Source organism: Crocodylus siamensis, chromosome 2 (assembly GCF_052110815.1).
Source record: "Crocodylus siamensis isolate JL-2025a chromosome 2, ASM5211081v1, whole genome shotgun sequence".
NCBI lineage: Eukaryota > Metazoa > Chordata > Crocodylia > Crocodylidae > Crocodylus > Crocodylus siamensis.
Genome location: NC_143396.1, coordinates 249,414,813 through 249,486,901, shown reverse-complemented (window position 1 = coordinate 249,486,901; position 72,089 = coordinate 249,414,813). Strand labels below are relative to the sequence as shown.

The following is a 72,089-nucleotide window of genomic DNA, read 5'->3' as shown; positions in this document are numbered from 1 at the left end:
GGGGGAACCCAGGTGCTCCTGCAGACCCAGGAGGCACCAGTCACTGAGCTGGGGGGAGGCCCTGTGCACTCCCTGGCAGACCCAGAAGTGCAAAGCTTCAATCACTGATTCAATTCGGTGGAGATTCAACCCAATTTGGCAGCTGAAACTCCAAATCCGAATTGAATCAGGAGGGCCTGTAACCTCTCTGAATCAAATAGGAACCCACCAAATCAATTCAGAGAGATTCAGAAAAATTCAATGATTCGGACATAGACACAGCTTTAAGTGTATTTTCTACATACTTCAAGGTACCAGGTGGCTCGTGAACGCTGAGATGCTGGGGTGGATGGAGCGTCCCATCGGAGTATGGGGGGGAGGGGCAGCGTGCTCAGCAGCTGACCCAAAAATGGACCAGAAGCAGCCCTAATAACCATAGCAGTTATTCAGTGTACTGTCAGGTATTTAATAGCATAAGATCTCCTTTGAGGCAGGAACTCTCTTTCATTATGTTTCTTGCACTGTGGTTCAACAGTGGAGCCTCAATCTCAATTGAGCCATTTAGTCACTATCATAAGAAAAACAGCAGCAGCATAAGAGGAAAAAATCTCCCAGGGATGAAGGTTCATGGGAAAGCAAGTGTGGGTTTTTAAAGCCTTGCTTATCAGACCTTACAAATTGAACATCTGTGGTGAAATCCTGTCACCACTGAAGTCACTTAGTTGGCTTTAACTGGGCAAGGATGGGATGGATCTGAGATCTGTTATTTGCTCAGTGTGGGGCATAGAATAACTGTGTTGCCTCCAGAGTAGTGGGGATCCCTAATTGACTACTAACTGGAAAATACTTGAGGTTGGGATTGTGACTGACCAATGCTGCCCCTTTCTCCAGACATGGTGCAGGCCTAGTGATTTATGTAATGAGTCAGGCCTTCTCTGTTTCTCCACTTTACTTACCTGCCACACCTTGGTGTTCTGACAGAGGGCAGGTCCCTGGTGGGGGAAGGCCTGGTTGGCCAGGTGTAGTGCCTCTCACACCTGAGACCCACCTCAGGATCTATTACAAAGTCTCTGACCACAGGTCCTGCCCTCAGCAACATCACATGCTATTTGTTACCAATCCTGATAATTTGGCTTGTATCAGCTTCTCTGGCCTCCTCTGACAAGAAGAGCTCTGTTCTCTTCCACTGCTGCCATTTCTGCCCTTTGCTATTGAAACCGTTCTCTTATATCCCTCTAAGGCAAGGGCCTCCCAGGCTAGGGACAGGCATTCAAAAAGCCCGAGCATGAATTGATTCAATCTTTGCAGAGATTGATCCAATTTGCATAGACATTCACTTTTGATTGATTGAAAGTGGATAGACATTCACTTTTGATTGATAAAGATGATACTAAGCTTTTGATGATACTGACCTTTTCATTCTCCTTCTCTCTGCTTCTTCATACTGTCTGCAGCAAACTGATGGCACTCACAGATCTCATGCATTGCAAACCAGGTCATTTCTTACACCTCCATCTGTCCCCTCTTGAACACTGTCAGATTGTGGCCTTTGAAGCAAGCCAGCAGCCAGCAGGAAGCTTATCAGATCACAAAGCTTATCAGCCCATCAAGAAAACAAAAGGCCTTTCACATTAGTTCATGCTTTTCTTAAACAGCTTTGTCCAAGGCATTTATTTGTAAGGAAGAATAGAAAGACATTACCAGTTGACCTTCTGATTAATTCCAAAAAACCCCAAGTAGACACTGTTCTGCCTGTCTTTGTTCCAATGAAATTGGAGACACAGACGTGTAGACACCTCTCAGCATTAGCTAGCTTGAGGGTGGCATGACCATGACCAGAGGCCAGCTGGGGTCTGTGCTGTGGGAGAGGGGGGTGGAGGATCCCTGCTTGAGCAGTGACTGTGGGGAGAGGGGCAGGGTACAAGCTGCGCAGGGGCAAGTCAGGTAGACACTGCTAGGCCTGCAGTCTCCACCTCCTCAGCCACCCAGAGCTCTGGCTAGGGAGGAGAAGGGCAGGGCCAGCCCTGCTCTCTGGAGCCCAGAGAGCCCAGTCCAACCCAGCCTAGCTCAGGGCTGAAAAGCAAGCTGGGATGCTGGGGGATTCTGATTTAACTTAAACCAGGAAGGGGTCTGGGACACAAGTTACATAAACTGGCTTGACCCAAATCAGCAAAGTCTGATACTACATTCCACTAGGCTTATCTTAAACCAGTTTTACCTGTTTTGAAACTGGTTTATGGGCACTGAACTTATCACAGAGTCATAGAATCAATGAGTCAGAAGGGACCTAGACAGATCATCGAGTCTGACCCCTGCCATGGGCAGGAATGAGCACTGAGGTAGGAGGGGTCATAAGACCCCAGCCAGGTGCCTATCCAGTCTCCTCTTGAAGATTTCCAGGAAAGGTGAGAGCACCACCTCTCTGGGAAGCCTGTTCCAGGCTCTGGCCACCCTTACAGTGAAGTAGTTCTTCCTAATATCTAACCTAAAACTCCCTCAGCTTGTGGCCATTATTCCTGGTGACTCCAAGGGGGGCCCTGGTGAACAGCCTTTCCCCGACTCCATGCTGGTGGCCCCTGATAAAGTTGTAGGCAGCCACAAGATCCCCCCTCAGTCTCTTCTTGCGGAGACTGAAGAGATTCAGGTCCCTCAGCCTCTCCTCATAGGGCTGGCCACGGAGGCCATCAACCATACGAGTGGCCTCCTCTGGACCCTCTCCAGGTTCTCCACGTCCTTCTTGAAGTGCGGCGCCCAGAACTGGACACCGTACTCCAGCTGCAGCCTGACCAGCGCCGCACAGAGGGGGAGCAAGACCTCTCTGGACCTGTTAGTGATGCCCCTGTTGATACATGACAGGGTGTGGTTGGCTCTGCCTATTGTTTCATCGCACTGGTGACTCATCTTCATCCTGGAGTCTTCTGACTCCAAGATCCCTCTCTGCATCAGTGCTGCTGAGACGGTCAGCCCCTAACCTATAACCATAATGCTGGTTCCCTCTCCCCAGGTGCAGCACCCTCCACTTGTCCTTGTTGAACCGCATCCTGTTCAGATCCTGTTCACTTCTCTAACCTATCCAGGTCCACCTGGATGCGGTCCTTGCCTGCTGGTGTATTCACTTTACCTCACAGCTTCCTCACTAATGAAGATGTTGAACAGTACTGGCCCAAGGACCGAGCCCTGGGGGACTCCGCTGCCTACACCCTCCCAGGTCAATATTGACCCGTCCACCACCACCCTCTGGGTTCACCCCTGGAGCCAGTTTGCCACCCATGCGATCGTGCATTCGTCAGTGCTGCAGTCCCTCAGCTTTCCCACCAGAATTGGGTGGGACACTGTGTCAAAGGCCTTCTGGAAGTCCAAGAAGATGACATCGACTTCCTCCTTCCCCTCTAAGCTCTTTGTTACCTGGTCATAGAAAGAGACCAGGTTAGTCAGGCAGGATTGGCCTTGCACGAACCCATGCTGGTTACCCCTCAACATCACTTCCCCTGCAGGGCTCTCACAAATGTGGCCCTTAATAATTTTTTCAAAGACCTTCCCCAGGATAGAAGTGAGGCTGACTGGCCTATAGTTGCCAGGCTCTTCCTTCCTCCCCTTCTTGAAAATAGGGACCACATTGGCCCTTTTCCAGTCCTCAGGCACTTGGCCCAAGCACCAGGAGTCCTCGAACAGCCGTGCCAATGGCTCTGCAATGACACCAGCCAATTCCCTCAGCACCTGCGGATGAAGGTCATCTGGGCCCGCTGACTTGGACACATCTGAGCCCTCCAGGTAGTCCTTAAATAGGTCTGAACTAACAGTCGGGGGACTCGCATTCTTCCCGGGCCTCTCTACACTATCACCCGAGAGCACCCCATTGTCAACAGACAGGAACACAGAGGAAAGAACTTGTTGAAGAGTTCTGCCTTCTCTCTTGCGTCTGTCACCAACTGCCCTGCCCTGCCTCATAGGGGTCCAATGTTACCCCGAGACTTCTTGCTACCTATATACTTGAAAAAGGACTTTTTGTTATCCTTAATCCCAGAAGCTAATCTAAGATCCAGTGCTGCTTTAGCTTTCCTCACCAAATCCCTACAAGCTCAGGTCAGGGAGGTGTACTCCTCCTTTGTCCCTGCCCCCTGCTTCCACTGCCAATACACTTTTTTCTTTGTCTTCAGGCCAGCCTGGATATCCACGCTCTGTCATGAAGGTTTCTTGGACCCTTTTCCCTCCTTCCTGCCCAGACGAATTGCATCCTGCTGCGCCCCAAGGATAGCCTCCTTGAGGAAGGAACACCTTTCCTAGACCCCCATGCTAGCTAGCCCTGGGTTCCAAGTGCCTCCCTGACTACTGCCCTGAGCACATCGAAGTTGGCTTTCCTGAAGTCAAGCATTTGCACTGTGCTGGTTACCCTCCCCACCTTTCTCTGAATAGCAAACTGGATCATTTCATGATCACTGTCCCCTAGCCTCCCTTGTACTAGCACCTCCCCCACCAGGTTGTCCCCAGAGGCTAACACAAGATCCGTTATGGCGTTTTCCCTAGTGGGGATGAGTACCTCCTGCATGAGGTGTAGGTCCTGTACGCACATCAGGAACCTTCATGAGTGGCTAGACCTGGCCAACTGCTCCTCCCAGTTGATGTCAGGGTAATTCATATCACCCATGACCACAACATCCTTTGCATGCACGGCCTCCCCCAGCTGCCTGGAGAATTCCAGATCCAGCTCTACCTCCTGATATGGTGGCCTGTAGTAAACCCCTACCACCAGATCCCTCTCCCCCAACCCTCCTTGAAGTTTGACCCACAGGGTCTCAGTTAAGCCTTCCTCTGGTCCCATTTGGAAGGTAGAACTGGTATACTGTTCCCTAACATAGAGCACAACCCTCCCCCAACTTTTTTTCCCCTTCCTAGCTCTTCTAAATAACTTATAGCCTTCTATGTCTACTGCCCAGTCAAAAGTTTCATCCCACCAGGTCTCCACTAGGCCAACCAGGTTGACTTTACTACTTGCAAGCAGGAGAGCAAGCTCCTCCTGCTTGTTCCCCATGCTTCTCCTGAGAGACAACTGGTCCCTTTGTATATACCTGTGCTCTTACCTGGGCAGGTTCTACACCTGGTTGACTTATCTCTTGCTCCTGTGGATCCCCATCCCCCAACAAACTTAGTTTAAAGCCTGCCAGAGGAGGTCAAATAGCCTGTAAGAAAACAAACTCTTACCTTTGAGGGAGAGATGGAGACCATCACGCCACAGGACATCCTCTACTCTGAAGTGCAGGTCGTGGTCCAGGAAGCCAAATCCGGCGTGACGACACCAACTCCGGAGGCACCAGTTCACCTCACAGATGCAGGCACTCTGCCATTGATGGCCTCCACTAAGCAGGAGGAGGGATGAAAAGACCACCTGGGCCCCGAACTCTCTAAGCTTGGCCCCCAGAACCACATAGTCATCCATGATCTGGTCCGGACTACTCCGGGCCGCATCATTGGTTCCCATGTGGATGAGGACCGTAGTATAGTAGTTGGAAGGCCGGATGAGGTCAGTGATCTTCCTTGTGACGTCCCCAATCTTGGCTCCTGGGAGACAGTACACTTCTCTCACATTGGGGTCCATGTGGCGGATGGGTCCCTCCGTTCCTCTGAGGAGGGAGTCCCCAATGACGATGACCCGCCATCTCTTCCTCTGGGTCACTGGATGATGCTCAGGTGGTACAGATGCCGGCTTGTTGGATGACAGCGTGGCTTCCTCCCTTCCTCCTTCCTCATGCCCAGTCTCCTCCAGCACTGCCAGGGCCTCATACCTGTTCCCCGGTTGTACTGGGGTGGCAGTTGGTGCAGCTGCGCCTGCAATGCTGCCTGGCCCTGGAGGTGACCATCCTCCATTCGCCTCCTGCAGGATCCTGGGTGGTGACAGCCTGAGGGAACAGGCCCTGCAGAGACAGAAAATACCTGTCAATCTCGTCCTCCATGGCCCTGATCCCCCGCAGCCTGCTCACCTCCGCCTGGAGCTCTCTCACCTGCCCCTCCAGCGCCGCAATCCTGGCACAGGTGGGACAGGTGAGAGAAGCCCCTGCCCCTGTGTCCCCTCCCCAGCCCCAGGGACCAAGCCAGGCAGCCCCCAAAGGCAGATGGCCCCACCTGCGTGGAAGCCTCACCAATCCCAGGGCCAGGAGGCAGCCGTGGGGTTATGTTCTGTTACAGGTTTAAGCCAGTTTCTGATCACTTAAATCAGTGCATGTGTAACTTCTGTCCCTAGCCCCAGTCTGTTTTAATTTTTCCCTGTGCTGGGAACTGGAGGGGGCCCTGTTACAGGGATATACTTTAGAAACTCTGTACATGAATGGACTCTTGGGGGAATGATCCATCAGGTTCAGCACATCCTCATTCCATGGGGCCATATGCAAAGGCTCAGTTGATGGCACTATGAATATTATCATACACATTTGAGCTATATGCTCTTAAAAAGGCATTTAAGTTTGGTTTCTAGTAACCCATTCGAAAGGTATTAAAGTAGCTTAATTATAAGTAAAATAAAACCATAATTTATTAATATTAAGTACTATTAGACAGTGCCCAAATGCTTTCTAATAACAGGAACAAAACCTATGTCCCTGTTTCCAAGCTATTTCATTTGTGGGGCTCTACAGAAGCATAATTGCATGATCAAAGACTTAATGATTCTTCTAGGCCAGGCCTACATTAGAACCTTCTGCAGCATAGTAATATTAGAGGTGTGGATTCCTGCATTTGTGACATTTCTATAAAGCAAAAGTCCTAATGTGAATGAGTCTCTACAACAATCAAAGCGCCTTTGCTAGTTCCGCTTATTTCATTCTCTGAACTGGTTTAAGTAGGTGTAAATTGTGTCTCTGCCAGTATAGCTAGATTGGTATGCTTATATCAGCCCACCTGCTTTAATGTAGATGTATAGAAATTCTCTTTTCAACAGCACATCCCCATTGGAACTGATACTTCAAAGTACTCAAGCTAGAGTCAGCTGCATATATCTGTACTTCTCTCCTGATGTTAATTAACCAAAATACTTAAAACTGACATTAGCAGCTTGAGGAAAGAAAGGGATAGCTTTGGATTCTATTGCAAAACACCAAGACAACACTCATCCCACTTTTCTCTCCTTACATGATAAATGATTTTGGCTGGATTCAGTAGAGCACTTGCTATTTTTTCAAATTCTGTCACTGATCAGCCTAAGAAAAATCACTTTTTTTCACACTAGTATAATTTTTCAGTTTAAAAAACTGCTTTCTGTTAGGAGATGGCCAAAAATCCCAACATAGCACAGTCATAGACATTTCCATGGCATAACATAATAAGCCTTTAAACCAGGGGTGGCCAACCTGTGGCACATGTGCTACATGTGGCACAGGGAGATTTTGAGGGGGGGGGCGCACATGAGCCCTGGGCACCCAGTAAAAAGGTTCTGGAAAGGAGGCAGGGGGGCCTCAAGCATCAGCATGAAGCAGAGCAGGAGCATAACACTACTGAGAGAGGTAGTGTTAGATGTCATGCCAAGAAGCAGGTTAACCCTTCCCTGGACCTGTATCCACTGCTGAATTCAGGGCTTTGGATCTTCACTTGCCTCATAAAACTGCAGCAGTTGCAGGATCAGGGAAGGGATAACATGCTTCTTGGTGATGATACCTCTCCTTGCAGAAGCATCCTGCCCCTGCCTCTTGAGCCTAAGGCTCAAGCTCCACCCTCTCCATTCCAGTGCCCATGGTACAAACTCTATCAGGTTGGTCTGGATTAGTGTGACATTTGGGGAGGGAACAGACTTAATTTGTGTCAGGCTGCCAGAAAGGTTGGCCATCACTGCTTTAAACTGACACAGTTCACAACACTGTTAGCTATAGACCACCCCTATTTTACACATTGAATAGAAGATATAATAAACCAGTTGAGCTTATTTTATTGTCTGATTTGGGAATGTATGCATGATCTGCCTCTTTTCTGTAAGTTCCTCTGAGTAGGGAGTGATTCATCTCTAGGAGGCTAATTTCTTATAGTTGAGTGCAGGATTTTAATAAATAAACCAAAAAGTGAAGTGCCCTTTTGAACAGTCCTCACATCAGCAGGAAATATCAGTGATTTAGGAAACCTGAACCATTCACTATTCTATCCAATCTATTGTTTTGATCAGTGCTCGATGTTTTTTTAATAAACCATAAGTGATCTCTCTGTCGAATTTTAATTAAGAAATTATGCTACCACCAAGGAATTTTAACCACCAAGCTGCCAAACTAAATCATGTGGAACAAAAGCTAAGGGGTCGAAGCACTAAATATAAACATGTTTTTAAACTGAAGAAATGAAAAGCTTTCTGCTCTCTCATGCCAGGTTACATTGGTCTGGATCATCCTCTCTTGTATGAAAATCCAGAGAGGTGCCTTTTGAAGAGAAAATCTATCTGAAGATCCCCTCAAAGAAATCCCTCAAAATCGTCTCATTGGGTTGTACAGTGTGTTATGCTTTGGAAACCAGCTTAGTAGATTTAATTGATGTAGCAGAGGAAATATTAGAAGCCACTGGTGCCCTGCTGCTATCCCTGCTATGACAAATGTGGTACATGTGATGGTCAGAAGAAGCGGGCAATAGAAATGTGGAAAGTACCAGACCTGTTGTCTTCAGGGAAGAACAAACAGACACAAGGCCCTAGGAAGTGAAATACTGCCTTACCCCATTGCCAATTTATTGAGACAGGGGCAGCCATAGTGCTGAATAACCTGGTCAAAATGCTTCTCAAACCAAAAGCAATCCTGCTTGCTCATATATGATCTTATAGCTGTTTTCCATTTCTGTAGTCTTTCTGATTTCTCAAGAGCCTGTCAACTCATCAGACCATGACCCAAAGAGACATTCACTGGGGGGTGGGGGAGAGGGGGCGAGGGGGCAAGATTGAGCCTGCTTGTAGGAACCCAAAGGAGCCTGTCTGTAGCTGAGGAGCAGCCCTTCTCCCTCCACCCTGCTCATGCCCCCACCCTCCCAGCTCTGGGGCTGTCTACAGGAAGGGACAAGGGAGGCCACTTTAAAAGCGTTTTGCAGCCATGCACGTGTGTCAGCACATTTGTAGAGTGCTTTCAGGGAGCCAATCGCACAATAAATGTAACTTCTGTTTGCGCCCTCATTTGCTACCCACCATAGTATCATCAGTGTGGCCTCTCTGGGCTGGACAGAGGGCTAATATTGGGGTAAACTGTGGCATGGGCCCTGAGCATCAGGCTTGCCTGTTTTCTGTAGATGCAAAGCATTTGTGTAGATGAAGGTCTCTTTTAGAGAACAGGAATGGTTTTCCTCTCCTTCAAATAGCTGACTCCCTCTCTGCCCCTCATTAAATGGGAATAAAGTCTTATCCAACTGGTGAGTCATATATGTGTGTGTGTGTGCGTGTGTGTGTGTGTGTGTGTGTGTGTGAGTGTACATACACAAATACTTTTGTCTCTCCCTCCTAGATAAGCTTTTTTAATTTTTCTTACCTTTTGCTCCTAGGAGCTGCCTGATCTGTACTATTGAAGAGGAGGGATTGTATGAAAACTATTGTGCAATGTCTATTGTATGAAATCTGACAAGGAAAGAGAAAAATCACATTTAAACAATCGCCTCTGTAGATTTTCAGATGAAACTATGCCTTGTCATGGACAAAACACTTAAAGCAACAATGAAAAGAATAGGCATTGTTTAAAGCTATTATTTAGAAATCATCTAAATTTTTTAAAGGTTAATTAGTGTAATTTACCCATCTTGGGTTATTAGAAAGGGTTATATATGAACAATAAATGTAAGAGTTCAATCCATTTCATTTCTGCAGTTATTCATTCACATCTGTTTAGCTTTTTATGACCATCTAATTGATTTGTAGAATTCTGTCCAGTACAGATGGGCTACTGTTCATTACTACTTTCATACCATTTATATTATTGTTGTACTGATTCTTATTCAAGGCCAAATAGAGAAGAATATAAGAGGTGTGGTGTTCACTTAAACATAATAATAACACAAAATGTCTATTTGGCTCTGAAGCTAAAATAGATTTCTGAGAAAATCCACAATGAATACAAATAAGTTGGTATATATGTGTGTGTATGTATATGTATATAACATACACATACTAATTATTCTATTTAATTATGACCTATTTTATCAGCTCTGCAATAGTTTCTATTATTATGGAGTTTTTACAGTTAAGCTAGATCAGCTATTACCAACTCATGCTGTGAAAACCATTATGTATCTCCTAGTACACAAACTCTCTGTTATTTTTATTCTATCCCTAATACAGCAACTATATACATAATCATTTGTATAGAGGATGCTGTAGAACACAGATCTCTTTCTATATTGGTTATATTCTCCTCCCACTTCTAGCTCGATGGTTCAAAAGGAGTAGAAATTGATCATATCTCTCGCACTATGGATCCCTTTAGCATGATGGAGTCCCAAATGAGCATAGGATCAGTATAAATTATTCCTGTGCCATCACATCTCCCTGCCTAGTGCGAGCAGTGATCTGGCTGTCTCATGAAGGATGAAAAACTATAACCAACCAGTAGAATTTAAAATAAACTCCCAGATTCAGCAAGAACCTTCCAAAAAATCACATTATAATTCGATAATTATCTGCTGTTCCAAATGGAGCTCTGGTATGGCACATATGCTAGGCTGTCGTGTATTAAACTTTGGGCACAGACAGAAGTGGCAATTTTCATTTCTGGCCCCTGAAGATCTGGCACCTGAAAGTGCTCTACAGCTGTGACCTAACACACATGTACAGCTACAGATCTCTTCTAAAATGGCTATTCACACAAAAAATTAACCCTCATCTAATCAGGTAACAGATTAAGATGCTCTGCTTTAGATCACCGTAGAGAACTTGTGTTTCCTCAAGATTAATTTTTCATGCAGGGGTGGGGTGGGGCTGTCAGTGGAGAAGGAGTGAAGGGAAGGGCAGTAGCAGCTGGAAATGGAGCCCCTCGCCAGAAGTCCCTGCCAGCTACTCTGGCTGGGGTATTGGAGGATGCTGTGCCAGGCCCCCAAGGTGAGGATGGTCCATTTCTTCCCCCCACACACACAGCTGCAGCCAGGCTACTTGAGAGCAGCGTATTCAGACTGAGCTGGAGGGGGAAGGGATGGTGGAACAGAGCCCCCTCACCTGGGGTCCTGGCCTGGCTCCTCTCAATACCCCAGTTGTGGTAACTGGGGGGGCACAAGGTAAGGATCTCCATTCCATGCCCCCTCCAGCTCAGGCCAGGCATAGCAGCCCTGCAGCTGCTGCTGTTTCCTGCACTCCCTCTTCGCTGACAGTGCTGGAGCTGGCAGGTGGGGGGTTGAGGGGGCAGGGGGCTGGGAAGAGGAGCTGTTCAGCAGCTTCCTCAAAGGCTGCTGGACTGCCCCCGCCTGTCGGCCAGCAGGGCCGGTACAGATGTGCTCGATTCCCTCCCCTCCACTCCCCGACCCACCAGGTAAATGTAAAGCACCATGAGTTAGAGTGGATCCCTGAACATCTGTCATTGCCCACAGCAAGTAATCTATGATAGGAAAGGAAAACAACAGTTCAGCAACAGAGTCAGAAACAGCAGAGCACTTCATTGTGCAAAACATCACACATACTCCCCCTGTAGATCTTATGGGAAAATGAGAGATGTGCTGAGATAAGAAACTGTTTCAGGGTACTGTCACAATTTTACTACTGCTGCAAAGCCTAAACCAGTGGTCTCCAATCTTTTTTAAGGTGAAGATCACTTTTTGAAATAAAGGGCAACCCAGGATCTACTGTTCCCCCTCCTGCCCCTGCCCTGCTCCCTCCTGCCAGGCTGGGTCAGGAGCACCCTGCTGGGCTCAGTGACATGGACCTCTCCTGTTTCCTGGCAATGCCTGAGCTCACTCCCACCCCAACCCCAGTAGTCTCCGAGTTCCTGCCTTCCTAGCTCTTTCTCCCCCAACCCTGTCCCAATCCCAGCCAGGCAGAGCCACATCCTCCCCAGCCTGGAGCTGCAACAGGGCTGGTGCAAGGAGCATCTGGGAGCCCAGGGCAAGTGGAGGCAGGTTCTCCCCTCATCTCTTGGCATTTCTGGGGCACTTCTCAGCCCTGGGATGTGGTCCTTGCTGCTCTGCCGAGAGAAAATGCTCCTGGCTGGAGCCCAGCACTAGAAGCAGGGTGGGGGAGACTGGCATGTGGAGCCCAGCAGGTGTGGGGCACGGGGGGTAGGGGACAAGCAGTGCCTTCCTGGGCACAGCCCGCATGGGGTGGAGCAGTGCCCCAGAGCCCTGCTCCTCCAGCCCAGGTTCAGGGCAGGGGCAGGCCAGGCAGCTCCAGAGGAGGGTTGGGTCCTAGCTGGGTTGTGCCTCCTGCCTGGGGTGGGGGGGTGGCAGCTGCAGAGCAGTAAGGCAGGACCGGGCAGTGCAGCTGCAGCCCCACAGGAGAGTGTGCTAGGATCCAGCTGCTGCCTGCAGCCCACAGTGGGCTCAAGGTAAGTGTGGCAGACAGGGCACATGTCCCCTGGGCCTCTGCCAGGGTGCATGCAGTAGCAGGAGCCCCTCCCCCCCATATACCTGGACAAGCTGCCCAGGCTCTGACCCTCCTCTCGCCCAGCTGGGTCCCCACTCACCCAGTGGCAAAGGGCATGGTAGGGCATGGAGGAGGATCATTCTGCTCACCTGGACCAGCCCCGGTGGCAGGGGACATGGCTCAGCTCAGCCTAGCCACTTGCATCCTGCCACCATCCTGCCACTTGTACGTCTCACTGCTCCTGATTGCAGAGCCTCTTCGGTCGATTTCAGTCTGGAGGGCTGACCGTGTATGCACTCAGCCCCCCCAGACTGAGACAGACTGTCAGAGGCTCCATGATTTACGAGTCGATCAAGATTGACTGGTTGATGACCACTGGCCTAAATCATGACAAGGGAAGCCAACACAAAAAAACCCCAGTACATTAAAAATATTTGCTTCTAAATCTTGGCGAAAGAACAATGATACAACTATACAGGATGCAGAGCCAAAACAAAACAGTATAATAGCATTTTATTACACTATAACAATATTTTATTTTGCATAGCTTCTTTCATTTTTAAGGCAAATGAAATGGAGTGAGTCTAATGTAATTACAGGATAAGCTAGCAGCAGAATGAGAGACTCTGAAAAGTGATCTGTTTTCAGACACAATTTGAAATAAAGGGAACACGGAAGAGAGAGACCATGAAGTTGTTACAGATAGTTGTAGCTGAAACAATCAAGATGTTCATAAAGCAGACAGATGTGAAGGTGTAGAAGGTGTAGAAAAAGGAGAAGAGGTCAGAGCTGCAGGAGATGGGCATGGAGAGAGAGTCCTGAAAATTATCTTGTAGACTATTACATAGAATGGAGCTTAGGGTAAAGATGACAAAAAAAGGAAGCCGTTTAACAGGAATGGAAGGAACTCATTCTAACTTCATGGCTCTGGAAGCACTACAGGAGGATACAGGTTTATTGAGATCAAGGAAAATGAGACCTAACAAGAAGGTGGCTAGTCATTAATTATATACAGATGAAAGTGTTTTCTGTGTATTTTGCGCAAAGGAAAGAAAACCAGACTAAAACTCCTTGTAATACAAGCGTGTCCATTTTGGTATCAGAGTTTCATTACCTTGTCTGCAGTGGCTGAAGATTTCTATAAAAATTACCTATGCTATATTAAAGCCTCTGCATTTTAATCAGGCGTATGCAGATAACTTATTATGGGGCTGGCCAGTGAATTTACATTTTGAGGAAGCTGCTGTAAGTGATCCTCCCTATGGCCACACACATTTAGTTATTTGGAAAATGTGTCCATCTTCTTTTTTCCATCTTGCCTGAATCTGCTTTGGAAAAACAATGTCTAGTTGCCTCTTTTCTGTTGGACAGATTGTGTATGGTTTCACTGAACAAAGAGTCTGAGTTCCAGAATAAGGACACTGCAGTTAGCTGGCCCTCCGGATCTTGATCTCAAGGTAGGAAACTGGAACATGCCTCCCCTTCGGCAACCTGGCAGCTTCATCAGCTTGGAGTGTCTGGCATTCCTGTCCATTTCTCTTGTCATCTATGGCATTGTTTCAACCACTCTCTTCTTGAACATATAGCTACTTTCCTACACCCACTCACTGGGTGCCTACACAAGATGCTTACTGTACAGCAGACTAATGAGCTGTGCAGTAAGCATTACATGTCTACCTGTGTGTCCCTATTAAGTCCCTATTAGGCTGGAGTAATTAGGATCTGTTCCTATTAGGCTGGAATAAATTAACTCTGCACCACATGTGTAGATGCTGCCCTGGCTGCCTGAGCCATGAGGATGCTTCAGTGCAGGGGCTGCCTGCTAGCTAGCCCCACCCTGAAGCACCCTTGTGACCCAACCAGCCCCTCCACAGCCTGTTGACCCACAGGAAGCAGCCAAACTAAATAACCATAGCTCTTTCAGCTTTTCCTCATAAGTCTTGCTTCCCAAGCCCCTAAGACTTCTTGTTGCTTTGTGCTGGACTCTGCAAACTGTCCACAACACTCTTGAAGTGTGGAACCCCAAAATAGACACAATAGATTCATAGATACTAGGGTCGGAAGAGACCTCTACAGATCATCAAGTCCGACCCCCTGCCCAGGAAGGAAAGAGTGCTGGGGTCAGATGGCCTCAGCCAGATGCCTATCCAGCCTTCTCTTAAAGACCCCTAAGGTAGGGGAGAGCACCACCTCCCTTGGAAGCCCATTCCATATTTTGGCCACCCTTACTGTGAAGAAGTTTTTCCTGATATCTAGTCTAAATCTGCTCTCTGTCAGTTTGTGACCATTCTTCCTCGTTACTCCAAGGGGCACCCTGGTGAACAGAGCATCTCCAATCCCTTGCTGCATCCCCCTAATGAATATGTAGGTGGCCACAAGATCACCTCTCAGCCTTCTCTTGCAGAGGCTGAAGAGGTCCAGGTCCCTCAGTCTCTCCTCATAGGGCTTGTCCTGTAAGCCCCTGACCATATGAGTGGCTCTCCTCTGGACCCTCTTGAGTCTATCAACATCCTTCTTGAAGTATGGCACCCAAGACTGGATGCAGTACTCCAACTACGGTCTGACCAATGCCGCATAGAGGGGAAGTATCACCTCCTTGGATCTATATGTCATGTATCTGTTGATGCATGATGAAGTGCGGTTAGCTTTGCTGATGATTTCATCACACTGGTGACTCATGTTCATCTTGGAGTCCATTATGACTCCGAGATCCCTTTCCACTTCTGTGCTGCTGAGAGGGTCACTTTCCAGCCAGTAGGTGTGCTGGATATTTTTGTGCCCTAGGTGCAATACTCTGCACTTGTCCTTGTTGTACCGCATCCTATTGTGTACTGCCCACTTTTCTAACCTGTCCAGGTCTGCCAATTGTTCCCTACCCTCTGGAGTGTGCACTTCACTCCACAATTTAGTATCATCCGTAAACTTGGATAGAGTATGCTTCACACCTACATCCAAGTCACTGATGAAGATATTGAAGAGTACAGGTCCAAGGACCAAACCCTGTGGGACCCCACTACCCACATCCTTCCAGGTCAATACTGACTCATCTACCTCCAGTCTCTGGGTGCTACCACTAAGCCAATTTGCCACCCACTGGAATGTGTAAACATCTATGTCACAGCCTTTTTATTTATGAGAATAAGATGAGATACTATATTGAAGGCCTTGCTAAAGACCAAGAAAATGACATCCACTTCTACACCTGTGTCTAAGCATTTTGTGACCCTGTCATAAAACGAAACCACATTGTTCAGGCATGATTTACCTGCTACAAATCCATGCTGGTTTCCCTGCTGCATTATTTTTCCTGCTGGTCTCCCGCAAATATGATCCTTCATAATCTTTTTAATGACCTTTCCAAGGATGGAGGTGAGACTGACTGGCCTATAATTATTCAGATCCTCCTTCCTCCCCTTCTTGAAAACAGGGACCACATTGGCCCTTTTCCAGTCCTTGGGGACCTGACCCAAGTGCCATGAGCACTCAAACAGCCGTGCCAGTGGTTCTGCTATGACACCTGCCAATTCCTTCAGTACCCTCTGATGCAGCTCTTCTGGGCCTGCTGACTTGAACTAATCCATTCCATCCAAGTGCCTCTTCACCAAGTCAGTGTCAACAGTTGGTGGGCTGGTGTCCCTCTGATGCCCATCTAAGAACCCATTAGGAGACTTACCTTGAGTCCTGTTCAGGAACACTGAGGCAAAAAACTCACTGAATAGCTCAGCCTTGTCCCCCCTGTCTGTCACTAATTTCTCCTCCTTGTTCAGTAGGGGTCTTATGGTGCCCTGCACCTTCCTTTTACTTCCTACACACCTAGAAAAAGACTTTTTGTTGTCTTTAATTTGTGTTACCAGCCTCAGCTCTGTAGTTGCTTTGGCTTTTCTAACTGCCTCCCTGCAAGAGTGGGCCAAGTAGGTATACTCCACCTTGGTAGCTTCCCCCAGCTTCCACCGCATATATGCCTTCTTTTTTGCCCTTAGGCTCCCCTGGATTTCCCTGTTTAGCCAAGGAAGTTTTTTGGCTCCTTTCCCTCTTTTCCCTTTCATAGATTTCATAGATTTCATAGACATTAGGGCTGGAAGGGACCGCCCATTTGCTGAGCTTGGAAGGTCAGCCTGGATCACCCGCCTTTCTTCTGGCGTGGATGCTTTGCCCCAAAGTTTGGTGTCATCAGCGAACTTGGCCAGTCCACTCCTGACTCCAATGTCCACATCGTTAATGAAGATGTTGAACAGGATGGGTCCCAGGACAGAGCCTTGAGGGACCCCACTGGTCACAGGGCACCACGATGAGTGACTGCCATCAATTACAACCCTCTGGGTCTGACCACGGAGCCAGTTTCCCAGCCAGCGGATCATGGTGGAGCCAAGGCCACAACTGGCCAGTTTGGCCAAGAGGTGATCATGGGATACCAGATCAAAGGCTTTTTTGAAGTCAAGATATATGACATCAATCTCTTCTCCCTTGTCCAGGTGATAAGTCACCTAGTCATAGAAGGAAATGAGATTGGTCAAACAAGACCTACCCGCAACAAACCCGTGCTGGCTATCCGTTAGGATGTTAGCCTAGGCCAGTCCATCAAGGATGGCCTCCTTAATAAACTTTTCTAAGATCTTCCCCAGGATAGAAGTCAGGCTAATGGGCCTGTAGTTAGCCGGATCCACTCTCCTCCCTTTCTTGAAGATCGGCACCACACTGGCCTTCTTCCAGTCTTCGGGCACTACACCAGAGCACCAGGAGTTTTCAAAGATCCGTGCCAGGGTCTGGGCTATGACGCTCGCCAGCTCCTTGAGTACCCTGGGGTGCAGATTGTCAGGGCCAGCTGACTTGAAGGTATCCAGCTTCTCAAGGTGTTCCTTCACGATGTCAGCATTTATGGAGGGTAGGGGATCCCCATCACCCAGATCTCCCTGTCCCATAGCAGGCATGGGCGTCCCATGGGACTGATGAAAGACTGACGCAAAGTACCTATTTAATAGGTTGGCTTTTTCCTGGGCGTCAATTGTCAGTTGCCCCATCTGATTTAGCAGGGGTCCAGTGTTGCCCTTGCTTTTCCTCCAGCTCCCCACATATCTGAAAAAGGACTTTTTGTTGTCCTTGATGCTTGAAGCTAGTTGGAGTTCAGTTGCAGCCTTGGCTTTCCTGGTTTGCTCCCTGCAGGACCGGACCAGTGCAGAATAATCCTCCTTGGAGATGAATCCCATCCTCCATCCTTTGTAGGCTTTCCTTTTTAGCCGCAGGAGGTCCGCTAGGTCCCTAGAGAGCCAGGAGGGCTGCTGTGCCTTCTTGCTGCCTTTCCTCTGTGTTGGAATAGATTTAGCTTGTGCATTGAGGATCGCTTCCTTGAGAAGCAACCACTCTTCTTGAACTCCCATCTCCCTGGGGTCATGGTCCCTGAGGGCCTGTCCGACAAGCCTCTTGAGCTTGTCAAAGTCGGCTTTTCTGAAGTCAAGTACTTCTGTGTTGCTGACTGACTTGCCAGCTTTACGGCGGATGGTGAAGGTGATCAGCTTGTGGTCGCTGTCACCCAGCTTCCCATCGATCACTAGGTCGCCGATTAGGTCATCCCCCGTAGGCAGTACTAGGTTGAGCAGCACTTTGCCTCTCGTTGGGCCATAAACTTCTTGAGTCAGGTAGAGGTCATCCACGCACAAGAGAAAGCTTTGCAACCGCTCGGATTTTGCTGAGTGATCTTCCCAGGAGATGTCCGGGTAATTGAAGTCACCCATGACAACCAAGGTCCTGGAGCAAGCGGCCTCAGTCAGTTCCCGGGCGAACTCCTGGTCAAGCTCAGGACTTTGAGTGGGAGGTCTGTAGTAGACTCCCACCGTTGTGTCCCCTGTGCCGTATTCCCCATGAATTTTTACCCAGAGGGTCTCTAGCTGTCCATGCTGGTCGCCAACATCAGCTTGCAGGGACATGTAGCTTTCCTTCACATAGAGAGCTACACCCCCGCCCCTTTTGTCTACACGATCCCTCCTGTACAGGGTATAGCCCTCTATACCCATGGTCCAGTCATGGGTGGAGTCCCACCAGGTCTCCGTTATCCCAATGACGTCATAATTCTTTGCACTGAGCAGGAGGACAAGCTCCTTCTGCTTGTTACCCAGGCTCCTGGCATTAGTGTACAGGCAGGCAAGTGTGCCCTTAGGGGCTCTTGCCTTGCCCACAGATTGTGCCAGGGCTGGGGCAGGGGTGGGCTCCCTTAAGTGCCTTGGTCTGCTGGCTTTGCAAGGGTCGCTCAGCGGGCCAGCAGGGGCAGTAGTCCCCCCATCCCCTTGTACTGGGATTGTCTTCCTCTGCACCCGAAGAATTGCTTCCTTTAGGAACACCCTCCCTTCCTGGACTCCCATCTCACCACTACTCTTCTCCTGCATTGACTAGACTCCTAAGCACACTGAAGTTATCCTTCCTAAAGTCAAGCACTTCCACCCTCGTTATCTTACCCACCCTACACTGTATGGTGAATTCAATTGATTAGTGGTCACTGTCCCCAAGGTGACCATGAATCTGCAGCTCCCCTACCAGGTCCTCCCCCATAGCCAACAGCAAGTCCGATAAGGCATTCCTCCTAGTGGGACCATATACCTCCTGCATTAGGTGAAGGTCCTGCACGCAGGTTAAGAACCTATGTGAATGGTTGGATTTGGCTGACTGCTTCTCCCAGCAGATGTCAGGGTAGTTTAGGTCCCCCATGACAACCACATCCCAAGACTGTACGGCCTCTACGAGCTGCCTCAAGAAATCCAAGTCTAGCTTTTCCTCTTGGTGTGGTGGTCTATAGCAGACTCCCACCACCAAATGTCCTTCCCCACAACCTCCATGCATCCTAACCTACAATGCCTCAACTTTCTTCTCCTCTGATCCTATTTTGATTAGGGCAGATGTATAATGCTCCTTTACATAGCGAGCAACCCCACCCCCTTTCCTCCCTACTCTGTCCCTTATGTACAACCTGTAGCCCACAGTGTGTACCACCCAGTCATGGGTAGAGTCCCACCAGGTTTCCATTAGCCCCACTAAATTGAAGTTATTATCTGCAAGCAGAAGTGCAAGTTCTTCCTGCTTGTTCCCCATTTTCCTAGCATTAGTATAGAGGCACTGAAGCCCTCCGAATGGTGCCTTTGGTGCCTCCCCATTCTGATCCCCTAAGGGCCCCTTGGTACTTACCAGGGGTGTACTGCTGCATGTCTCACAGTTTGTAGGTTCTAGACTCTCTCCATCTCCTGCCTCCCCATCCTCTGTCTTACTTAGTTTAAAGACCTATGTAGGAGGTCAGCCAATCTGTAAGAAAAGAGACTCCCCCTTTTGTGGAGAGATGAAGCCCTTTGCATCCCAAGAGGTTCCTTGCATGGAAGTGTGGATTGTGGCCCAGGAAGCCAAAACCCGCACAATGGCACCAACTCCGGAGCCGCGGGTTGACTTCCCTGACACAGGTGACATGATGCTTACTTAGACTGCTGACTGGGAGGATTGACAAGAAGACTACCTGCACCCCTGTCTTCCTAAGCCTGGTCCCCAGAGCCCTGTAGTCACTCATGATATAGTCTGGACTACTCCTGGCCACATCATTTGTTCCCACATGGATGAGGACCATGGGATAATTGTCGGAGGGCTAAATGAGGTCAGGAATTCTTGTCATGACATCCCTGATCCTGGCTCCAGGCAGGCAGCAGACCTCATGTGCCGCAGGATCCAGACGACAGATGGGTCCCTCTGTTCCTCTCAGCAAGGAGTTGCTCACAACAATGATGTGGCGTCTCTTCTTCTGCTTACCTGGCTGGCCCTCAGCTTGCTTGGTGATGGCAGCAGGCCCCTCCAGTGCACTTTCCCCCACCGCACACTCCTCCAATGTAACCAGGGCCTCAAATTTGTTCCCCAACTGCACTGGGGGAGTTGTCTCTGAGGTGAGAGGTCTGGCCCCTGAGATGACTGTCCTCCATTTGCCAGCATCTGCTTCAGGGCATTCCCTCTCAGCTTCTCTGCCAGGAGTCTTGTCCTGCAGAGAATGAAGGTAGCCATCAATTTCTTCTTCAATTGCTCTGATCCCCTGCAGCCTGCTCACCTCTGCCTGGAGTTCCCTCACCTGCCCCTCCAGGGCCTCAATCTGGGCACATGTGGGACAGGCAAGGGAACCCCCAGCCCCCATGTTACCTCCAGGCCTCAGAGGTCCTGCAAGGCAATCCCTGGAGACAGGGGGACAGGGCACTGCTGACCCATCCAAGGGACCTGTCTGGGTGGAGGCCCCACAGGAGCTCTGGGCTGGAGGCAGCAGCAGGCCAAGGGCTCTGGCTATGCTTCGTGTCACCCTCCCCATAATAGCTCACCTCCTCAATCACTTACCTGAAGTCTCTGTCAGAAGATCCTGTGTACTCCTGCCCACAACTGGCCTGCAAACTGCCTGCAAACTGCTCCCCTGTTGGCAGTCCCTGTTCACTGGCTCCCTGGTCACAGGCTTCAGGTGTGGCCTCACTAGTATAGCAGTATTGCAGCCTAGCCAGTCATTCTCCTGCTAGAGTGTTTGAAGTTAAAAATACAGTATCAGGATACTTTTTAAAATAAAACTCTCTTTCAACATGGACAAAAGGATGTGTTCTAGGTAAGGACATGTAATGTGACTGACCAGATGTAGCTAGTTAAAAATTAGACCACAGCAACAGCAATGTCCAGTCTAACTGATGTCTCAAAGCCTCTCACAGGAGCACATATTAAGTGCTATGAACTATTTTAGCAAGTAAAAGATCTAGCATTGATGTGGCATAAACACCCACAGAAGGCAATGAAAGAAAGCAATTAGAACAACTGATCTAATGGTATGCTAGCATGTTCTTCAAGAATAATGAGGAGCTAGAGAAATATGGATTGTGCTGACACAAGTGTTCCTGCAAAGCAGCTTGTACGCCAGATTCCCTTGGCATATTAGGTAGCAGTGAAAAAATCAGGATGACCTGCTAACCTAGCTGCGTAATCCACAGTCTTGGACATTCCTAATTGTACTGGTAATAGTGGGCACTTTTACATGTGTTTGGGGGGGGGAGCGGGAAGGGGGCATTGTTTAATTAAAGCAGCTTCAAGATCTGCTCTAATTAAAGTGCTGCAGCATCCCATGTATCAGTATACGTGTTTCAAAATAGTGGTGGGGCACTTGAACTAAAGCTTATTCAATGAGCTTTAGTTCAAGCTCCTCCACCACCATTTTGAAGCATAGGGACTCTGATACACAAAACGTGGGAGGCTGATGGAGCATGGTAATTACCATGCTCCAGTAGACTCGATTAATCAAGTCTGCTCCAATGCACTGTAATTATAGCATGTTGGAGCAGGCTCCATGCTTGTGTACAGGCACCCTGTAGTACTAATAAATCCCAATAGGACAAGGACATGCATTGACTACACAAGACTTAATTCACAGGCAGTTCAAGATAGTTACCCAGTACCACCTCCCCCCACAGCAGACACTCTCAATAAAATGTCAGGAGCAAAATATTTTGGTAGTTTTGATTGGAATTTGGATACTATCAGATTAAAATGGCACTTGAGGATCACGAAAGATGCCTTCCCTCTCTCCTATGGATTGTTTCAATTTTGCATATTGTTTTTTGAACTCAAGAATATACTAAGGGCATATCAGAGAATAGTAAATGCTCCAACCCTGTCAGGGATCATGATCAGCAGGGATCCTGGTTTTCTTTGTTAAAAAATCCAAAATTCTCTGATTAAACCCTCCCAAATCACTGTGTTTCTAAAATTAAAATGAAACACAACTATATATGTAGGTATCAGATTAACACAATGGTTTATTGATATATTTACAATTTTAAAGCAATTTGAAAGCCTACCAGTACTTCAATCAGTATAATAAAATAAATTCTAAATACCTATATATTTTTGGCATTTGATTTTGGCTTTTTTATCATGGCAAATCAGAGCTACTCTTGGCCCCTTTGCTTACCAGGATGTGGGTCTAGCTGTGGCTCCCCCCCTGCTTTGTGGCTCTGAGTAGCCCTGACATGCTGGTGCCATGCCCCTGCTCATGTTGTTGCCCCTCACTCCCAAACCACAGTAGTGCTCCTGTATGTCCCACATTCTGCCATCCCCTGGCCATGGTAAACCTGGCAGCAGGCCAGGCAGGTGGGAGGGAAGAGGGGAGGAGAAAAAGGAAGAGCGGACTAGGGAGGGGGAGTGGGATGGGGAGGCAACAGGGGCCACCCATGGGGCAAAGTGCTCATTGCCCAAATGGTTCCAGATGGCAGCAGTGGGCACAGTACAGCATGTCCCAATGGAACAGAGCTGCCTCCTATTTCAAGGGGGGCAATCCACCTTTTTCTCCTTTAAAGAAGAAAATTCATATTTTTCCACTGGAAATGGAAAACGCAGATCCCTGATGATCAGGAAGGTCAACCTGGGCCAAATACCTGAGCAGCCACACATGTAGTGAGTCACCAGCTAAGGAACTCTGCCCCCATGTAGTAATAGCAGGTGTCATGCTTGACTATTGGGAGCACCACCTCTCCACATAGTTGCAGTTGAAATCACAGGTTTCTAAGCCAGTCAAGAGCTTTGACCTAGTCTACTGTGGAAAGCCTCTGGATTCCTGCTCTCTCTGTTTTTCCCTGGTTCCTAACCCTGGTTTCAGCTTTCCTCTGGACTCCAGCCTTGGATTTTGCCTGCAGACCTGCTTCCTGGTTCCTGACCCTGATTTGATTAAGTGCTCAGACTTTGCTCTGTAGACTACACTTCCCACTTGGTAACTTGACTGTTGATATTTTTTTTCCTGGATCCTGACCACTAGCTTGACTGGTTGCTTGGACATTGACCTGTGGATTGCCCCTTGGCTGTGGTAACTTGGTTGCTGGTTTTCTGGATCTTGACCATGGCCTGTGTACTGGATTCTGCCCCTGGATTTCTCTCCAGACCTAGTAACTTAGGGCATATTTCCACAAGCAAGTGTTGCAGTGCCAGGTGCTTTGAAAAGTGCCCAGCACTGCATCACTTGCAGTTGTATGGGTGGCGAGATGCATGTCAGCGCACAGAATATGATGGTGGTGTGCTTTTAAACTAAAACACATAGAAGATGTTTTAATTCAAAAGTGCACTGCCGCCATTTTCTGTGCACTGATGCGCATTTTGCTGCTTATACAACTGCACGTGGCACAGCACAGTTCACAACAGCTTGCATGAGAAGCAGACTTGATTAATCCAGTCTGCTCCAAAAAGATGGATCTCTGGTGCATTGCAGGACAAAAAGGTATGTGTATAAATGCCCTTAATTTCTGAATCTGACCCAGCCCCGATCCCTCTCTTCATGTGGTCTAAACATCGATTCAGGCCACCTATGCCCCAGTCCCTAATAAATTCAAATTTCAAGAACTGGAGAGGACTTCAGTTCCATAAGGTATGGGAGAACCATTCAGTAAGAATGGAAAGGCTTTTAAAGGCAAGCAGTACCATTTTTAAAGAGTTAAAAGTTGAAATGTGCAAGAAACAAATATTGGCTCACCCTCTGAGACAGATAGTGATCAAGAATGGATTGAAGATTCAATCACAGAGATTAAATGTTAAAAAGGACTGAATTTTCCTACAAACCCAGTGGAGGAATCGAGGTCTGTAGACTTCTACAGATTCTATGGGTTGTTTGTATAAAACTTTGCAGAGCAGTCAGTATCATTATACTAGCTAACTAAGAACACCTTTATTAGGACAGAGAACAGAGGAACAACAAAACTGTTTGAGTTGCCAAAGGAAGAACCTTTAAAACATGCAATTTTAAATTAAATTTATGGATCCACCCCATCCGTTTATGGATCTACCCTATCTGTTTATGGTAAATTCAGCAGTCTCATATTATCATTTTACACAGTCTAACTGGATGGATAATCTAAGATGAGATTGCTGCAAACAGTCATGGAGAAAGCTTTGGGTCTGTGAAGGTAGTTGGCAAAGCTCTCTTAACATACAGTGAATGCAGTGAAGCTTGGCTTAGGTGGAATGACACTTCAGGGTAGAGCGTTGTAGCTGTGATGGTCCAGGAAATTTCACAGAGGTAAGGATTTTTTGTGATATATTTTACTGGACCCACTGTATAGTTGGGAGGGCTTTTGGAAAAGCTTATATAGTCTATAATCAAAAAAGGTGATACCTTAAGGGAAATACTCCCAGCTCCCTTGCTCCTGCCATCCCCAACTCAAGCAGTCCCCAAATTTGACCCAACTCTTCATCAGCAGAAGCAAACTGCCCTCTGACCAACAGAATCCAAATAGGATACAACTCTGCCTCAGCAAAAATGTAAAACCTGTCAACATATCTCCAGCACCACAGCAGTGAACACCCTCACCAAAAAAACTGCCAGAATCCCTGGATCTTACAAATGCATGTCACAGAATGTTATATCTTGCCGTGGAAACTATATAGGTGGAACCAAACAGGAACTACATGCTAGAATGAACATTCAGAAAAATATAAAGGGCACTGAGACACCAGTTGGAGAACATTTTCACAGAACGACTCTTTCTGCAACCTCACAATCCTTGTGCTCAAAGGGAACTTACAAAACACCTCTGGAAGATAGGCCTGGGAACAGAAATTCATCACTGTACTGGACAATAAGAAATCTGGATTTAATATAAATGGGTTTTTGGCTCATTATAACCTAACAAATCCTGCCAATAAACTCCCCTGCACTTCATAAGTAATAATTACCTTCTTCTTGAATGGTTTTGCTCTGCCACTAACTAGATTGCCTATTCTACTGCACTTCTTTAGTCTAAAAAAGGCTCCTGTTAACACTTTTTCATTTGTAGTTTACAGTCCTCCTCCATCCCTGCATGCAGACTGTTTGCATTTGCATGGATCTTTTCTCTAGCAAAGCCTACATCTACTTCTCTCTTGGATCTGAAGAGGGGCATTTGATACCTGTAACTTTTTTCCAACAGCTCTCCCAACTACACAATTGGTTCAACAAAAAATCTTTGCCAAGTTAGGCAGGAAATTTGGATGAGTACTTCATCTTCATAGAAGTTAGTATTGGGAGGATCTGCCAGAAGGGCTTGATAAATCCCACCCATCCTTCTTGCTGATGTGATTGTTACCAGAAAACCAGTTTTTATGGAATAGTGTATGAGGAAAAACATTTCCATAGGTGCATATGGTACACTCATCACATGAGGACAGGATTCAGCTTGGACACTTGATACCTCACTTGGGAAAAGACCTTAGACAAACCCTTAAGAAAACTTGAGGATGTTGAAGACAAGAGCACATGACCTCCATTGACTGGTGGGGGGAAGGCCAAGATTGCTACCAGCTAGAACATGACTGAGCTGATGGAAGGGTAAGCATGTCTGAGGTCCAGCAGTGAGTCTAATACAGCGGGTCTCAACTTTTTAGAGTCAGGGCACCCCTCCAAAGCCTTTTTGGAATTTGGCAGAACACTTAGTTGAGAACCACTGTTGTATCACCTTAGCTTACTTCAGTGGTTCCCAGCCAGGGTGATGCTGTGCACACCTGCACAGTATTATGATTATTTGACAAAACTAAAGCAGGCAATAGCAAAGGTGTAATTAATAAATTTTGCATCCTAGGCAAAACTCTCCTGTGTCCTATAGGGCCTGGGGAGGACTGGGAAGGAGAATAGTTTTAACTGACCTGAGTGTCCCTGCACCTGACTTCTCCCGCCAGGCAGTGCACAGAGCTGCTCCAGACTATCCTAGCTCCTCTGACGGAGCAGTGCAAAGGGCTGCACCTGGAGCATGTGCTTTTGCCACAGTCTTTCACAGTCTGACCCCTTATTCTTCTCTCAGAAACAGAGGCCTTGGTACAGTCCCAGCTGTGGAGTCAGACCAGAAAGGGCTGTGAAAGAGCACATGCTACAGCCACAGCTGCTTCCTGATCTACCTGTGTAGGAGACAAGCAAAGCAATTCCTCTTGGCTGCCGCAGCAACCCAGTCCTGGAAGGGTTTAGTACCACTCCAGGGTGCTGCAGCATCCCAGTTGAGAACCATTGGTCTAATATGTCTAGAATGGACAATCTGACTGTGCTAAGGCTTTTACTCAGCACCAGGAGAACCTTGTCCATTTTGCCAAGTAAACATACCTGGCTGAGTCCTTTCTGTTATCCATAAAGACATGGACAGACTTAGGATTTTGAAAAGGGCAGTGAAGATGGTATAGCATATCACCACCAGGGATCCTGGTTTTCTCTGATTTAAAAAAAATCCCCAAATCCACATTTTTCTGTGATTAAAATGAAACACCACTATAATTGACATCTGTATATTAATGATATTTCATTTTAATCATGGAAAAATGTGGATTTGGGGTAACATTTTTTAAACCAAAAATTGGGATTTTTTTTATCAGAGAAAACCAGGATCCCTGATCATCACATATAACACAATATATGTTTTTCCCCATTTAAACGGAAACTAGAAGCTTGATTAATATGCTACGGGGTACCACTATATTATTCAGTTTAAGACCAAAGCAAAAACAAATATACCTATTTGTATGTGAACTAATTTGCTGGATTAATATATTAAGTTTATAATAGCACAACAAACCAGGCAACAATGAGTCAAAATAATTAAAAGATTTGTCATTAGACCCATAGTCATTACAGCTAATATGTCTTTTATTCAGTTTCATAAAACATCCAGTTTTCTTGAGCATTCTTCCAATACTTCACTATCAGTCATTTTTACACTTGAATTAATATTACTACACCTGAGTTAAAGTTTTTAGCTAGAGCAAAAAACAGTCTGCAGGGCTTTGAAATAGAAGAGAAACACTACAAGCAACGACTAACAGACAGCAATATTGCAGAAGAAAAATAGATTTAATAATAGAACACCGAGACCATTAAAAAGGACAGACATCTTAACACCTGTGGAGTGGAGAGAAATTAGCAGGAATTAGGGCAATGATAATAAAACATGAAATCAATTGACTATCTCAGTGATGCCTGACTAGAAATGATACTGTTCCAGAGATGATCCAGGGGACTACAAACCAGTGAGTCTTATTTCCATCCCTGGCAAGTTGATGGAATAAAGAATAAAATCAGCAGTCCCATGGACAAATATGATCTGCTAGGGAAGAGCATAGTTTTTGTAAAGGCTTTTAAAAAACTGAGTTGCCATGAGATTCTAGGAAAGGTCCTTGCATGGACTGAGAGCTGGTTAAAAGATAGGAAGCAAAGGGTAGGCTAATGGTAACTTCAGGATACAGGAAGGGCCAAAAATGGGTTCCTGCAGGTATCTATGCTGGACCTGCTTTTATTCAGCATTTTCATCAATGACTTGGAAGTGGGGTGCCAGGGGCTGGATGACATGGCCCCATATGTTGGATCACACCAATGTGCTGGTTCAGGCTGGTGCAGAGTCACTCCACAGCCACATCTGGTGTGTGGGGTTGCTCCATGGACTGACCCCTAGGGATGTGTGAAGCAGGCCCTATTCAACTCTGATTCAGCCTGAACCAGGGACAGTGATTAAATTTATTGATTCAGATCGCTATCTCTGATTCAATTCAGCCATATCCAAATCTGAAGATTCGATGCTGATTCAGAGAATCAGTGATTTGGCCATAGACACAGCTTTAAAAGTTTTTTCTACATACCTTGAGATACTAGCGCAGCTTGTGAATGTTGTGATGGTGGTGCAGATGGAACATCCCACAGGACTGCCATGTGCCTTCCATGTGCTTGGTGGTGAACCCAGAAGTGGACTGGAAGTACTTCCAGTCCACTTCCAGGTCTTCCAGGGGTGTGCTAGCCGCCCCCCCCCGCATCCCTCCCAGGTCAGCGATTGGTCATGGGGAGACCATCAGTGCCGCCCCCCCCAGATCCAGGAGGCACCAGTCACTAAACCAGGGGGCCATGGGTGGCCCCCCGCGTGCTCCCTGCTGGACCCAGAAGCAGACCAGAAGTGCTTCTGGTCCACCTCCGGGTCTGCTGCCAAGCGCACTGGGGACTCCCCCCCACCATGCTCCTGTGGGACACTCCATGTGCCCCAGCATCACAGCATTCATGAGCCACCTGCTACCTAGAGGTATGTAGAAAAAACATCTGAAACTGTGTCTATGTCTGAATCATGGAATCTTTCCGAATCTCTCTGAATTGATACGGAGGGTTCTGGTTTAATTAGGACAGATTAAAGGGTCCTCTGGTTTGATTTGGATTTGGAGATTCAGCTACCGAATCAGGCTGAATCTCTGCTGAATCAAATCAGGGATTGAAGCTTCTCACAGCCCTACTGACTCCATGTGCCAGTCCCACAGACCAACCCTGCATGTGGGATCTGGCCTGTGGACTGGCTCTGTACCACTCATCTGGCCAATGGGGCCAGATGGGTTGAGTACCACTGCTCTAGATATACACTGTTAATATGGTCTCCCTCTATATTTATAACATCGACAACTGCCACTGTCAGAGATAGGATAATGGGCTAAATGAACCTCTGCTCTGCCCCACTATGGCCCTTCTTATGTTCTTATTCCTTCCTATAGGGTAGCACAGGTTTAACAGAAGAGTCACTACTGCTTGTAGTCTGGTGGTTGCAGAACTCTCCTCTGAGATAAAAGTGTGGGTTTAACTCTTAGGCTGAAGTAGACATTGAGTCTGATTCTTTCATTTGTGGGCAAGTTTCCTAACCACTAGGCTTCTACACAAAAGATGAGCACCTAGTGTGGCCATCTTCTAAAAGAATAGTGAGCTAGTTGTCCACACCTAAAGGAATGACTTAAGCATCCCTGTCCAGGAAGCAATTTTTGGTCTATAAATCCCAGTCTCACACAGTTCCCTAATTCAGGACTGCCTTAATCTGGGTGAAATGCAAGATTTTGAATATACTTCTCTCTTCAGCATTTCCTACTGCTTAGGGAACCTGCTGCTCAGTATTCTGGGTACTGTGAATCCCATTCTAGGTACCAAGAATTGAATTTACAAATTTATAACACTGGATTTATAAATTTGTTCATTGTCTGTTGCACAAAATGGGCCCAGGACTGCAAACAGTTAGTGATATATCTACTCCTTAACATCTGAACAGCTCCATTATACACAACAATGCTACTTACTTCCACAAGTAAAAACTACTTCTTTTACTGAGGATGAATTGCTTGGACCTATCTTTTGTTACACGTTGAGACCAAAATCATTGTAGCAAGGTACTCTCACCACTTTTAAAATAACGACTAACAAGCTTTTATCCTATTTCCCCCTAATGTTCATAATTAATGGTTAAATAATAGTTCTCTCCAAAGAAAGTCTACAATATAAAAGTATATTTTCAGACTTTCAAGAGCTTGTCAATGTGCCATACAATCTTCCAGGCAAATTCATTAGACCAGAATTAAATACTTATTCTTGTAGAAAATATAGGAAGAGAAACTTCATCCTTTGTCAACTATACTTTTGTTAACCTAGACTTTGCCAGATTTGCAGCATGTCAAAACCGGTACTTCCCTCATCCATTTAAGTACCAAGAATGCATACTCATTGTTAATAAGTAGTTTCCGCTTGCATGTGACAAAACAGCTAGCTGGCTAGTCAGCCTTGGTCAGTGTCTATTTATGGCAAAATGTCAAAAAAGAATGTCCTGCATTTGTGGCTCAACAATAATGAACATAGCTAAATCTGAAAATTAACAAAAGAAAGTGAACAGCTTTTTAAATTCTGAAGAACATTAGATTCTGGTGTTCTTTTTGTTCCGATTGTTGTGGCTTAACACTATGAAAAGACCACCTGTTGGGCTGCCATTTTGTGATTGTATTAAATGCAGTGATTGCATAAAAGAACACTTTCCAGAATAACCTAGTATTATTATTCATTTATTTTATAGTAAATCTGCATTCAAAACCTGCAGTAAAGTATAAGGCTTTTTCCTAAGAGAAGTTTAAAACGGTAAGTTTGCTATAAATGCACTTACCACAGATGCATGATTTTAGAGTTAAAACCAGGATACTTTATAACAAGTTCAAGTAAATCTTTGATGTGCCAATTAGGATTCATATTATAGTATAAATCTAACCTGCTACAACGTTGCATTTAAGATTGTAAACCAGAGGTGGGTGAAATGATACAAAACTGATAACTTGTGATAATTAAACCACAAAGACTACATGGAAACCTTATGTATTAATATTGTTCATTGCATGAAACCTGTGTTTTCAGAGAAAAACAGCTTATTTTAATTTTCTTAAATGTAATTAATTTATGCTCATAAAACTTGATTTTGTATGAGCTATAATCTTATGCTGTCATTTTGTGCATGCTAATTAGTTGATCTCAGGAAAGTTTATAGTAAAGAACATTGTCAACATTACAGTGACTGAAATCTAATAGGATTCAAAGGAAAAAACACAGCTTTAATATATATTTTAGGAGCTTCTATGAAAGATCTTATATACATTGACATACTGATGATATCAATTATAAATGTAACATTAATATTGCTAGTAGAAAAAATCAAAATATTAATACTGCCTTATTTATGGATTTTTCATAAACACTGAATCACACTAAATTGCTACTTTTTATGTTTCACATCTATAAGTGATGTTAGAATCCATTTCTTAAGTTTTAGATCTTTTATCATGTTACATGCAATAAAAGCTGTTATAGTAAGGCTGCATAAACTGTACATATTAATGAAAAAATGCTTTCCATCAGTTTGAAGTACTTCCAATTTAAATAAATGTCAAGAATAACGCTCAAAATAGAAAACATTAGAAAACTTCACAAACATGGTTTTCTTTATGAACTTAATAAAATTCAAGAATTAATTTCATGGTCATTCTTATATTTGCTTTAAATTTCCATTAAGACTTATAGATCAGGTGCCATGCTTGCTAACAGATATACTGCTTGCCACAATGAATATTAGGCATAGTTAGAGTGAATGTGTGTATATGCTAATGTGTGTACACCGAGAGACATATATCCACATGCAAAACTTCAAGACAATCTTCTGGATTTTACCTGACTAAGGACTGTAGGATTGGGCCCAGACTGATTGTAACACATTTTGAAGGTTAATAAAAAGGAATATATATATGAGTAGTTTTATGTATTTCCAGATCTGTTCACCAACCTTTAATACAACCTTTTATTTAAAAAAGGGAGTAAATTTGCCCTTTCTTGTATCTTATGCATCCACAGAGCAGTCAGTATGACTGCACATCTATAAATGTGAACAGAAGTTTAGTGCTGTAAGATGCAAGATAAAACTTATTTTGCTTCCCAAATATGTGTGTATTTCTAGCTAACAGAAATCCTGTTTAATGTAACATTTAATATTCCTGATTTTTAAAATGAAAACGTGGAATGGTTTAATCTGTACTTATATCTGTCTACAAGAGGGGATTCTTAGAAAACAAGATTTTTTTGTCAAGCAAAATTGCTTGGCAAGCAGATTTCTAAATGTGAATTGAAAAATATCTTACGCCAGAGAAGAATGTGTTTTCTTATGAATATCAACTGAGTTGGAAAAAGCAGTGAAATAGAATACTGTTCAATGTACAAGTACAAATTAATGTCTGGGTTTATTGTTCACTGTGATGTAAAGAGTATGTACTGCACACTTAAGTATTGTATTAGAGAATTATGGAAACTGAGTCTAGCAAGCAGAAATGGCATATATCTGAATAAAAATATGTATCTTTTGGAGAGATACAATATGTTTGGAACCCTGAGGGTTAATGAGAGGTAAGCTGGTGAAGGGGGAGATGAGATGAAGGAAATAAAAGAAGCTGAATAGATGAAAGAAGTGATTCAATGGGAGGTATTGTTGGTCACAGCTAGGTGTCAAACAAACTAGAAAAATGGGAACCACTTTAACATTGGGAGGAAAATAAAAAAAAAACTTCTACCACATACTAAAAAGAAAAAGAAAATAAGAAATAATAAAAGGCTTTCAGCCTTTCTTCAGGGTGCGTCAATGTAAAATAAAGCAAGCAAGCAGGAAAGAAAGCACTGAAATTGAATCCTCTCTAAAGGTATCTTGTGGAGAAGGACTCATTGTCCCATCCTTTTCACATCAAGAATTTAATTTTGCATTCTCTTTGTCTGTCTTGAGATACACTTTCAGTTACTCCAGTTGGTTTCTTTTCTCTTTTTTCTTCACTTAGATAGTCTGTATTGGTTGAAGAATAGTTAGAACGGAAAGAACATATCCATGAATAAAACCAGGTCCTTTGCCAATCTGATTTTTATGGAAAGTTGGGGCTGTTCTTGAAGACAGAACAATTCTTATTTCTGAACATTTGAGGAGAATGTGTGTCTCCTGTTTCCCCCACTTTTTAATACTTATTTTGCAAGATAAATCATTTCAGGACCATCCCTAATTTAATCTAGATTATGTCACACAGGATGCTGATAGTGCTGATAAAACTTCATCTCTTATTTAAGTATAAAGATACCACCTCACAAAAGGTATTACCTGTGTTTTCCTTGTAGGTGTTTCTCTAATTACTTTAAAATGTATTAATGGATTTTCTTTGAAATGACATATGAAAATGCCAGTTATTTTTAGTGTCAGGGACATTCCTGTTACTACATCATACTTATTATATGTTGACTACCATCCCCCATGATTTCCTAGGACTTCTTCCCCCTGGTGCCCATAGCAACCCCATCTAGTAATGAAATGTTACTAGAGGTTTGCTAGGAGCAGTTACAAAAAAAATAAGCTGTTGATTCTGCAGTCCTTGCATACCCAGCCACAGATAGAGGAATCCTAACCTGACCCCAGCACCTGAATCAAATGAAATTCAACTGACTTTCATAAACATAATTGCTGATTAAACACATGACATAATAGATTTTTCCACTGTACCAAACTATTTCCTTTTAGCACTTTATCTAAACTGTCAATGTCACACAATGCTTCTTGCAAACATTTGGCCTAGCATTTCTTTTTTTCATACTCCTCCATTTACAAATATGCTAACATGCCCATAGACCTCTGCTGCCTAGTCTGGGATCCACTTTTTGTCTTTCGGGGCAACTATATTAAGGAAAGATACAGTTGATCTAGTTGGGGACAGTCCTGCTTTGAGCAGGGGGTAGGACTAGATGACGTCCTGATGTCCCTTCCAACCCTAATTTTCTATAATTCTATGAAAAAGTGCACTTGGTTATGAATCAAGTTCACGTATTTAAACTGAAGTGTTTGACTTCTTTGTGCAGTAAGTAGCTGGTGTCATCTTTCAGGCTGCCCCTAACTGTTCCAGGAACAGCTACCAGACATGCTGGAAGTTGCTTTTTCCTTTTCACAGCTGCTCAACAGCTTCCCTAATGGCCAGTCTCTATGTTACAGAGAATAAAGGGGAGAATAGCTGGAGCTGGAGCTGGAGCTGGAGCTGTTCCATATTCCTGCTGGACTATGGCAGAACAAGACAGGAACTTGATTGACTCTGTATAAACACAGTGGAGGATTTAGCAAAGGATGCTACCCCAACTCATACAGCTAATTGGACAGACCAGGACAGTTAGTCTTTCCCATATCTTAGCTTGTTGAATGGAGCTTGTTCAGATGGAGATAGATGGAGAATAAGACACACCAGATGTTTCCCAATGGAACGCTGCATTTGATATATCCATTGTGCCAAAATCTACAAAGAAAGAGGTATAGCAACTGACCAGTCCCTGAACAGCCATAGGCATCACTAACAGTGGATAGATATAAATGTTTTTTTTTTCCTTTTGCTATCTAAGGGATGCAGACAGAGTGAAAAGGACAACAATCTGTCCTGAAACATATACCCTGCCCTTCTGACCTCTCAAATGGGTTCTAAGACAAACAGAATAAACACCATTGACACATAGCAGAACCTTGGTGACTTGCAGCATTGATTGGTAACCCACTGAACCTCAGTGATATAACTTTGCAGATTTAAAAATCAGGACACTATATACAGACCTATGGGGTGGCGGGGGGAGGGATTACGCAGAGGTTAGATCTCCTTAAAAATAGCCACTTAATTCAAGTTAAGTCAGGATGGGAGGGTGAGTGGGGGAAGAGGTTGGAGAGACAAGCAGGCTGTAGGGGGAATATGAGGAAAGAGGGGTTTGCAAGTGATTGGGGGCACAGGATATTGGGAGCAGGGGAGTCCAATAGGGGAATCAGAGGGCAGGTGGAGTCTCTGGGGCATTGGAGAGGCAGGTGGGGCCTGTGGGGGCATTGATGGGGTCTGGAAGGGTTTGGCAGGATCCGGGGGGCTCATGGGGTCCATGTAGGGGCTTGGGAGGATAGAGGGCCTCTCTCCTGCACTCTCCAAGGACCAGAGGCTGCTTTTAGCCTCCCAACACTCCCACCCCCAGACAAACAACCCCCCAGTGAACTTAATCCCCATTTCTCCTGCCCCGCTCTCCTCCCCAACTTCATCAGCTCTCAGCATCAGTAATGCTGATAAAATTGGCATTGGGAGTGGCTTGCAGGATAGGGAGATCTGATGGGCTGGGGGGGTTGCTGGCTGGTATGTGAGGGGAGGGGTGCTGTCTATCTGGGGGTGGGGGGCAGTTGGGGGGCTACTTTTAATATGATTTAACCTCTCTCTAAGCTCCCTAAATGTCTGTACACAGCCTAAGCTCCTAATGTCTGTACACAGTCTGTACACAGATATACTTTGTTCTTTTATTCTGTACAAGAAGTTTCATTTAAATCCTGTACTGTACTACACAGCAAGCAGGTAAATGCCCAGTGGTATATTTTTACTTCCATGAGAGCTCAGTATATGGGTACCTTAATACCACACTCTGCTATTAGGTCTTTGCCAAAAAGCAAAATATTTTACAATGATATTTTGATAAGACTAAAAATGTTTTTGAATTACTAAAGCAAGTACTGTGGTACTATATAAATAATAACATTTTAATTTCATAAATATTTTGCTCCTGCAAATGCCAGAGTTCACCAAAGAGTTCAACAGCTCCTCACTCTAAAATTATCCAGAAATGAGGATGAAAATATTTTGGGCATCTCATAAGAATGAAACAAGTGTGTCTGTTGCTGCCAACTAAAAGTATCCTTTATTGAATACTGAGGCCAAATTTATGAGACTCAACAATGCAAACACCATGCAGAGTGCCCAGGACAGAGACAGACTGCAAAGCCTTTTTCATGTCCTAAGTAATGTCTAACAGCTTGGAAAGGGTTTAGAGTCAGAGATATTCTGTTTGAGGTATATATTCTGAACAGGAAAATTCAATGTAAAAAAAAAGACAGAGACACACAGAACACAGGCCACTTATTGCTCTCTCGTGACTTTAACAGAGTTATTCAAGATTTACACTACAGTAAGTGAGAACTGAATTTGGTATACTATTTCCTGGAATATAGCACAGTTGCTCCTTCACCCCACTGTAAGAAAAGTCTTTGAAAAAGCCTAATATTTATCATTTAAAAAAAGTTAGTTCTAAATTTGCAGCTTTGGAAAAGCAAGAAACAAGTTCCTATCTCCGAGTTAACAATTGCCCTACCCTCTTATATTTATATGAAGTGTTAATTATTTTACACCATTGTTAGATTATCCTGTGTTTACCTGATACCTTCTTTCTTATGCAATGTTAATTAATTTCACTGTAATTGGTAATCAGTCACTCTAACTGTTATTCAGCCCCAATCTTGCCATACTTATTCAGACAAATTCAGCCTCAAAATTTTTTTTCTAGTTAATGGAGAGCTATATCTATTGATACAAGCTGAGAATCTGGCCCAGGATATTTATTGCTGCATATACAGCCAAGAAAAAGCATACATACAATCAGTTTGCCATGAGCATGTAGTTTGTGAGATGGCTTTTTGTATGATATCCTTTATTCACAATTGTGTGGGAGCAGGTCTTTTATGTAAAGAACACTGATTTTGCACAAATCTTCAAAAAGATAAATTAAATTCCCTTTGGATGAATCCGAAGCAGAAACTGCAATACAAATGAATTACTTAACACTTTTTTCTCCACAAATAATAGTTAAGGAAAAAAGAAGTTTCCTTTGAAAATACATTAAGCCTAGAAAGTTAACAAAGCGGCAGGTTCATTCAGGGCTCTATCTTTCTTGTGTTTAAGACTCTTTGGTATGCTGCTTACTCACATCTCAGAAGGATCCAACACAAAGGGCCTGAATCACTGCTGCCTTACTCTAGTTTTATTTTGGTGTAATGCCTCTAATTTCAGTGAATTTAAACCTGTATGAAAAAATCTTGAGGACAAAGACTGCCTCTTTTTAAATGTTTGTACAGCCCATCACAATGAAGGCCCAATCGTCCTTGGGGCTTCTACATGTAATTGTACTGTAAATACTTAGCAATGATCATTATAATACATCAGGCCTGAACTATATATTTTTTTTTAGTGATTATAAGAAACAGACATAACTTGCAGAAGAAAACCACAGAAGTCAGAGTTAGGGAAGTATTGTTAAATTATCAGGTATGTTCTTTACAATATACTGTTTTCCAGTCCTTAGTTCAGTATAGTTTTCAGCATGGTTCAGGATAGACTTTCAACACTCCCTTTCAAAAACTTACTTCATAATCTACAGCTGCCCCTGGCAGAATTTTTTTGCTGGAGTCGAACTTTTAAAATAGTTTCTTCTTATTCTTACTTACCATGCTGAAGAGTTCCATTATCTCTTTGAACTTTCTAGTTATTTTAAAAGTTATATCTCCCCCTCTATCCTTATTGCTTTGACATGCCAAACAATTTTATATCTTTTTTAAAATGGTGGAAATCAGAACTATTGACCATACAAATTGTTATTAAAATAAGCAGTAACAAGATATCAAATATACAAAAATAATACAACACTGTTGAAGAAATATAACATTATGTATTCCATACACTAAAATTATAAATGTTATATAAATAAGTCATCTTTAATGTTCATCCTGGTTATCTAAGCTCCCCTTTTAATTCTCTGAATCTTTTATTATAAACAGAGCTCTTCTGCCCCTAGTAATTTTTTCTACTCTCTGAATTCCTTCCTTTTATTCTATATATTTCTGACAGAAAAAGGGCCACAGACTGAATACAGTGTTCCAAATGCAGTTTTATAAGCCTTGTTTAAGATATATAGAAATAAGGATTAATACATTTAATCTACAATGGAGAATCTACATGAGATCACATGAAAACAAACATAGTATTGATGATTGTATCAGTGTCCTTACCTCTTAAATGATGAAACTTAGAGTTCAAAACCTATAGTGTTTAATTGCTGTTAAAATAATATTAAAGCCGTTTCAAGTCAGGGACAACTGAGAAGTAACTGGGAAAAAGAAAAAAGAAAAGGATTTCAAAATATTTCTTGTATGGTAGGGAAATTGAAATGTAATCTGAAAATACCATTCTCTTCCTTCCTTTTAATATTAACCTATTTCTCAGCATTGCAATTCCTTCTTCCTATTGCCATCTTCATTACAGAGGTGAGCTACAACTCCAGCTGGTGAGCATTCAGAACTAGAAAGAGATGACAGTATAGCTGTAAATAAAACTAAAACGTGTTTTCAAAATGTGGCATCTATCTGTGGGTGTACATCTTTGTAGACATTTTTGTACACCACTACTTGAATGCTCAGGTGCTGGATTTATATTTATGACACCAATAACAATTTATACATACGTATAAATATAGTTTCATAGTTTCATAGTTAGTAGGGTCAGAAGGGACCTGAACAGATCATCAAGTCCAACCCCCTGCCATGGCACGAAAGAGTACTGAGGTCAAATGACCCCAGAGAGGTGATTGTCTAGCCTTGTCTTAAAGACCCCCAGGGTAGGAGCCAGCACCACTTCCCTTGGAAGTTGGTTCCAGATCCTAGCCACTCTGACAGTGAAGTAGTGCCTCCTGATGTCTAATCTGAATTTACTGTCTGCCAACTTGTGACCATTATTTCTAGTCACTCCTGGTAGTGCTTGGGGAAACAGGGACTCCCCCAATGCCTGCTGGTCCCCTCTGACTAATTTGTAAATGGTCACTAGATCCCCCCTCATCCTTCTCTTGTGGAGGCTGAACAGGTTCAGGTCCCGTAGCCTCTCCTCGTAGGGCCTGCCCTGCTGCCCCCTGATCATGCGAGTGGCTCTCCTCTGGACCCTCTCCATGCTGTCCACATCCCTCTGGAAGTATGTCACCCAGTACTCCAGCTGCGGCCTGACCAGTGCCGCATAGAGGGGGAGTATCACCTCCTTGGACGTGCTTGACATGCATCTGTGGATGCATGAAAAGGTACGGTTGGCCTTCCTGACTGCATCCCCACACTGCCGGCCCATGTTCATCTTGGCATCAATGATGACTCTAAGATCCTTTTCTGCCTTTGCACTGATGAGAAGGCAGTTCCCCAACCTGTAGGTATGGTGCTGGTTCTTCCTCCCCAAGTGCATCACCTTGCACTTGTCAGTGTTGAATCTCATCCTATTCTCATCCGCCCACCCCTGTAACCTGTCTAGGTCTGATTGTAGCCTATTCCTTCCTTCTAACATGCCCACATCCCCCCACATCTTAGTGTCATCAGCAAATTTGAACAGGGTGCTTTTTACCCCCTCATCCAAATCCCTGATGAAGATGTTGAACAGTGCGGGCCCGAGGACCGAGCCCTGCAGGACCCCACTGCCCACATCCCTCCAGGTCGAAAATGACCAGTCCACCACCACTCTCTGGGTGTGGCCCTGTAGCCAGTTGGTGACCCATTTGACTGTGTAGGTGTTGACACCACAGTCCCCCAGTTTCTTAATGAGAATGGGGTGAGAGACAGTGTCAAAGGCCTTCCGAAAGTCCAGAAAGACTATGTCCACCGCTACCCTTGCATCTAAGGATTTGGTGACCTGTTAGTAGAAGGCCACCAGGTTGGTCTGACAGGATCTGCCTCTAATGAACCCATGTTGGATTCCCCTAAGCATAATCTCCCCTGCTGGCCCCTTGTGGACATGTGCCAGAATAATTCTCTCAAAAAGCTTACCCAGGACTGAGGTAAGACTAACTGGCCTATAGTTTCCCGGGTCCTCCTTCCTCCCCTTTTTGAAGATGGGAACCACATTGGCCCTCTTCCAGTCCTCTGGCACTACACCAGAGCACCACGAGTGCTCATACAGCCATGCCAGGGGTCCCGCAATTATCTCAGCTAATTCCCTCAGCACTCAGGGGTGGAGATCATCTGGACCAGCTGATTTGAATACATCCAGTCCCTCCAGAAGTTCCCTGACTAGATCCTCCCTGACCTATGGCCTAGGTGCCCCTTCACTGGGGCCTGAGGGGAGCCTGGTGGGGGGGCTGATCTGGTCCCTGCTCAGGAAAATGGAGGCAAAGAAGTTGTTAAATAGGTTAGCTTTTTTGTCTGGTGTGAAGACCAAATTTGCTAGCATGTCTTGCAGGGGCCCCATGTTACCTGATACCTTCTTTTTGCCCCCTATGTATTTAAAAAAGGACTTCTTGTTGTCTTTGATCTGGGTAGCTAGTCCCAGTTCCATCTCTGCCTTGGCCTTCCTGACCACCCCCCTGCATCCCCGAGCAACTGCAGTATAATCCTCCCTGGTGATTGCCCCTCCCTTCCATTGGGTGTGTGCCTCCCTTTTCACTAGGAGACATTTCCGGATGCTTTTGGTGAGCCATGTGGGCTTTTGTGCTCTCTTGCTCCCTTTGACTCGTGTTGGGATTACCTCCCTTTGAGCTTGGAGGATCGTCTCCTTAAGGAGCAACCACACTTCTTGGACACCTGGCTCCCCTCCCCACTGGGACCTCAGTGGTTCTCCGACTATTCTCCTTAGCTCATTGAAGTCTGCCCTCCTGAAATCTAGGGCTGCTGCCTTGCTGCAAGCCTTTGCCACCTTGCACTGGATGGTGAATTCCAGCAGGTGATGATCGCTGTCACCCAGGTGGTCGAGCACCTGCAGCCCCCTCACCAGGTGGTCACCTGTGGTCAGCATGAGGTCCAACAAGGCATCTCCCCTAGTGGGGCTGTGCACCTCCTGGGTTAGATGGAGGTCCTGCATTTGGGCTAGGAACCTACATGAGCAGTCAGCCAGGTCTGAAAAGTTCCCAGCAGATGTCTGAAAAGTTCAGGTCACCCATGATGACCATGTCCTTTGACCTAACTACCTCCGTGAGCTGACTTAAGAATCCCCTTGGTTGGGAGGTCTGTAGTAGACCCCCACTGTTAAGTCTCTTTCCCCATGACTGCCTTGTATTCTAACCCAGAGCACTTCTGTGTGCCCCTCCTCTGAATCTTTTGCTACCTGATGAGGATGTGTATTCCTCCTTAATGTAGAATGCCACACCACCACCTTTCCCCCTGTCCTGTCCCTCCTGTACAGCCTATATTTATATGTATATTTATATGTATAAATTATAACAGTTCTGTATAATAAACCCATGTGAGTACCAATGGGTTTATATATGGAACTGTTATAATTTAAATGTAGAATTGACAATGATAAGTTGCATATTTAAGAAAAGAAGCTCCCATTAACTTCAGGTTTGCAGCACTAGGCCATTAGAGGTCACAGAGTAATATTATGCAAATATGGAGGGTACAGTGATCCCCCTTTGAAACCCTGCCTGGCAGTAAACATTATTTAAGTTTTATTACCTTTCTGCCTTATAACCAAAGCTGATAATGTTTTCCTAACAAGATTATATTAGAGTTAAAATGGTCAGGAAACAATCCACTTCACTGCCTATATTTTGGAGGAAGTTAAAACCCACACTATAAGGAACCCCAATCATGGATCACAGCTCCACTATGCTAAGCATTGTGTATGCACACACATTCATGAACACAGAAATAAAGCAGACTCCGCTTTGAAGAGCATACAATCTATGTAAATGGTAACGCATTGCATATTAGGATGCAGAAAAAGAGACATGCATACAAAGTTCTTTTTGTAGAAAGTTGATGACATATTTAATGGAAGTCAAATAAATATTAAATCTGTTCTCATATTTTATTAAGAGATATGCTGGTTATAAAAAGTGTGCATGTGTGTGTGCATTCCCATTGCCCATATGTCGTAATGAGGAATATCTTGTATTCAAAAGCTTGTCTAATTCTATCCCAACTATGTAGTTGGGCCAATAAAAGATGTCACCCTAAGAAATCCTTCACTCCTGCATAATTTCTGGGCCATCATGGCTATAACATCTCTCTAATACTCCCATTACACCCCCCCCCACACACACACACAAAAGGATCAATTATATAAGTCTAATAAATATGATTACCTGTTGATATACACATAACTATTAAGATTCAAAAAGATTAACAGATGTTTAACCTCAGGATCTCACTTAAATTGACAAAGACAGACCCAAGAATGATCCTGATGTTGTGATTCCATTCAGCTTTTAGGTGTATATCTACACATGCAAACATATGCACATGTGCACATACATGTGTATAAAATATATAAAGATATATAGAAATGCATGCGTACATGCACACACACACACACACACACACGCACACACAGCGTATTATACATGCAGAAAATTATGGCTATTTTAAATACATAAAATTATACTGATATAATGTTTTTTGTCCTTAATGGAGAACTTGAACTGCAAACAGCCATGTCAGAACTCAGATGGTTAACATTCACTTCTTGCTGTTTTATTGCATATTACTGTGCGCTCCTGAGCAGCAGGAGCAGATTCAGGCAATTACAATCAAGTCAGGGCACACGCCGTGGCTGAGCAACACGATCATGATGAGGATACTGATGAGGCACTTATCGAAAACCCCACATCATCCACACTCATCAGCCACAACATGTCACCCCAAATGAGGCATCAGCTGCCTTCAAACAGCTCATTGCACACTGTTTACAGCTTTCTTTGGACCCACTTTTGATTTTGCGGTCAGGACTTAGTTCAAACAGCAGCTGACTGGCAATGGAAAGTCTCAGGGTTCACTACAGCTTACTTTTTTTAAGAGTCAGTAGTGCTGAGACATTGGAGCTGACCAAAGGACAAAAAATGTTCCAATTTAGTTCCTCTATCATAATTATCCCTCTCTGAGAATGGAGTGTTAATTATACCAAAAATATATGTCAGTGATTTTGACCTCAGTTGAGGAGTTAAGAAGGGAAAACAAACAAATAGTCAACAATAGTTTTCAGATTTTAACCTGCTTTTTTAAAATAGTCTTAAAAAGTAGCTGGCAGTAGAAAATGAAATGTAAATGTTTTGGGCCAGATTCTTATTTATATAATTCCCTTGACATTACTTTGGTAATGTAAAGTAGGAGTAATTACCATTTCTGTGTCTTCCGACACTGTTGGGTGGCAAGATTTTACTGATCTTGGTAGGAAACAATTTTCTGTCCAATGAAAATGTTGCTATTTTTTACTGGGATGAACCAACGCCTTTTAAAGTTTTACAAAATCAACCAACCAGCCTTCTCCCCCCTCCATGCCTTCCCTCTTCTCCTCCCCCCAACAAAAATCCAAACCAAAACCAAAATCAAATAAGCTACCAACACAGAGAAAATCCCATTCTGCTGGTCAGGGCACTCATGCAGGAGACTCATGTTCAAGTTACTGAATGAATATTTAATTAGCTATACAAAATGAAACAGCTGTGAAGAGAGACTCTTAGGACCCAACAGCAGAAAAGTTAAGAGCATGGTGGCTAGGCTATGGGAGAACCAGGATATGGGAGAACTTGGTGTGAATCACACAGAACAAGGGCTTGAAGTTGGGCTCCTACATTGCAGTTGAATACCATAACCACTGACCTATCAGCTAATTTGATGTGCTGATTCTGTGGCTGAGACACCTTTCCCTACAAATATGTCATTGAAAGAAGTACATTTCTACAAAGAGCCTCTATTTCACAAATCAGCATTTTTTGATGAAAACCTTTCTCAGTAGATAGTATTCAACAAGTTTTAGTTGTACTGGCTGTCAAAGGAACCTTATTATAAATGAGAATCTGGCCCTTTATCTTCAGATGTATTTCTGCAAGAAATTTGTACTAACTAGATATTATTTATTCATTTCAGACACCCTTTTCTGTAGGGAATCAGAAAGGGAGGAACTATTTTTCCCATACTAATCGTCTTCTGAAATACCAAGTTGTTCTACAAAATTAATTGTGACATCACATCACATCAGAGAGGTGGGTACCATAATTAGAATATCAGTTGTAGGGAGAATTAAATCAAGGACCAGAGTTCTAATTTTTTTTTTACTCTCCCAAACTCAGATACTAAGTCACTGACATAAAAATGAAAGCTGAGCCTTGCTCTCAATCCCCATAACTAATCATTAGGTAATACTGCCTCTGTGTCTTTTTTCAGCTCAGGCTCTAGAAAAATATAGTTAGATTAATTAGTTATGAACTTCAGAAATACACAAATCTGCTTTGTTTTCCCACTGGTTCCAAGTTTTAGGATGCTAAACACCTAATGAATCCTATGACAAATTGTAACAGTATATATTTTACTATGAACATTATTAAATAAAGCATAAAGGATCAAAGCAATTCTTCCTACATTTGTTGTTATGTCTGAGTTTTGTGTTCTAGCTGCTTTTAACTGTCACTGGTATAAGACACTGCTTTTTTTTCTAATACAGGTTGACATAATATATATAGTTTGGTGTCCTATGTCTTTCTCTCTGCTTTGTATCTTTACACAACAGTAGCATAATGATTGATGAAAAATAAGTATTTTAAAAAAGGCAAAATAATTTTTCTCAAAATGGAAAATTAATTTGCATTATCCATTTATGACTCTTAGAATTAATTTACTCAAATTCTGGCTTTATTGCCTAAGGAAGGCAACTGTTCCATGTAATACTTTCAAGGCATGGCATTTTTTTCAGTATAACTTAAACATCTAAGAATTGATGTCATATCTTACCTTCTCTGCAGTACTATATGTGTAAGAGAAAGGAAGTAGTGGGGGGAGGGGTATATTAGGATGGAATGGCATAACGATCCTGGAAAATGCTTCACCAAAATAAAACTGAGTTAGTCATACCATGCATCCCTAAGACATTAATTTTGTCTGAGTGGTGATAGATGGGAACTGAAGCACCGGTAGTAAAACATCTTATGAATGTGCAGTAAAAATAGAATAATGGACATAACAGTTGCTTCTGGTAGCTATGTAAAGAAATGGAAGTTTGCATTTATATATATGTATGTATGTCTGAAGTGTGTGTGTGTTGCGGGTGTTAACTGTTTTTGGGTCATCATCTAACGCTCTTTGTGATGCACATTCTAAATTAGGCAAAAGGGATGCATCTTTCAAATGCAGATCATGTTTGCATTAGAAGAGCAATGAGAACACTTGTCACTTTCAGAACATTTATGTGCTAGAAGTACTGTTAGCAGAAGAGCAGTTTAGATAAATTCAAGACTTTTTTTTTGCTGATCACAAACATTAAGCTTCACACCTGAAACCCTCAACCCCCTGCTGTGCTCTAATCCTAGCACCATTCACCCTTAGAGACTCAAAGTGCTGTGCCACTGCTCTCAAACATTTGATTGCCCTTAGTTTGAATGCCACCACCTGCAAAAATGCCTTTTTATTCCCTTTGAGCCTCTTGAGAAGGAAGTAAAAATGATAATTCATGACAAACATTAATTAATTGTTTACAAGATGATCTTTTCTTTTTCTAACTTCTGTTCAGCAGACATGTTGAGCTGCAAGATTCCACTCTTGATGCCAGAGTTTGTCAAGAGGTCTGCATTGTTGTTTATCACTCAGGCATAGGATAGACTGCAGGTCATTGTTTCTTCAGTTCAAGTAGTCCTGTCTAGCTCTTGTTTGAAGAATGGAAGTGACATGCCTGAGTTCCCCAGTATAAAGGAACTACCGGTTCCAAGAAGAAACAGGGATTTAGCTTCTAATGCAGAGTAAATAAACATTTTTCACCACCTCTTGCTCCATGTCATTTTTAAAAGGTCAAGAGATGCCATTACAGTATTTTAAAAGCTTCAAATTATGTTTAAATCACTAAACTCACAGGAACCTTATCAGAATTTAAGAACCTACTGCAGTTGTTTTAGTCCTTGAATTCACTATAATAGGAAGAGGTATTTTGAAAGGAATGCAAAAACTTGTTAAGTTGGCTAAGATTTGCTCAAAGTTTGGGTGCTGTCACAGATTTTTTTCACAGGCTAGTGCATAAAAAACATTGCAGATGATATATTGATTTATTTTGAAATCCTAAATTCAAAAATATTAATTATACTATTGTTATTATGCTATTATTACATGTTATGCTAACAGTTATGCTGAGAATTTAAGCAACTTGCAAAAAGAAAATCATTCTTTAAAACTGTCAACAGGATGGCCAAAATATTAACCTGTGGATATTGAAAATAGTGTTCTCAAATCTATATTTAAGCATTTTAAAAACAGACTAATTTTCAGAAACATTGATATCTATAAATTCCAGCAAAATCAATTGAAACCGCATGTGTGCATCAAGCTGGAAAATCAGACTAATTGTATTTACATGCCTAATATGTATTTACATACCTAATTTTGAGAATCCAGGTTTGAAAGTTTTGGTCTGCTCTTCTGGTGATTAAATGATTCTATAAACTTCAAACCACATCAGAAGTGCAACAAAAGTGTGGATAATGTGAAAGATCTTACTTGTGGGAAGTGTACAGTAATATAACTTCATGAAGAACTCAGGTTTCCAGATTCCAAATTAGGAGCCCTTGGATCACGGCTACAAGGCTAAAAATCAATGCTATATTTTCTGAGTTAATACTAAGGATTGCACTTAACAGACATGGAGACTAATAAGGTATGCAGAAGGAGTAAAAGCAGTGCACAAAAAATTCAGGCCTTAGTCTTGGCGATGATCCAGCACAATGATGTTTCAACCAGATTTGAAAAAAAAAATCAATAACATCTGTGGTATAATGGTTAATTAAAGAAGCTCTTCAGCAGAGCTCAAGATGAGAGGCTCGGCCTGAAATTCAGACAGCTGAAGCTTGATTATCAGGAAAGAATGCTTTTTTAGCTATGAGTGGATAGGCCAAAAGCTGCAATGTGTAGAAATGGGAAGAAAAATTGCTTTTATTTTAACTTTCTTTAAGTAATCAATACATGGTTTTCACCTGCATTAGAGCTTGTTCAGTTCCAAAGCCTGTTCCTATACTTCAACATAAATTTAAGCCTCTACTTTTGAATATATAGGCTTAAAACAACAATGAAAACAGCAACATGATATGAAGCTTGGGAACATATTTTTATTAATTCACTAAATAAAACCATCTATACAGTCCTTTTAACATGAATCCATCCCAATTTAGGTTCATCAAGCCATTACTCAATGTATGTTACTCCTTAAGACTTCCTTCCTTCAGGAGTGAGTCAAGTATTATCTTTTAAAAAATAATGAAGGCTGAAACAATCTTAAACAGTAACTGTGTGACCTTACACCCACATGTCAAATCCTCTCTCATTCTGTTCTTTTTCCATTATTTGCCATTGCTAGCTAAAATTACAAATTCATAATTTTAGGGTAAGTAGGAACTATTACAATGATCAATTCTGACTCCATTTATGACTCAAGCCAGAGAATTTCACTCAGTATTTCCCATATTTTACTCATAACTTTTAAATGCACTGCAGAATATCTTATAGAAAGACACTGGATCCTGATTTAAAGATTTCAAATGAAGGAAAATCCATGACAACCCTAGTGAAGTTGTTCCAATACCTAATTGCCCCCACTGTAAAAATTTAGACCTTATTTCTAGTTCATTTTTTTCTAGTTTCTGCTTCCAGCCATTAATCTTGTTATGTCTTTGTCTGCTAAATTAAAGAGCCCTCTACCATCAGAAATCTTCTCCCCATGCAGATACTTATAGACCACGATCAAGTGACCTCTTAACCTTTTCTTGGATAAACTGAACAGATTGAGCTTCTTTCACTTGTCACTGTAAGACAGGTTTTCCACATCTTCACTCATTCTTGCAGCTTTTTTTCTGAACCTTTTCCAGTTTTTCAACATCCATTTTAAAGCATAGGCACCAGAATTGGACAGTGTTCTAATAATGGTTTCACTGATGCTTAATCACAAATATAGTGGTACTAGCATATCACTACTTCTACTCAATATTACCCTGCTTATCTAGCCAGGGTTGCATCTGCTATCCTAGTCTCTGCTTCACATTGGGAACTGATCTTCACCTAATGACACTAAGTATTTTTTCTGAGTCACAGCTTTGTAAAATACAGTCCCCCATCCAAAAATATGACCAATGGCTCTGTGTTTCTAGTGGTATGCGATTGCATCTTGCATTCACTTAGATTAAAATGCATATTGTTTAAGTGAGTCCATTTTATCAAGTACTCCAGATTGCCCTCCTGTCGTTATTATTATTTATAGCTTCAACAATGTTAGGGTTATGTGAAAAGTTTACTAGTAGTAATTTTACATATTCTTCCAGGGGACTGTAAAAAGAGATTAGTATCAAGCCAAGGACAGGTCCTCTTTTTTAATCAATGTAATATGTAGCATTTTAATTTTATATGGTGCTGTTATTTAATCACATTGTAGTGCAATACCGAGGCATAACTATCAAAGTGAGGCAGAAACAAGGCTTTCCATGGAAATTCCATGATTTCAAATTTTGTTTTTAAAATGGAGCACTGGAATAAAAATCAACATTTCTCATTAAATTAAACTTAAAAAATTAGGCTTAATCAAACAATTTAATTTTGATAAAATCGTAGCATTTAATTTTAATTAGATGCTTTAGTTTTCTTAAACTTTTAAAACTATTTATATAAACACAATGAAAATCAAAACTGCCTGTTCCAAAAATGCCAAAATGAGATATTTTAATGATTAAAATGCTTTTTTTTCCCCAAATGAAATGTCTTGAAAGCAATGCTTTCTCCAAATATTTAGATTTTTGTAAAAACAGTATTTTTCACTGAAAAAAAATAATAAAAGAATTCTAGCCAAACCTAATTAAAATCTAATTAGATTGTGAATGAGAGATATTGCCTGGAGGGTCTCTGTTTCATGATGATATTCTAGGATCCTATTAAGTAGTTTTGTTCTTGTCACACTCCTGTTTTATAAGTTATTCTCTGTGATTACATATTTGGAACTGCAGCTGGACTTACAATCAAAACAAAAGGTGACAGGATGCAAGCAGAAATATTTAGGGCATATCTTATTCCATACTCATGTATAACTTTCAGTGACCTTTATTTTGTATGCCAAATAAATTTTAACATGTTTTATTCTAAATATTCGGGCTGCTGCAAATTAGAAGCTGCACTTGATACAATGAATGGAAAAATTCAAGGCACAGGTACATCATTTTTATTTTTGGCAAACACAGCTCCTGCTCCTACAAATGTTCACTGCAACATTAAGTGCTTACTGCTTTGTGCCATGATTACAAGCACGTTCGAGCACTGGATTACTCATAGCTGCCATGTTTGAGATCCACAAGGCAAGAGTATAGATATAGCCACATTGCTTTCTCATGGTGTTCTTAAGAGCCAATTACTTGGTCAATAACATATTTCTGCCAGTAGGTTTCCTCATGTAAAATGCCTGCTACCCAGATGCCCACTGGGACCTTCAGTGAGAAAGGGATGTTGAATAGGCTTGGACGGCCAAAGGATGGGAATAGGGCCACACCCCTATTACTCTCATGTAAATATCTCATTACCATATGATAATAGAGTCAGCATATTTAATGGGACTTTGTGCATAAGAGGTGAACTTGCAGTAATAAATGGAGAATGCTGAGCTTGGCTGAATGGCAAGCTGAACTAGTACAGTGACAGAAGCAGTATTAGTGCTGGACTTTGGCATAAGCTAGTATGGCCCTGCTGCCAGCCCCATGAAGAATCTATTGTTTATAATGCCTTGTTGTGATGGAAACCTGGGCCTCAGTGAAGTCAATGAAGGGGTTTTTTAGCTTGTAGACTTCACTGAAAGTTACTGGGATCTCCTTCCTTAAGGTGATGAATTTCCTCCTTTCCTTTATTTGCCTCGTAAGATCCCAGTGCAGCATGATTTCTCCCACCAGTGACTGGTGCACTCCCATCTATATAGCACAGATGCTGAAATCCTTTTGCCTACCTCCTGTCAACCCTTTACCTCCTATAACATCACCTGTAGTTATCCTATAAGTTACTTCTGGTTCTTAGTCTCCAAGCCATGTAATAAAAAACAGATGTGTCTGTACTTTCTGACCCTCCCCACTCTCATCACCTATATCTTCCACAAGCTCTGCTTCATGGTGAGGACTTTTTAAATCAGTTCAGGAGTGGGAGCACCAGGTGTAAGGTATATAGAACCACTAATGAGCATCTGCTGTGTAAGTTGCTTAATCTGCCCCTGCTGGTTTAATCACAACACTGGCATGGCTCAGGCGTTGAAGCATCAGGCAATGCACATGTAGGTCTTTCTCTCAATGCTCTTTAAAATCCTGACTGAGTGGCCAGCTTTTAACCATGCCTCTGATGTGCCCTCTTGCGGTGCTCAAGAAGCTAAGCATGTAGGAAGCATGGACTACAACTAAACCTAATCTTCAAAAGCCCTTGGGCAGTTGAGTCTAAGCTGGAATGTACAGAAACCCACTTGCACACCTGCATTCTTTAGAAAACACCAGCTCTAGTTATTGTAAAATTCCAGGGTAACTGAATGCACCCACTTTTAATGTCCACAATGTTATATCTTAAATCCTGATATCAATGCAGAAAGTCTACAAGTGAGAAGGTAATTCAGTCTCTATGGTTTATTCCATGGTGTTAGTGCCAACTGGTGCATTTTGTGAAGTGAGATTCTGAAAAAAGTAAAAACATTTGCAGTAGGAAATGGATAGGCCAACACAACTTTACATACTAGTCGAAAAACAGTTAACTAAGTAGCAACTAGTTTAAATTACTACCAACTTGAGCTAGATTCATACATGAAGTGCTTTATTTTAATATATGACCTCAATAAACAGCAAAAGAGCCATGGAAAAACTGTCCAGCATTTGTGGAGCCTGCTCTGTAGAGATACAAAAGATTTCTTATTCTGAGTGGATCTGTCTTTTCTTGATTCTTTGGATGTCTAAAGAGGGCCTGAAAGAAGCAATGGATCTAAACCAGGAAATAACTAAAATATACTGAGCATGAAATTCCAATGTGATGTTACATATAAGGTTTTTATTTGATAAATGTAATGCAATTATTTAAGAAAATATTTCTGATTTGAACTAATGACACTAAGGAGCAGATTTCAGCAATGCACATTCAAATCCAGGCTCTAAGCTCTCACTGACATAATGGAATCAAATACAAATACATTTTACAAGTAAACTTCTGCAGGTTGTTCAATAACATCAAATCTGGCAACAGAGTCTGAATCTACAGAGTAGACTAATTAGCTTAAGACTAAAGACTCACCATCTACACGTGCAAAGGTATTAGGTCACAGTAATCTAATTAACACCACTGTAAGATAGTACTGTCAGAGACAGTACTATCTTATGGTAGAGTAATTTACTGCCTAGAAACATGTGTGGACACTGACCATGGGCATAAATTGTGCTTGGTCAGCTCAGCCAGATTCCTGCCTGCTGCCTAGTGACACTGCTCTGCACTTTCAGCACCTTGTGCCCCAGCCAGCCTCTCTGCTACCCAATGCCACTATCCAGACCCCAGGGCAGAGAAGGGCAGGAGTAACCCTGGTGTAAACTGCTTCTCCCCAGCTCAAATTGCTGCCATCTTGGGCATATGTGTAGATGCTGTGCCTAGGAGTAGCTTGCTCTGGTGCAAACTGCTCTGGAGTTTATTGCTTCAAATTAATTGCATGTGTAGACATACCCAGACAGTATTAATGTTTGGTTCTGCTCTGAAAAGTAAGCATTCTGATTCAACAGAATCTGCTGCCTGCATGTATAGAAAGCCATATCTACTTACCTCATTGATATAAATACCTTTTTTCTACATTCTATTTCTCTACTACTACTTTGAAATCCACAGTGTGGCATGTTCCAAGGCTTGGTACACTTTAGGTTCAATTTTCATCCCAAGGCAAACAAAAAGAAAGAATAGAGACAGATCTTTAAAAGATACAGGCCCAGTAGAGAGATAAATAAAACCTAGCTTGTTCAGAGAAGGCAACATTGAGGGAATAGAGCTCTTTAAATAAATTAATCAAAAGAGGTTTGTGCTCAGGTTAGGGAGCAAGCTGTTTTAAAATTTGCCTGAACTGATTTATTCACCCCCATTGGTGATGTCATCAACAGCAGCAGAAGCATAGAGCAAGATGTTGATCTCAATTACAATTGTATAAATCTGGAGTAAAGTCCATCAATTTCAGTTGAATACGCTATACTTAATTGTAAAACTGAGATGAGAACATGAAACCATAAACTTAGCTATGAGTAGGCAAGGTTTTACAATTTGCTACTAATTTCCATAAATATCTAGTTTGAGAGTTAGCCTAATTATAATTGCAAAATAGTATTTCATATAATTTTTTTACTACTTTATTCAGATAAAAGAAATGAGTCAATCTACAGAGAACAGATTGCAGTTTGGGAGTTGTGTATCACTGAAGTTATGAAAACTATATCCATACAGCTACCCAAAGAGAACAGGACTGAGACTAGTCACATGTGAACAGAACACACATTCACCGTTTAGTGGTGTGGGGAGACGGCACAAATCTTAGATCAGTTCTGCCATTTTTAAAGCAGTCTATGTGCGCTGAACGTCTGTTCTGTTAGGGATGTAGACCAGTTTTGTGTGCTAAACTTCTGTTCTGCTACTGGCTTCCAATCATTTTTACCTGTAAAAGTGTAGTATCTGTACCTGGCCATGAAGTCCACATAAAAAGCCACTGGGTGCATATACATGCAGGGTTATGTCACAGTAGTGATGCACTACAGTGATGTAGCTCATCACTATGGCAACATAGCATTGGAAGACACAAACCATGATGCTGACACTATGTTACCATAGTGATGAGCTACCTCGGTATAGCGCGTTGCTATGACAACATAGCCACTAAAAATAACCATGTGCTGTCATTTAGTACTTCCTAAAGCAAGTAGTAAATGACAGCTCAGTAACAACTGTGCCATGGGGGCCATGTGTAGATGCTCCCACTTTATAAGTAAACTGGCTCGACTGGGCAGGGGAAGGGGACCAGAGTGGCACTTGGGGAGGGCAAGAGGCTAATTTGTGAAACTCCTGGCAAAAGAGTTGGCACTCACTACTATAAATGGTGTAATTAGCACCTATCATATGTGATTCTCTTTTTCTCTTGAGTTGTGCAGATAAATCTCTGGCTGAAAATTAACCCTTAAGAATTAACTTCAAGTATACCTGTTTTCCAGCACACAGTGTCCAAATAAAAATAGTGTAAGTACAAGCTATTGATAGACAAATGAAGGTGCCTGCATTCTTTTTGTTATAAGCAGATAAGTAAGTTTAAAGAATTTTGGAATACCTGGGGCAAAACAGACTTGAACTAAACCCTGTGTTGTGGCACCTGCTAAAATCAAAGTTGTGTAAGAATTTCACTTGTAAACTGCTCATGGGGCATATGTACACATGCTATTAATTTAAAGCCGGCTCACTGTTCAATAAAAATACAGTAAAATACTGTGCAGTAAGCCTACAGGGGAACACATCTATACATGTTGCCTCCTGGGAGATTTGCTCCCAATGGGAGCAGCCTGATACAGGGCTGCTTGGGCCCTGCTCTGCTCCCCCACCCTCACCCCTGCTGCCCTAGAGCAGCCAGGGGCAGCTCCAGGATCTCTCACCCCCCTTTAGTGCACTAGCTCAGTGGGCTGGCAAGAGACATGGGGTAGGAACAGGGCCAGAAGAGCTCTGTCAGCTGCAGTGGTAGCTGTCTCCTGGCCTCATGCATATTGGGAGGGGACCTGATGTGCACGGGGCCAGGAGAGAGCTGCCCCTGCAGAAGGCAGAGATCTCCTGGTCCTGGGCACATCCAGATACACAGCTGCCAACAAGCCTTCTGCTGGGCAGTGGGAGCACAGGGTTTTGCCTGCAGCTGCCTTGCTTGTCATGGAGCCAGCTTCTCTGGGGATGAAAGGGGGCTAGAAATCCAGCCTTCTCTTGTCCCTCAGAACAGCCAGCTCTGCGTGGAGCTTGCTGCTTTGGGGAGCAAGTGGGGGCTGGATTTCCAGCCATGGCCCACTCCCCAGAGTAGCCAGCTCCACGTGAGAAGCAGGGACAAGGGGCAGAGAGCTTCCCAGTCCTGGCCCTGATCAGCTTCAAGCTCCTGGAGAGAGCCAGGGGGAACTGAACAAATCCAGGACCACGGACAGCATACTCCCTGTTCCCTGTGGCCCTTGGCTGGCTAGGCTGACCAGGAGCAAATTTGCTCCCACCCAATGTCAACATGTGTTTTACTGAGCAGTATCTACTGCGCAGTTAATTTATTACATTATAGGTAGTAGATAACTGTGCAGTAGACTAATTTACTGCACAGTAAATGTGAGTAAGTGTAGATGGTGACACTTTACTGCACAGTAGACTAATCTACTGCTCAGTAATCTTGTGTAAACACACCCATGATTATCTAAAACTAGGGACTTCGGGAACTGAACTGGTTTCTGCTATGAGCCTTTTTTGAGGAGGGCAGCGTATAAATATAATACATAATAAATAGTTTCTTTAACAGCTCTAAAATTGAAGCAGTTGGGATTAGAAAACTGAAATTTGAACAAGAAATGATACTGAGCAGAAGTTTTTTTGAATGGTCTGAGAAAACTCATTTGGATTTGATTTTATTAAAGATTCTCTAAAACTACATTTTAAATGCATGCTTGTAAAATAGGTGGTATTTTTAACATTTCCCACCCAGTTGAGTGCACTTCCCTTCCCACTACAGTGGCAGTATACCCCTCCCTGCCACTGCATGAAGACTGCTTCCTTCTTTTGCCAGATGTGCAGCACAGGCACTCCAAAACCTCTGTCAGGTGCACAGCATGAGCAACTCAGCCCCTCCCACTGCACTACCCTTCCTCCACGAGCAGAAGCTGGAGGAGGGAAGGGGAGCCTGGAGACCCCAGCTGGCACAATAGCAACAGCAATGGGGGGGGAGGGGCTTTAACTTGGGAGGAGCCTGCAAGCTGCATGTTAACCCCTCATGGACCGCATGCAGCTTGAAGGCTACCAGTTGTATAGATCTGTAATAATGCAAGAAGTATGGGGAATACACAGAAAGAATTGAAGACCCTAGTACAATCATACAGTTATGATTAAATGGGAATATGGAGATGCAGTTGGATAGTTCACTTGAGTACTGTCAGGGATGGGTATAACTTTTTCAGGAAGAACAGGAAGGGTTAAAGAAAAAGGAGGTTTTGTGGTATATATAAATGATGTGTACAGTACAATGTGGGAGGAAAAAGTTTAGGTAAAGGTCAGAGGGGAGAGCAGCAGAGGGCATCTGCTATGGGTCACCAAATCAGGAGGATTAGGTAGATACGACCTTCCTTAAACCACTAGCGGTTTCCAAATTACAGGACCTGGTTCTCAAGGGAGACTTTAATTACTCTGACATCTATTGGGAGAAAAACACAGCAGTGCACAAGCAGTCCAGCAAAGTCTTTTTGGTACAGGTGGTGAAGAAACAAACTAAGAGGGAATCCTTCTTGACTTGTCAATCACAAACAGGGATTGAACGTAAAAGTAAAAGGTAACTTGGTTGACATGGGGAATGTCAGCATGTGCACCGGACTGCACAGTTGTTACTGCACAGTTATTTAGTACTTGCTTAAGTGGTCCTGACACTGCACGTATTTTTTCCCATGCTACTCTGCAGTGGCAATGAGCAGTAGCATTGGTGTCTCGGCTCATGCCCATCAACACTATGCCATTGTAGCAACACGCTACAGTGATGTAGCCTGTCACTATGGCAAGCTAGCATCTTGTGTAGATGTGCCCAGAAACCGTAAAATTATCGAGTTCAAAATCAAGTTCAGCGCTAGAGTTCAGTGGTAGAGTTCAAGGGAGAGAAGGAAGGAAAGTAGCAGAATAAAGACACTGGACTACAAAAATGCAGTCTTTAAGAAACTCATAAAACTGGTGGGCAGGATCCCCTGAGAAGCAAGTCTGACAGAAAAAGGAGTACAGGAAGCATGGCTGTAATTTTAAGGATGCAATGTTACGGGGAGGAGCAAGCTATCCTGATGTGAAAGAAGAATGGAAAGCGAAACAAGAGACTGACCTGACTAGACAGCTATCTCCTCAATGGATGCATCTACATGTGCAATTAATGTGACACAAAAAACTCTAGAGCCTTTTGAGCTGGAGGAAACTGCTCCCTGTAGTGTCTACACATGCGCCTGGGACGGAGCCAGGGTGGAGCAGGTCCCCAGATGGCTGAGCTGACTGGGTGCAATTTATGACCGTGGTCAGCGTCCATACATGCGTTTCAGTGCAGTAAATTACTCTGCCATAAGTACTATGCTCCCTAACAGTACTGGCAGAGTTGATTAATTTACTGTGCCCTAATACTGGCACACGTGTATAGTGACACTTTACTGCAGAGCTAATTAGTCTGCTCTGCAGTAAAGCATATGTGTAAATGCACCCAATTAGTTGAAACTCAAAAAAAAAAAAAAAATCCTACCAAAAGTGGAAACCTGGTCATAGGACTAAAGAAGAGTATAAAAATATCATACAGTTATGAAGGGGAAAATGAGGAAGGCCAAGGCATGATTTGCAATGCAACTAGCAAAGTTCTTAAATGACAGTGGGTATGGCTACACATGCCCCTGACTATTCTTTTGGTACTGTGCAGTCATTTAGTACTGTGCAGTCCCAGTGGTGCAGTTATTTTTAGATGCTTGTAGGTGACATAGCATTGACATCACAGTTTGTGCCCATGGATGCCATGTCACCATAGTGATGAGCTATGTCTCTGTAGCGTGTCACTACGGTGATGTATCACCTTGTGTAGATGTAGCCAGTAAAAAGGGATTCTATAAGTAGGTCAGAAGTAAGAGAAAAACCAAAGGTGTAGATCCCTTACAGAATGCTGAAGGCAATTTAGTTATGGATGTTGCAGAGAAGGCTAATGTGTTCAATTCCTTTTCCTTTACTTCAGTCTTCATGAATAGGTTCAACTGCCAATAAGTGGTATTGGCAGCAAAGATAGGGAAGGAGACAAATAGTCTAGAGTAGAGGAAGAACATGTTAGGGATTACTTAGAGAAGCTAGATGCTTTTAGGTTGGCAGGGCCAGATAAGATATGCCCTAGGGTACTGAAAGAATTAACTGAGGTAATTTTAGAGCCATTGGCTATCTTTTTTGGGAACACATGCAGGTCAGGTGAGGTACTGGATAACTGGAAAAAGGCAAATATAGTGCCCATCTTTAAGAAAGGGAAGGAGGATCAAGGGAATTATAGACTAGTTAGTCTGACCTCAATACAAGGAAAGATCATGGAGCAGGTGTGCAAGGAATCTCTTTTCAAGCACCTGGAGGAGAACAAGGTAATCAGGAACTTCCAGCATGGATTCACCAACAACAAGTCATGTCTGACCACTCTGATCTCCTTCTGTGCTAAGATGACAACAGGCTCTGTGGATGCAGGGAGAACAGTGGCTATGATATACCTTGATTTTAGCAAGGCTTTTGACATTGTCTCGCATAGCATTCTCATTAAGAAGCTTCATAGTTTCATAGTTTCTAGGGTCGGAAGGGACCTGAGTAGATCATCTAATCTGACCCCCTGCCATGGCAGGAAAGAGTACTAGGGTCAAATGACCCCAGCAAGGTGTTCATCTAACCTTCTCTTAAAAAAACCCCAGGGTAGGATCCTGCACCACTTCTCTTGGAAGTTGGTTCCAGATCCTAGCCGCCCTGACCGTGAAGTAGCGTCTCCTGATATCTAGCCTAAATCTACCCTCTGCCAGCTTGTGACCATTATTCCTGGTCACTCCTGGCAGTGCTCGGGGGAACAGGGACTCCCCCAATGCCCGCTGATCCCCCCTGAGTAGTTTATAACAGGCCACTAGATCCCCCCTCAGCCTTCTCTTTTGGAGGCTGAACAGGTTCAGGTCCCATAGCCTCTCCTCATAGGGCCTGCCCTGCTGTCCCCTGATCATGCAAGTGGCCCTCCTCTGGACACTCTCCATGCTGTCCACATCCCTCTTGAAGTGCGGCGCCCAGAACTGGATGCAGTACTCCAGCTGTGTCCTGACCAGTGCCGCATAGAGGGGGAGGATCACCTCTTTGGACCTGCTCGAGATGCATCTGTGGATGCATGACAAGGTACGGTTGGCCTTCCTGACTGCCTCTCCACACTGCCGGCCCATGTTCATCTTGGAGTCAATGATGACTCCAAGATCCTTTTCCGACTCTGTGCTGACAAGAGGGGAATTCCCCAACCTGTAGGTATGGTGCCGGTTGTTCCTCCCCAGGTGCATCACTTTGCACTTGTCTGTGTTGAATCCCATCCTATTCTCATCCGCCCATCCTTGTAACCTGTCTAGGTCCGATTGTAGCCTGTTGCTTCCTTCTAGTGTGCCCACTTCTCCCCACATCTTAGTGTCAAAAGCAAATTTGAACAGGGTGCTTTTTACCCCCTCATCCAAGTCACTGACGAAGATGTTGAACAGTGCAGGCCCGAGGACCGAGCCCTGCGGAACCCCACTGCCCACGTCCTTCCAGGTTGAGAAGGACCCATCCACCACCACCCTCTGGGTGCAGCCCTCCAGCCAGTTGGCGACCCAATTGACTGTGTGGGTGTCGACACCACAGTCCCCCAGTTTCTTAATGAGAATGGGGTGAGAGACAGTGTCGAATGCCTTCCGGAAGTCCAGGAAGACTATGTCCACTGCTACCCCTGCATCTAATGATTTGGTGATCTGATCGTAAAAGGCCACCAGACTGGTCTGACAGGACCTGCCACTGATGAACCCATGTTGGTTGCCCCTAAGCATGCAGTCCCCTGCTGGCCCCTCGTGGATGTGTGCCAGCATAATTTTCTCAAACAGCTTGCCTAGGATTGAGGTAAGACTAACTGGCCTATAGTTTCCCGGGTCCTCCTTCTTCCCCTTTTTGAAGATGGGAACCATGTTGGCCCTCTTCCAATCCTCTGGCACCACACCAGAGCACCACGAGTGTTCGTAAAGCCATGCCAGGGGTCCTGCAATGACCTCGGCCAATTCCTTTAGGTTTTGGAAACTGATAATAAAATCCCCCTCAATCTTTTCTTCCCAGACTAAATGAACCTAGGTCATTCAGCCTTTCCTTGTAACTCTAATACAGACTGAAAATGATTGGCCAGAGTGTGGTATAGCGGAGAAGGCCCTGGCGATTACAGTGGACCATAAACTGAGTGTGAGCCAACAGTAGGCACTTGTTGCAAAAAAGAATAAAGAAGGGAAAAAAAACCCCCAAACCCCAGTATACTGTGTTACATTAACAGGACTATCACATGCAAATCAAGAGAAACAATTCCTCTGCTCTATTTAGCACTGGCAAAGCCTTACCTGGAATACTGTGTCCAGTTTTGGGCCCCACAATTCAAGAAGGATGTGGACAGTATCCAGTGCACACTGACAAAAATGATTAGAGGCATGGGGAAGAAGACTTACAAGGAAAGGCTGAATGACCTAGGTTCATTTAGTCTGGGGAAGAGAAGATTGAGGGGGAGTTTATTATCAGTTTCCAAAACCTGAAGGATGAGGAGGATTAGACAGAAAGAATTAGACTTTTCTCTATGGTTGTAGGGGACAGGACTTTGGACTCAGACCACAACAGAGGAAATTTAGGATGGAGATGAGATTAACTTTCTGGCTATGAGGGTGGTCAAATACTGGAACAAGCCTACCTAGAGAAGTTGTAGAGTCTCAATTCCTGAAAATTTCCAAGAGAAGGTTGTACAGACAGTTAGCTGGGATGGTTATTAAGATATGATCCTGCTTTGAGCAGGGGTCTGGACTCAGTCCCTTGTAGTCCTGCTTTCCTATGATCTTATGATCCTGTTACACCAAGTATTAATGCGCAGTAGTGTAAGTTCATGCTTTTTAGATGACACTTAGGACACCTCTACACATGCATTATGGCACTTTTCCTAATGTTTATTAAATTTAGTACCTCCAGTGTGACGTACTAAACAAATGTTCAGTAGGCTGCCTTAATGCACAATAATGAATGTGCATGGTTTTTAAGTGATGCTTAATGCGCAGTAGCCTATTTTACTGCACATTAGTGTAATTGCATCGTTTTTTGTGACACTTCAATGCACAGTAAAATAGGCTATTGCACATTAAAGCACATGTGTAGACATGTCCTTAATGAGCAGTAGCCTATTCTATTAGCATGTTTTTTGATGGGCCACTTTAATGCACATTAAAGCATACATATAGACATGCCTTGTGTCTCCAGTCCTTTGAGCATTGACTCATATAACACCATTTCATATGTTAAGTCACAGTTCATATCGCTTGCCCACAAAAAAAATGCACCCCCTTCCACACTCCTTGCACAGAAGTGCAGTTCCAAAATACATGTGATATGGATTCTTCTGCCCCACATCCCTCTCTCAAGCACACTGCCAATTTTACCAAATTTCATTTATACTGAATGCCCCTCACAGAAAGAATAGTTCATATCATCATCCATATGATATCTGTATGTTCGCCTTTCCATCTATTACCTGTCACTTCTTTCCATATATTTGCCATCTGTCCTTCCGTCAGATCCCCAACTATTATTATTATGTCTTTCTTTCTTATCATATTAATCACCTTCTTATGGTCTTCCAAGCACTCTAATCCCACTCCCTCTAGTTTACTTACTCTTAAGAAAATCTTTATCTTTGTATAGTGAGGCAGTGGCTGCCATGCTCATGTTTTTTCCCAATCCCTTCCATACATGCCCCATCTGTTTAATGTTCTTCCTGCCAGGCAGAAGCATAAACATGCAGTCTTCTCCACCCACTCCTTTGCCTCTTTACAGAACATACTTATAAAGTAAGTATATACAAAGCTTTCCAAATATGGCACTCCCCAACCTCCTAATTCCCTGGCTTTGTATAGCTCTGTTCTGGCTACCCTTTTTCTTTTACTTCCCCCCAAAAACACATTTCTGTCTCTGTACCCCCTTATCTGCTGCCATGATGGTGGATACATCACTCCTGTGCAAAAGATGATCAGCAAGAGTACCATTTTCACTGCAGCCACTTTACCCTTGAAAGATAATGCTCTACCACTCCACAATCCCAAGATCTGCCTCACTTTTACCTTTAACTTCTGCCATGCCTTTTTTCCTTTCCCTTCAACATGCATTGGGATTCCTAAGCTCCTGATTACACCCTCTGCCACCTGCAGCCTGAACTTCTGTAAATTCTCCCAATTCCCCACTCCCATCCATGTACTTTTCATGTAATTTAATTTCACTCCAGACACTTCTCCATAGTCCTCAGTATGCTACAATATCCCCAATTGATATATTGTCTTGAGCTACTAAGTTCATACCATCTATATATAATATACATTTACCTTCTCTTCCTTCTGCTGTTACTGCTTATCCACTTATCATTACAAATTCTCTGTGCCAGTGGCTCTACTGTGCACACAAAAAGATACGGGGACAGCAAGCATCCCTGTCTTACCCCTGTTTGTATGGGGAATGCTTTGCTCAAGTAACCATTCACCAGTACTTGACATCCTGCTATACTGTATAACACTTTGATGCTTCCAATCATCTTTGCGGGAAACTCCCTTCACAATACTTCAAACATGAAATCATGTTCAAGCTTTCACCAGTTTTAAATTCATTCATATTTTTTTTCCTCTCTTGCACATCTGATATGACATCTCTCATTAACCATAGGGTCTGAGAAATCCTTCTCTCAGGAACAGCACATGTTTGTTCTTCTTGTATCACATCTGCTAAATAGTCATGCATTCTTTTGACCAGTACTTTTGCCATCAATTTGCAATCTATGTTTAAAAGGTTTATTGGCTATACTAATAGAGATTTTTTTGGCCAATACCTATAGCCAAATTTTAAGGAGGTATATCACCTGATACTGATCTGATTTCCAATACAGAGCCTGGCAGCTTGAAGAGCAGTGTCCAGCTGGTAAGTCTGTTGTGGTGGAAGGGGACAGGAAAGGGAAGGGGCATGGTGGGGGGAGATTGAGGCCCCCACGGTGAAGGAGGGAGTGAGGCTGGGGCAGGGGTTGGGGCAGGCACTACCCAGCCAGGTGAGGGTGGGATGTGTGATGGAGATACGGCTCAACCAAGGGGTGTGGGGAGGGGCTTGGCTCCCACCACTGTGTGTGCCCCCAGATCTGTGCATGGGTGTCACAGGCTGGCTAGGCGCTGTGAGAGTATCAGCTGTGAGGCTGCTGGGTTTGGGATCAAGGAGGCAAGTCAGGAGTGAAGTATAGGCAAATTTAATTATAGCTTAGCATACAACAATTAACAGAAAGGTTAATGTGACAAACAGATAGTACAGTAATAAAGAGCTAATAGTGAATGATAACAACAGATAGACAGAATGACAAAGAGTTCCCACATAGCATTGGCAACTTATCAGCAGTCCCTCTATGTCAGGTGTGCGTCAAGTTGTTCCAGGGAAGTCAAGCATCTCTGATCAACACTGTCCAAGGGGTCACCGGGAAAGTCCCTTGGTCAGGATCCAGTTCTCACTCACACTGGGAGTCCGGGGTCCAGGCTTGGTACAGCGATGGTCCTTCTGTCCCATCCTTCATGCCAGTCACTTGACATACGTGCTTCTTTATACCTTATCTTATGCTAATCCATTGACTTTAGAGCCACTCACAATCTTGCCCTATAGCTGTTACCCTATGAGATCAAATGTTGTTAGAAATTATCATGAAAGGTTACTGCCTGAACTTGGGTTCACCCAACAAGCAAATTACACCACATTACTTTGGGGCTTGAAATTAGCATTACTCTGCCCTTAGTTTCTTATTCTTGGATTCCTTGGAATGTGGTAATTATATTAGGTGGTCAGATCTTGTTATGGCTTGACTTTTAAAAAACCTGTTAGATCAGCTAATCTTGTAGCTCTGCTTATTTTGGGGGCTCAGTGGTCCCATGATCAGTGTAAACAGTTAGATTCAACACTTTGGTTAAATTGTGACAGACAAATTCCACTTGCAGGTTGCAAACTTGCAAGCTTTGCATTAGCTAATCTTAACTGCTTATACAATTGCCAAATGCCTCCAAGAGCATATATTTATTGCTCATGATAGTAACCCCTCTGGTTCTGGCCATCACACATGGGGATGAGACCAGGGCTGCATCAGGCTCTTCCTGGTGGGGGGGTGGGGGGGGCTGGGTTGGCCTGTGCTTGGGGCAGGCAGCAGTGGCACTGGGAGGGGGGCTATGAGGGAGGCTGAAGCTACCCCAAAATTCACTGTAGCCCCCTCAGCCCCCCTCTCAGTGCCACCAACACTGCGTGTCCCAAGTGCAGCCTAGCTCAGCCCCACTGGGAAAAGCCTGGCACAGCCCCTGGCCCAGCCCACAGCAGCAGCCTGCTCTGCCCCACCCCACAAAGATCCAGAGGGCACACGCTCATCTGGGAAGCCAACCCCCCACCCATGCTCCCCCTGGATGAGCTGTGTTCCATCCTGTGCCCTGCCCTGCCCCAGCCCCAGCCCCAGCCCCACTCCCTCCCTCACCACAGGGGCCTCGATCTGCCCCCCTCATGCACCTGCCCTCCCCTTCCACCACAACAGACTTACCAGCCAGACCACTGCTCTTTAAGCTACCAGGCTGTACCCCTCTCCACCTACGTGCTGTGTTAAGGCTGCGTGCATGCACAAAGCATTTATCAGCCATATTATGGGCCACATCAGGCAAAAAAAGCTGATTTCTGACAGAATCAATTTTCTTTATATCAGTGCTGATCAGGTATCGGACTGATGTATCAGTGCACCTCTAGTTTATTGGTCTTCAGTTGCCTAACACATCTTCCTTTCCCCAAATATTAAAATTACCACACCTTTTGCAAAATCCTTCCCTATCTCCCCACCCTCCATTATTTCCAGGTATGTTTCTATTATATCTATCCCCAACAATTGCCAAATTTTTTTATAGAATTCCACTGGAAATCCATCTCTCTTGCAAGCTTTTAAACAGTCCTCCACCTATCTCACACTGAACTTCTCCAATTTTTGTTTCTTTTCATCCTCTATTCCTTCCTTTATCCCCTTGAGGAACACCTTCATTTTCCTTCCATCCAATCCTCTTTTGTACAGCTCTTTATAAAACTCCACTGCCATGTCCAACACCTTCACCCTCTCTTCTACTCAGATTCATAGAATCATACAATCATAAAATCATAGAAGTAGGGTCGGAAGGGACCTTGTAGCTCTTCAAGTCCAACCCCCCGCCTGGGCAGGAGAAAAGATTGGACTCATATGAGTCCAGCCAGGTAGTCATCAAGCCTCTTCTTAAAGATCCCCAGGGTAGGAGCCAGCACCACTTCCCTTGGAAGTTGGTTCCAGATCCTAGCCGCCCTAACTGTGAAGTAGTTCTTGCGGATGTCTAATCTAAATCTACTTTCTAATAACTTGTGTCCATTGTTCCTTGTCATGCCAGGGGCACTAGGGGAAACAGTGTCTCCCCTAAACCCTTCTGGTCCCCCCTAGTGAGTTTATAGAAAGTCACCAGGTCCCCCCTCAGCCTTCTCTTGTGAAGGCTGAACAGGTTTAGGTCCCGCAGTCTTTCAATGAAGGGTCTGCCCTGTTGTCCCCAGATCATGCAGGTGGCCCTCCTCTGGACCCTTTCAATGTTGTCCACATCCCTCCTGAAGTGGGGCGCACAGAAGTGGACGCAGTACTCCAGCTGTGGCCTGACCAGCATTGCATAGAGGGGGAGGATCACCTCCCTGGCTCTACTTGAGATGCAGCCATGGATGCACGACAAGGTCTGGTTAGACCTGCCAACTGTGACCTCGCATTGTCGGCCCATGTTCATCTTGGAGTCAATAATGACTCCAAGATCCCTTTCCACCTCCATGCTCTCAAAAAGGGAGTTTCCTTCTTCATCTCTCACTGCTTTCAGTTCCTTCCTTCTTTTCTTCAATTTTGCCAAAAAATATTCACACCATTCTTCCCCCTTCTTCACCCAGGGTACTCTAGTTAGGAAGATTTTCTCATCCATTTTCCTTTTGAACCATTCTTCAATCCATCACTTTATGTCTACCAGTTCTTCTTTAACTTGTTCTCCTCTTACTGCCTTCTTTAATAATTCCTGCTTCTTTGCCCGTAGTTCTTCTAGCTCTTCCACCCTCTTCTTTGTTTCTCTTTGACCAATATTTCTGAAAAATTCTCTTGTTCTTCTGTTGATCATTATCCACCACTCCCAGACACTTTTGTAGTATCTCTTCAATGTCCTCCATCCTTTATACAGTTCCACATATTCTTGACAGGTCTTCTCATCTTGTAATAAATTGAACATTTAACTTCAACATGCCTTTCCTACTACCTTTGCTTTTATCTAAACTCACTTTCATTCTCAAGATCTGGTGATTACTGAAGGCCACCTCTATGATCTCCTTGTTTCCAATCCCTAGTCCATATGACATTAATACAAAATCAATCCTCAACACCTGAATCCCACCTGGTCCAGCCTTGAAATCACCTTCTCACCAGCCCATACATCTTTTAAGCCTCCTGCTTTTATTATATTAATCAGTACTTTCTACTGATTACACCTTTCTTTTCTACCTTCTTTCGTCCGCTCTTCTCCACCATTGTCCATCCTCCAACAGACTCTTAACCTTCACTTCTACTCTGTAATTTGCTTCTCATCTCTTGGTCTGCTTTTCCTTCCAAAACTGCCAATCTCCCCTCCAAAACCACTGCTAATGTTGTTCTAGGCTCTGGTAACTCCTCCTCCATCTCAGTACTTCATCACTATCCCCCCACCAGGGCTTCTGGCATCAATCAAGGCAGTGAAACAGGGCCTCTGCCTGGCCGCTACACTTGATCTTAGCCAAGGAGTGGCCAAGAACTGATGCTACTGATTTTAAATTTTTTTTTACAAATTTTTAAAATATACTCTTCACCCTACACTTACAAAGCTACACATATAGAGCATCCTTCTTTTACCAAGACTTCATGGCACAGAAATAACTACAACTCAAAAACACACAGTGGCATACATTAAACCCTTAAACAACATACATCAACTTCCCACAAAAAACAAATCCTTACAGAACTCTTTTTCTTCATACAGAACCCCATGCAAAAACTGTCAGCTCAGCAACCACCTGAAACTCTTTGCCCTTCCCATCATTCCTTTCTTTTGGTTTAGTGAAACAAGTGTATCCAGCCCTATTTCCTCCACTTCTCCTCTGTCTCTTCCTTTCCAATCTCTTCCTTGTCCTGATTCATGTAGTATTTCAGTTAATGCAGCCCCAGCTTTCAGCATTCTTTTTCAGTAAAAGCCAACCCCTTAAACACCCAGAGGATTCTTACTGCCCATAAACCAGTTTCAACACATGCTAATGAAGTCCTTAATAACATTTCTTCTGGTCCCTTTTGTTTGTGTCCATATAGTATCATTTCTTGCACTAATAGAGGTTTATTTTGGTGACACTCAGAAAGCAGCAGACCCTTTCCCACACCCACTTTGAACACTCCCAACACATGTCCCACTGTTTTTTCTTCTCTGGTCCCACCTCTCCCTTGGGCACCTTGAACTTGCCAAGCCCCATCTGTGCTAAACTTCTCTCATCAGCAGTGTGCCACACTTCTCTCACCAGGTCAGTACTTCTCACCAGGTCCATGTCCAACAGTCTTCTGTGCCACATGCCTTAACCTCTGCTAACACAACCCCAGAAGGTTTTAGCCTTTCAAGAGCCTTTTAGTTGTTCTGTGAAGTTTCTGTGAAGTTGTTCTGTGAAGGTTCCCACTGGTGCCATCCTATGTCTTTCTATTACCACTTCCATCAATTTCTTATGATCCTTCTGGACTTCCAGCCCTACCTTCTCTATTTTATACCTCTGTACAAATCCTTCTATCCTGACATAATGAATTGGCAGTTGCCATGCCCATAGACTCTTCAAAGTGGTCTTATATATGCCCCATTTCCTCAAAATTGCAGCTGTGTGAAAACAGGTGATACACACTGCTTTCCCCTCTCCCTCCATTACTGCCTTGCATATTTCACTTACATATTTTGCATAAACAAACAAAACCAAGTCTAGCATCCTCCATCTCCTCATCTCTTTAGCTTTATTCAGTTCAGCTCAAGCCAACTGTTCACTTTTGGCATTCCAGAAGAAAATACTTATTTCCCTCTGTATTTTACTATTGATGGGAATACAGTTCCGTATATAGAATAAATGGCAGTAGCACAGCCTTAAATACTGTCACTTTTTCAGCAGTATTTGCCATAACCTTGCCATCATCTTTTCCCATGCTGTATAACCTTTCCCTATCCCTAGCACTCTGATCTCTCTCTCTTTTACTCGAAGGCCCAATTTCTCCAAGTCCCTCTAGTTCCACACACCCATTATGGTGCTTTTTGATCTATTTCCCCCATTGCTTCTCCATACTATGACTTATGCCTTAGCACCCTTTTGCTTGAAAGTCTGTTTCTAACTACTACATTTATATCATCCGTATATAGTACAGGTTTCCCCCACCAACCATATGTTTTCAGTATCCACACTTCAGAGAAGGGGTGGGGGTGCAGTTGGAAAATACCCCCCACAGCCTCCCTGGCCCTGCTTATGCCTCTCACTCTCCCTGCCCCCCACATGGCCCCCACAGCCTTGCTGGTTCCCCTCACCCCTCAACCACAGCCTCTGCTCCTCCAGCCCTGCCGGTTTTGCGAACTACTGCTTTGCCAACTACAGGAACTTTCAGGAACCTAACCTCCATGGTTGGCCCAGAAAACCTGTACACGTTTTACCTCACCCTTCCTGGTATCTTTACTCCTTTTATGACCTTGACTTTTCTTATGTTTTGTGCTAACTGTTCCGTGCCACACACAAATACTACAGGTATCCTTGTCTCACTCCTCTATGGATTCTGAAGGCCCGGATTAGGTGTCCATTAATTTGGACTTGACTCTCTTCTTCTCTGTACAAAAACCTTATCCAACATATAAATTTATCTGTTTTTTTTCCTAGCACCTTGAATATCTAATTATGATTCACTCTGTCACATGTCTGTTTTTTTTTAAATCTAGGTTTGCTCTATCTGTGTTTGTTTCGCTCTCTTGGATATGAAACAGTGCATCTCTGATTACTCTGATCACTTTATAGAGATCCTCCTACCTGGTACTGCACATACTTGGTCTACATGTATTATCTTCTGGAGGTTTTTCCTCAGCCTCAAAGTTAGCATCTTGGCCATTAACTTATGGTCCATATTAAGAAATAATCAGTCTCCAGTTTTTCAAGAGTTCCTTCTCTCCTTGCTTGAATACCTCTCGTAAAATCTTTCCCTACTTTTCCTGTTTCCAATATTTCCTTAAACACTTCATATCTATTCTTCTCTACCCATGCCCAAAACTTCTCATGAAATTCAACAGGTAAACCATCTGCTTCTGGTGATTTGCCTCTTTTAAAGGCTTTTAAACACTCCACTTATTTTAAGCTATCCTTTCTTCCATCTTCTTTGCAGCCTTCTCTTCTACTTTCTCTTCAATCTCTTCCAAGAAATTCTCCATCTTCTTCCTGTCTGTTTCTTCTTCTGGTACAGCTCTTTGTAACATCTTCTCATGGTGTCCAACACCTCCTCTTGCTCTTCCACCTGGGCACCACCTTCTTCCCACACTGCTTTAAGTTCTCCTTTTGCTGCCTTCACTCTGGCTGAAAAGCATTGGAACCACTCTTCTTTTCTTCCCACCAAGGGTGCTTGTATTAAGAACATTTTTTCTCTCACCTTTATTTTAAACCAGTTTTCTAACTTATTATTATTATTCTTATTATTTTAAGAGAAATTATTTTTTCTCCTTCTGGGTCAATCTCCCCCTCCCTTCCCTCCGCACAGACTGACCTGCGGGGTGGGGAGGGGAAGTGGGGAGGCAGCAGCATAGAGTAGATCTTGGGTTGCTTTTTCATTCAAAAAGTGATCTACCCAAAAAGGTTGGAGACCACTGTTCTACAGCATGATCACTGGATCATGGCATAAGAAATGGGTTTTTGGGGTATTTGAGAAGCTCATTTTGCCATTTTATTATCTGTAGCATGGTAGTATGGAATGATTTATTATAGGAAGGGGTGTATCTGTCGTCCTGGCCTTCCTGTGTGTCCAGAGTTCAGGCCTCTGAGCTCAGAGTTTTCACAGGAAAACCCAGACACTCACTTTTATTGGCAAGACCTTGATTTCCTAACATCCCTTTTTGCTTCAGTGGACTTTATGTCTTCTGGCAACAGCGTCCATTGATTCTAAATCCTTAAAATGCTTATGATTTTTTTTTGGGGGGGGGGTTTAAGAATGACAGAAACGTTTGGAAATATTCCAGTTCTCTCACTTGCTTTTAAAGAATACTATAAAGCAACATGGAGGCATTAAATGAGTTCTTAAGTTGTGTTCATGTCTAGCTGGTTATCTGGGAAAATTCAAGCTGTTTTGCGGGGGAAAAAACAAAACAAAAGCTTTGCTGTATTTTCTGTCTTGGAAATGTCATCTTGAATGGCAAAATCACCACTTGTTTTTAATATATTGCGAGCTCTAGCCTTTTAGCATCCTCCACTTGAGCATTATGTAAAACATTTAAACATATAATGCACCCTTTGCTGTTTAAAATCTTCATTTTAGGGTGACTTGATATATCCCCCCCATACTAAAATTTCAGAAAGGTTCAGTTTTTGGGGTGGCTACCACAGCTGACTAAATATTATTTGCAGGCAGTAGAGTATTTAAAAAAAGAGAGAGAGAGAGAGAGAGAAAGACATCAAACATCTTTTCAGATGTGGAGTTTGAAAGTTGTACAGAGGTGTTGAACCACCACTTTTTTAAAATGCTAAAATAATATCACCCAGATGAATGTGGTCAGCAGCTACACCAGTGATTCTCAACCAGGGTTCTCCAAGATCCTTTGAAGGGTGCTACAGAAAGCATGAGGAGACACTTTTTTCCCCCAGTTATTATCATTGAACTTCCACTGGTGAACCACATGATTTTCCTGCCCTTCAGTGTCTAATTCCTCTGATGGTGGTGCTTCTACTAAAGATATCCTCTGTTCTAAAGTGACTTTGGGCAAGGCTGCCCAGGGGGGAGCAACTGGGGAAATTTGCCCTGGGCCCCTGCAAAGCAAGGGCCCGCTGCCTCAGCTCCTGTCTGTACCGCTGGTCCCTGCCCTGCGACATTGCTCACCGGAGTTCTTGGCATTTTGTTTTCATAAAAAAGAGGAAATCAGTGTATTAGAGTGTACGATGACACTGAATCATTCTCAACATGTCATTCTGACATTGTGGGACCCGTCCCCGACCAGGAAGTAGATATTATGCATAGCTGTGTGTGAAACAGATGCTAATTTGAGGTTTAAGTGATTGTTGCATTGATGTCCAAAGGGAGGTCTAAATCAGTCATGGTAAGGTACCGTCTTTCTTTATCTCTGGGAAGCCAAGGGCCTAGGCCAAGTAGCCCTGGTTACAGAGTCTGTTATGAAGCGAGAAGGAACAGGGAAGGTTTAAGGAGGAATTCATGGCAGAGCAGGGCTGTTGTCACAGAAAGATCTCCAGGGGAAAGAGTTCAAGTCGTGAGTATATGCAAGCTCTGTGGGTTCTTAAGGGCCAAAGTCAGAAATTGGCAAGAATATAATAAGTAAAATGATATGTATTGTTTTCTTTATATTTGCCAAGGACAATAACAACATTAGACAGAACACATATTCAGGTTCACATGTTTCCCCACTTCTAAGAGTACTTAAATGGAAAGTGTCAATATAACTCTTAGGGAAAAAAAAAAATAAGTCCTTCTTGATTGAAGAAGCCTGTGCCCCAAACTGCAAATCTTGCTTTTAGTATTGCAGAGATGATTTGCTCTCTTCTGGTCCTTCAGACAGCAGCAGTTCCTTACTAAGGCCCATAAAAATATGAACAGTCTCACAACGCCCTTAATCAAGGGGTTAAAGGCTAAACGTACAAGTTTATTCTCCAGCAACAGTACAAAATCAATCCTCCTTCCTCTGTCTACCCTCTTTGCAGTTACTTTCTTTTCCCTCTAAACAGGGGCAGCCCATTTATCCCACGAGCCTGCACCAAGTACAACCCAGCTTATGGGGGTTACATGTGCACCCGCTAAGATTTCCAGGCAAGGTCCCACTGGAGAGTAATGGAAAAAGGCCTAGGAGTGGTGTGAGGCCAGGCCTTAAGGTCCCACTGGAGAGTAATGGAAAAAGGCCTAGGAGTGGTGTGAGGCCAGGCCTTAAGGGAGGAACCCTTCCTTCTGGGGTAGTGGAGGAGGCCAGCCAGCTGGCCACAACTAGAAAATCTGGCAGACTGAGCCAGGCCCCTTATCCCCTGTGTACGAAAAAATGAAGCACACCTATCAATCTGAGGCATCAAAAAGAAAGGAGAAGGCAATGAATTTTGCTTCTGTGACTTCCCTGGTGGTCTAGTGGCTAGGATTTCACACGTCCACTACTACAGCCTGGGTTTGATTCCCAGTCAGGGAACATGCACTTTTAACTGTTCAGCCTCCACAAGGGAAGGCTGAGGAGGGGATCTAGTGGCCTGTTACAAACTAGTCAGAGGGGACCAGCAGGCATTGGGGGAGTCCCTGTTCCCCCTGAGCACTACCAGGAGTGACTAGAAATAACAGTCACAAGCTGGCAGAAGGTAAATTCAGATCAGACATCAGGAGGTGCTACTTCACTGTCAGGGCAGCTAGGATCTGGAATGAACATCCAGGAGAAGTGGTACTGGGGGTCTTTAAGAGGAGGCTAGATGAACACCTTGCTGGGGTTGTTTGAGCCCAGTACTCTTTCCTGCCATGGCAGGGGGTCGGACTTGATGATCTGCTCAGGTCCCTTCCGACCCTAGTACTAACTATGAAACTAACTTGTTTCTTCTAGCTCTTCTCAATACTTGTCTTCCTTCTTCAGCTTCCTGCATCTTTCTTTGCAACTCTCTTAGATCTTCCATTGTTTTACCCACCCATCTTCAGCCTTCCTTCCTGAAGAATTCTCCCATCCTCTTTTTCACCATCATCCACCATTCTTTGGTACTCCCAAAATATTTCTTCAGTGTTTGCCACCCCTCATACTTTCTCATGTATGCTTTACATATCTCTTCATCTTAGAACAGCTGCACATTTTACTTCCACAGTCCCTCCCAGGGGGCTCTTACCCTTCACTCTCATGGAGCTCTTACCAAGACTCATTTCCACCTTCAGCATCTGGTGATCACTAAAAAGTCACATGCATTGTTTCTTTCTTCCTTATCCCTATTTCTTTTGATGAAAGTCAGTTCTTGATTGTTTCTTTCCACTGGGGTCTGCTCTAGTGAAAACTATCCACACATCTCTACTGATTCTTCTTTTATTATGTTTGTTAACAGTCTGGATAAACTGTCTAAAGCTCCATTTCCTCCTTTCCCTGTTTTGTCACCCACTTTGATTATATAATTGAAATCTCCCACTATTATGCAGAGTCAATGTCTGAATATGACTATGTAAACCACAAGATTTC

General features: G+C 43.6%; 1 pseudogene; it reads right to left on the bottom strand.

The window, feature by feature from the left end:
• Positions 1 to 19,736: 19,736 nt before the first annotated feature.
• LOC149871997 (uncharacterized) lies at positions 19,737 to 63,715 on the bottom strand (annotated as a pseudogene).
• Positions 63,716 to 72,089: the final 8,374 nt, after the last annotated feature.